Below are 61,519 nucleotides of genomic sequence, written 5' to 3'. Positions count from 1 at the left end.
GACAACATGCATTCGGGTGAAGGATCTGCTGAGAATGTAGGAAGGCGTACTGTCCTATCTTCGGCATTCATCGGAGGACCCTGTGATATGAGGCGTCGATACATGGATGTAATGGCTCTGGTGCGAAAGTACGGTAAACCTGTTATCTTCCTCATAATGACATGCAACCCTAACTAGGATGAGATCAAGAATATACTTTATCTAGGCCAGACACCACAGGACCGCCCAGATCTCATCACATGAGTCTTCAGAGCAAAGTTAGAGGAGATGAGAAAAATGTTGATGGAGAAATACATACTTGGGAAGGTGAAGGCCTACGTATATGTAGTGGAGTTCCAGAAGAGGGGCTTGCCACATGCACACTTCTTGCTAATAATGGAACGGAAGTACAAACTCACATGTCCCGAGCAATATGACATGATCATCACTGCAGAGCTACCAAATAAGAAAAAGTACCCTGAGCTATACAAGATGGTCATGAAGCATATGATGCATGGTCCCTGTGGGATGCTTAATCCATACTGTCCGTGCACGGTGGGCCGTGGGTCATGTAAAAACCGTTACCCGCGGCAATTCTATGAGGCGACGTAATGATGGCCGTACACAAAAAGTTCGAGGCCATTACCTAGACAATCAATGGTGGTTCCTTACAACCCTTGCCTACTACGTACCTTCAACTGCCATATAAATGTTGAGGCCTATGGGAGCATCAAATTAGTAAAGTATCTCTTCAAGTACATATACAAGGGACATGACAGGGTGTCGGTGGTGATGAGGGAGACCGACAAAGCAGACGAGAAAGGCAATGTTGATGAGATCAAGCAGTATAGAGACGTCCGGTGGGTGACGCCTCTTGAAGCACTGTGGAGGATATATGGCTTTGACTTGAGCTAGAACCATCCACCAATACAGCAGTTGCAGCTTCATCTACCTGACATGCACATGGTAGCATTTCATAAACGGGACAAGGTCGAATGGATCGTTAATAGGCCAGGTGTAGAAGAGTCAATGCTAACAGCATACTTTGAGGCAAACAGGATGCATGAGGAAGCCCATGGAATCTTGTATCGTGACTTTCAGGAGCATTTTACTAGGCACTCTGATGGTAAATTCTGGTAGAAAAGGAAAAACTCTATTTTCCAAGTTGACAGAGTCATCTCAGGCCCATCCTGCTGAGGGAGAACACTACTTTCTTCATGTTCTCTTAAACAATGTTGCTGGTGCTACCGTCATATGAACACCTTAGGACAGATTGATGGCATGCTACTGCCTTCGTTCTGTGAAGCTATAGAAAGGAGGGGTCTAATCGAAGAAGACAATACACTTGATGAATGTCTAAGTGAAGCTACTTTCTTCTAGATGCCTTCCTCTCTATGAAGGCTATTTACAACAATATTGGTATTCTGCGAGCCGAATGATGTGATGTGGTTGTGGAAAAAACACTATGATGCAATGTCAGAGGACTACAGCCGCAATAATCCATCCTCAGGATCTAGGTGCAATAGATGGTTTTGATAGACATTAGAAACATGATTGCAGTCTCTGGGGAAGGACATAAGGCCATTTCCTCTTCCAGATATTGATCACTCATACGATGATGCTAGCCATATTCCTCGTGAGATATTTGAGAAAGCTAGCATCGAGCAGAATCCTGAAGATGTGCTATTGTGCGACTCACTCAACATAGAGCAATGGTCTACCTACGATGAGATAATGGCCGCTGTCTATAGCAAACAAGGTCGGTTGTTCTTTGTGGATGGACCTAGCGAGACGGGAAAGACCTTTTTGTATAGAGCACTTCTCACAAAACTATGTAGCCAGGCCAAGCTTGCCATGGCTACAGCTACATCTGGAGTCACAACATCCGTAATGCTAGGTGGGAGGATGGCCCACTCGCGTTTCAAGATACCCCTCACCGTTGAAGAGGGTGGTTGATGTAGCTTCACAAAACAGAGTGGTACTGCCACCTAAAGCTCATCCGCAACATGAGGGCTCAGAGTGACCCATGGTTTGCGGATTATCTATTACGCATTGGTGGTGGAACGGAAGAGGTTAACGAAGATGGCAATGTACATATTCCAGATGAGATCGTTGTCTCGTACTTTGGCGATGCTGAGAAAGATCTTCATAGATTGATCAGCATCATCTTTCTAGATCTAAATACAAACATGGCGGACAAACACTACATCACCACCAGAGCGATTTTATCTACACGTAACGATTGGGTTGACATGATCAATATGAAAATGATTGATATGTTCCAGGACGGCGAGACGGTGTATCATAGTTTTGACTCCGCGGTAGATGATCCACATAACTACTATCCATCGGAGTTCCTTAATAGTCTGACCCCCAACAGGCTACCTCCACACGTCTTGAAGCTCAAGCTCGGGTGTCCTATCATATTGCTTAGGAATATTGACCCTACCAATGGGCTATGCAATGGTACAAGGCTAGTGGTGCGGGGGTTCCAAAGAAATACAATCGATGTGAAAATCATGGTGGGGCAGCATGCAGGGAAGCGGGTATTCCTTCCTTGAATACCGCTATGCTTGTCCGATGACGAGATGTTCCCATTCCAGTTTAAGAGAAAGCAGTTTTCTATCAGGCTGAGGTTTGCCATGGTGGTCAACAAGTCATAGGGCCAAACTATCCCAAATGTGGATGTGTACCTACCCACACCGGTGTTCTCTCACGGTCAGTTGTACGTTGCGATGTCTAGAGCCACGTCAAGAATGAATATTAAGATCCTTGCCCTCCCGCCTGATGCGGATGCACAGGAGGAGGAGGCCAAAAAGATAGAGAAGAAAAATACTAAAAAGAATGCCAAGAGAAAAAATAAGAATGTGTCAAATAAAAAAGATAAGGATAAGAAGACCCTAATAGTGGATGGAATTTTCATGAAGAATATTATATTTAAGGAGGTTCTAACGCCATAGGCAAGGTAACAGAACATTACTAACACATACAATGCATTTTTTATTCAATTAAATATTGCACAAATAGTATCTCACTAACACGATGTTAGTGCCATGGATGCGGTGATCGGTTGAACACCAGCATCCACTGATAGCATGCCAGCGAGTGTCATAATGGACATACACAAGATCGGGAGGAACGACAAGGTATGGACAGACCTTGATGAATTTCGTCCGGAGCGGTTCCTCGCGGGTGGCGCGGCGGATGCTACTGGCGCTCCCAAACGAAATAGTCATCGAGATCGTCGGGCTTGTCGCCGCGACCTTGCCACACCCGATGGAGGACCTTTGTAGCCTCCGTGGCATGTACGTGTCCACAGTCCACCCACGCATGAGTCGCATTACTTACAAATTTAATTTGTCTACATGTACCGTGAGTGTGTCTTTGCAGTTGCTAGACCATGCGTGCGGTGTGCATGCAGCGCGTTGTGAGGAGCCACGTAGCGCTAGAGCGGGAGGAATCCATGAGGTGGTCAGACCCCAACCGCTACCTCACCCTCATCGACAAACTGACTATCGCCGATAACCCAGAGGCCTGCTTCGTGCTTGGTCTCAGGCTCGTCTTCACGTAGGGCCGCATGGACCCCGTCGGCCTGCCTGTCTTAGACAGGCGGCCGCTGCTGACCACAAGGTGGTGGACTACATGCTCGGCGTCCTCCTCTACGGGGACAACGAGGTCGAGCAGTACTTCAGGAAGGTGGAGGGCGAGGACGTCGCCCACGGGTGCAAGCCGGAGGCTAGCAGCACCAACCAGGAGTGCATTAGGTGCCACGAGAAAGCTGTCAACGTGGTTCGGGAGGTGTTATGGAGGGTGGATGGAACGATGGACCTGGTGCTGGTGCCGCTATCAGAGGTAGGTTGCAAGGGCAGCTGCTGCGGCATGGCGGAAGGATGGACTGGCGGCTGCGCTGTCTTTTGTAGCGACCGCTGCAGTATTAAGCAGGAGTACTCCGAGTTCTTGTTGCGAGTCTCATCATTCCTGAACTAAAACATATTCTAATCCTTCGGTTTTGCGTAGGACTCAATCACTGGATTATTGGCTAGAGAATAATAAAATGTTCATTATGTTCCATGTGGTTTTGAGTCATATTCCTTGTTAGATTTACATTTCAAGAAAAATGTTGTGTAATACGTTTATATTTACTCGAATATTACATTTGAGTTTTTATATACGGCCGCTTGTGCATGGCGCTCATCTGAACGCTTGATGGCAACTACGTGTGAGATTAATCTCTATCTCTACTATACTATACATATAATACAACACAACTAAAAAGCATCGAGAGTTTTCGTTCACCTGACGATCTTCACCGCGTGCCTGCGATCTGCATCAGAATTCCAGAAGGGTGGAAGCTGTTGTGGACTGTGGTTCTGCCTTGCGGCAGCAGCAGCTGTCAGCAAGCAGCAACCAGCAGGCAAGCAGCGCATGTGAATCACGATCACGGACTGCAGTGGCCGGCTACGTTGAGGCCTCAACTCGGCCCCTCTTCGTCGACTCTCGCTGGTGACCAGTGACCAAGCGTTGGTGGTAGTAAGGCACAAGTCCCCTCGAGATCCATGCACCAGGTAAAGATTATGTTTTCTTCTCTAATTTAGAATGAATCACAATCTTGATCGATGAATTTGGAGGGAAACACTATGTGTTTAATGCAATTTATAAGCAAATTTATTTGGCCATGCTACTATGCTACTTTGTTTAGTATTGTGATACAATTATAGAAATAATCTTTTTTACATTTTGTTGTTTGTAAATTGTAATGTGGATGAAGAAGGGTGCTAGCACTAGCATATTTGCATTGTGGGAGAAAGCTGGCACTTGCATTGCATTGCAATTTTTTTACATGGAATCACGGTAAAATAGGAAGTAGAAAATTATTGTGCTATCCATATACACATTGCATGTTTACATGCACCAGCATACACAACAACGAGCCTCTCTCGGCTCCCCTACGCCTTGCTCCAAGGAAAGAGAATTAACACAGAAGGAAAGAGAATTAAGACAAAAGGAAAGAGAGAGACTGTTATCAATCATCTGCTATAAATGATGTGGCCTCGCCATAGCGTCCACCCTCGCCAGCTGAGCTCACCCTCGCTCGCACCAGCCTTCGCCCTCGCACCCTCCCTCGCGCACCGGCTGTGCTTCGCCATAGCGCATCGCCATCGTCGTCGCCTGCCGCCATCGCCTTCGCCGTCTTGTTGTGCCCTCGAGGAGGACTGCGGACTACCACGAGGAGCTTCTAACATCTTATGTCTTCCACAAACGTCCACCCTGTAAGTGAATCCCATCCTGCTCTGATGCATTTCTTTATTTGTTATCGCTTCCTGTGCTTGTGTGATCTGAAATCATGCCTCTTTAAGAGTCTTGGATTGACACGTGCAGAGGCTATGTGATGCATGTTGGGATCTCTAGCTAATGCAAGGCTTAGCTCCTTTTATCTCTTTATAAAATTTATTCCCTGTACTTCTTGGAGCATGTAAATCCTAAAAATTTCATGGCCCTGTTTGGATTGGATTTCTGGAGGCTACACAACTCCAATAATAAATCATAAAACAAAAATTATTTCCAAGGCACCATGATAGCAACCAAAACATGATCTCATTTTGGTGGTTTGATTTGCATCACGATCTATCACCATATACTACAGTTCAAATTTTGTTGACACGTGGCAACGCACGGACATCAAATTTGTGGTCATGTATGCTAACAAATTAACCATATAGGTGTTGTAGTTATTTCAGAGACCTCACATGACGTCGTAAAGATAACACGAAAGAGACACAGAGCACATGGTCATACGGCTTTGAGCTAGCACGTACTACGTACAAGTGATTGAAGGACGTCATACGTAGGGAGTGCCTTGATCCCAGATCGCCGGAGTCGTTTGTCGCCACCCTGCAGGAAGTAACTCCGACCCTCGCATCCCAGATCCCAGCTTGCCGGAGTCATTTTCGTCAGGTCGATGCCGATTTTCTTATTTTCAATTAAAAATTATTGTTATTGTGCATATGTTGCAATGTCGTGAAACTTTAAAAATATGAAATCTATATTTACATCTACATCTATACATAATAATATTAAAATTAAATAATATTATAGAGTAAATATTTCTTTATTTTCTTTCATTTCTCACTTAGACTTCACTCACTCCAACACGTTTCGCTTCGAGTATGGTGCCAAACTTTTGCTCACACCACCCACTTATAGTCGGGTTGTCTGAGTCTACATGTGTTGCGACATGTGCAAGATCTGTGTAGAGATCTTTCCATATTTCTTAGACTCGCAATAAAAGTACACACAATAACCACATATTCAAGTTGAGGCAATCTCCTGCTAATTTCCCATGCATGATTAGGATCCATGCCTCCTCTGGATATTTCGGATTTCCTCTCCTTTTCTGTTGCTCACGATCAGCTGCAGGCGCCTCCATGCAAAATCGACACCACACAAGATCAACGCCCCTCACAAATCGGCCGCATGCCCGCATGCAAAATCAACTGCTCCAAAATCGTGGACACCCTTTCCATCTTTTCTTTTCTTTCTTAAGGACCTCTCCACGCCCATCTGTCGTCGTTCCTCATTTGTCGCCCGAGCTCGACACCGATAATTCCTTCACCTCCCACTCCCAGCCTTGACAAGGGGCTACCTGCAGCGGACAACCATTCACCAAGGGCCTGCGAGTGCCTGCTGCCCTGATCATCCCACCTCAGCGATAAGGCCAGCCACCGGCGGCGACCTCCGTCTATCCAATACACGGTGATTTCTCTCGGCGGCAGGAGGAGACGAGTACCACGCATCACCACGCCTCGGATCCCTTGTCCAGTGGATTGCATCACTGTTCCACAGCCAACCGTTGGTCCTCCCACGATTGGCCTAAGGTATACCATGATCTTCAATCCTGTTTTAACTGTATACTGAAAATTCATGTACTACTTAATTTAATTAATTGTTCTTTTCTGCCTCTTGTCTCCGTGAGGATCAATGCCAGCCGTGTGATTTTCTAGTATATTAAGGTCCCAGATTTGCAGGCTCTGTGGTTCTGGTTCATCACTGCTCCCTCAGGCCTCATGCCATCTCCAACGCAAGCCTCGCCGTCCACGAACCTGCCACCGACAACGGTGCATCAGCAGCTAGCACAAGTCGTTCAGGGCTGGTCACGACACCATTGGCCAAGGCTACCTGCAGTCCAGGTCTGCCTCCTTACCATTCCTTTCTCTGTGAAAAAACCTGATACTATATACATGGCATGATTGCAGTTTTAAAATAATTGAATATGTTTTTAATTAATTAAGGTACATATCCATGTTTGATATCCCTCAACTAAATTATTTAGTTCGATAATCAGTTAACTATTCATACTAATTTGGGATCAAACCGTTCTTATTTATTTCGGGGCTGTCTGCTTTACACCGAGACAAAGCTGCCTGGTGTGAGCACTGAAATGATATATAGCTATATAAAAATACATCATAATTAGGGTTTGATTAAATCAGCTAAATAATTATCGCTATTTTTGTTTGGTTATTCAATTGAACAGAACAAATCTAAATGATTTCATTATTAGTGCTTAGAAAACTAAACTGAGAGTATATAATACTTTTTTAAAAACAAAGTAGAATAAAGACGATATAATTTTATATAGCTATATATCATTTCAGTTCTGAATTAATGACATCCATGTTTCATGTACCTTAATTATTTAAAAAAATTAATATGTACGTCTTTTAGGTCTCGATAGATAGTTCAGATGCAAAGGTTTCAAAGGAAAATGGAGGCCCCTTAGAAGATATTGTACAAATAGAAAATTCTAGTGAGCCTATTGATGATTCTAGATGGTTGCAAGAAAGCATGAGTACAGAAGTTACCCACGAAGATCTACCAGTTGACCAGGGCTTTAGCACGACCCATGATGAAAAGGCCCTATCAACTTCTGGGGTAGATCCGACGGGAGAAAAAGGACTTTCGGAAATCGTAATCGTACAAAATAAACCCAAAAATCTATGTCTTCATCGGTTGCCCCAGAAGGCATTGATATTTTCTCTTTGATGGATTAACCTAGAAAAACTGCTAACTATTGTTGTATACTTTAATTTAATCCTCCTTTTCAGATTATGTTTGTATCGATACTGATAGAGCCATAATTGAATCTGTCAAAAAAAATTCTATCTTCACCTAGGAATGAGGAGCTTGTGCTCATAGATGATGTTCCGGTGTCGAGAAACCACATGGAATGCCTTTTTCAGCCATATGAATACTTGTCTGACTGAGGTAATAGATGCAAGTCATAATACTCAATCAAATATTGTCAACTTCAATGCCCTTTCTCTCTAATGACGAAATATATGTAGGTCATAGATGCTTATATTAAACTGCTGAAGGCCCAGGAGGGTTTGAAAAAGAGGCCATGAGGTACAGTCTATCTTGAAACTACGTGCTTAGTTGCAATCATGAAGCGGGATGGAGAAAAGGATGAGACCATTGAAGCCAATTACCCTAACCATGGCACTTCACAGCGTCCTGGTTTAGTTCAAAGGGTGCTAGCTTACTTGAAGCATGATATGCTAGCAATTTTTTTAAACAATCTATTGGTCTTTCATTATCAATTTTTTATGCCTGGCAAAATGTTTATTGTTTGATTTGATAGGTGTTCCTTCCAATAAATGTTACAAATACACATTGGTACCTTGCTGTTATAAACGCCGACAAACATGAGGTTCAGGTGCTAGACTCTTTGGGCGAGATGTTCCGGACGTGCTGACCTCAATAAAATTGTGGGTATTTCCTAACACAGCTATTTGTACACATTTTATATTTTAGAAATGCTGATTGATTCGTTCTTCTATGAACAAATAGCGAGGTGGATTACGGAAACAGATAGATTTCATATTGGAGGAAGACAGGCCCGAAAGAGCACAAATGGCTAGATGTTGAGGTTGATACCTGGCCGGTTAGGGAGATTTTCTGTGGCAAATTATTACAAACAGATGGGTACGTCAGAAATAATGGCATATCATATAAGTTGAATTTTATGTGTCTTTGCCTTTTTGATCTAATGTGAGCCTGAACCTCTATTAATGTTGTATGTAGTTTTTTGTGCGGTTTATTCTTAATAAACTTTGTGGAGTATTGGACTGGGAACGATTTGTCAGACGAGTTCAATTAGGTAAACTATGTGTCTTACCACAAGTTATGAGTAGCTGTGGGTTTTTAATTAATAATTAATTAGGTTCGTACTATCGTGTAGAATGATATGACAGAATTTAGATTGAAGCTTGCGGCGATCATGCTATCGTCAGAGTTAAACAAACAAAAGGGTGCTCCAAATCTTGACAGGGATGAAAATATTGGAAGCCCAAGCAACTATGCCATAATATAGAATCCAAATATGGCTGATCAAGTGTCCATGAAAAAAAGAGAACATTCTGAGGAGGCCAAATGCTTAGTGGTTCAAACGGGCACTCCTCAACACATACAAACTCAGAATATATCCCCACAAGTCCATGCCAACCAAGACCCTGATGAGTTTTGGACATTTGAGGCCATGAAAGACATGCCAATGAACAAGGAAGAGATGACTGAGTTACTGTGTGATTACGTCATGTCAATTTAGGATGAAGCGATGTTGAAGTAAGCTACATGCTTATTTTAATTATTTTATTTACTAATAATAGTGTGCTATCTTATATGACGAAAACTATCATCTGTGTCTAATGCTTTGTAGGAAGCCTTGGATTAAAGGTTTTCATCCCTCCATGATTGACCTACAAGAGTTGTTAATGAGCAATCGAGACATCTCTGAGAACTGTTTCAACTTAGGTGTCCGTTTTCAGGCAACTCGAGAGTACAATATAATGAAAAATACAATAGTATTACGAAGCATCACATGGACCTGAGATTCTGTGTAAGCATATTTTTAAAATTCTTATCGTGCTATATTATATTGTCTTATTTCTTGTTCTCCTAATTGTATAAAGTAGGCTAGTTATACTAATCCTGACTTTCGATATCCTTCTCTTCCAGAAAATGTGTGCTTTAACAAAAATGCCAGAATACCGTAAAAATACACTAAGAAAGAAATGTCTGCTGCGATTGGTGTATGTGAGGATATGAAATATAGCTTAGCACAATGCAGATACGTAAGTCGCTTGCTCCTGCTTTTATTACTTGTTTCCTATATACTATTCTAAACGCTATCTTGTTTGCAGTTTCTTTTGCCATGGCTGCACGTTCGAAAGTATATGCTTTATGTTTTCGATTAGAAGGAGAAGATGCTTATCATGATTGATTCCTAGACCTATTGAAGACTGGTGTAAAGACACGCTAGCGCTGATGTATGTCGGGTACACTCTTGGATTTACCTTGCAGTACACGGACGCAGTGAATGTACATATTCCTGGATGGAATGAGGATGTCTTCAAATGGAAATTCAGACAGGAAGAAAACATTGCAGAGGACATAGATGGGTAACTAACTCAGAGTCACTATGGCTTGCAATAATAATACATACGATTTAACTATTTCTATATATCGTTGATCGTGAATCTTGCCACAGACACTTAAGTGGATATCTTATTCTACAGTATACGTCTACGTGGAATAGACCAAAAGCCACACATATTTATACGATGAGTATAACACTTTGTTTTAAGTTTTTGTGGAAGATTTTTGAAGAGACGCAGTATTACCCATGCGACAGGCACTAATATTGACATATATACTCGAGCCTGTGTATAGGATGATATGGAGATACGGCCGAACTTATTCGTGGATTTATTGGCGTACGAAAGAAAGAAATGAATATCGGAAATTTCTTTCTGCCGATATAAAATATTATTTTAGGCGCATCACAAAAATGTCTATAAAGTAGAGTTTGTAAGCATGTGACGCCACGCTCTATGTGACTGTTAATTTCACAAACTTTGCTTTTTGGATTAACTGTAACTTTAACGTTGATATTTAATTTTTACAATATTATTATCTTATCGTACGATCCATGTATTTTTAGTATAAATTATTAGCTATCCCGTAGTAATGCACGGTCATGCTACCCAGTAAAAAAAAAAACAAGGAAATCCGAGAAGCAAGATCCACCATGCATTATCCCACCACAGAGTGGGCGTGCCACGTGGCTGATATCCCATCCAATGGTTCCACACCTCCCAAGCGAGGCAATCTCTTCAATTTTACTCCCCTCGCCCGGCCTGCCATTGCCAGCCCCAATTTCTTTGTCTGACAACTCACCGTCCACGGAGGGGAAGCGGACCTAGGAGCAATGGCAGAAGCCTCCGTCTGGCTGCAGCTCCCTCCCCATCGACTCCACAGCCCCCTGCTCTCACTCCCAAGCAACCATTCTTCCTCTGCATGCCCTCCAGCATACAAGAAGCATGCCGTGCTAGGTCCAGGGAGAGGAAACCTTCTTCTCTGCGGTGCTTCTGGCACCACTTCTTCTGTGGTGACCAAGGAGCAGGAGGGGGCAGCCTCCGATCCTTCGTCAGAGGAAGGATCTCCTGAGCCTGAAATCTATAGCTACAAGGATGACCCCAACTTCAGGTAACCTACCTGTTCGTCTTCAATTTCCTAGCACTTCATCGGCGTCTTCTGTCTGTCTCCTATGTTCAGTGAATATGCAACATTCAAGATGTCTATATAATTTTTATTTCCCAGACACGCACAAAGTGGTTCCATGGTCTAGCGGTTAGGACATTAATCCAGTAACCCGAGATCAATTCTCGGTGGGACCTTTTTTTTTTGGTCTTGCATAGACCACTGCTCATTAGTCATTTCCCCCACCATTTACAACATTGGATTAATGGTTCGAAACATGTCCTCATTTTAGTTTTTTTTACCTCTGTTTATACTTTATATAGTGGTCCCTAACAAAACCTCTCTTTTCTCTCTCTAAAAGACAACCTCATTTAGTACCATTTTGTTTATATATATTTCTTTATCAATCAATAAAGGAGGAGCATGTTACTAGCACAGCCGAACCATGTCTCAAAATTAAAAGACGGTTTAGTTTGGTTCCGATCAGGAATCAGCTATATCTGACTGTAGTGCTGCATTCATGCTTCTGCTGGATATAATACTCTATAATCTTGTTGTGCGTTGATGCACACACAACACAGGGGCTGCAAGGGCTGCGGCAGGGAAGAGGTTGAGAGGGGCTGCAATGGCGAAGGGCGGATCCAGGGTGGCATAGCCGCCGTCCCAGGCTTCGGCTGGTGGCCCATCAAGGCGTACCGGCCGTGCCCTGGCTTCGTCGCGTCCGGCGGCCGCTACCGGCGCCAGGGCCAAAGCATGGACGACGTTGCATCCGGCAGGGGAAAGAAGAAACCCACTCCCGCCCAAAAGAAGAGGTAAGCAGCAGCTGCTGCTGCTGCTGCTGCTATGTTTACCGCGGTAGGTAGTTTCTGTTCATCAGGTGAATATTTCTGGATGCATTTCTTTTATAGATGACCAATGTCCGAGCCATTTCGATGAGTTCCCGTTTTCTTTTGCGCGTGTACATACATGCGTAGTATCACAATTACAGGTTGTCATTTCACGATTCTTCACTTCACTAATTGTATTATTGCTACCACTAGTATGTAGAGCCGTTGAATGTTTCGCAAACCCATGCATGGAGTGGCAATGACTTTGTGCCTGGTGACTGGTGTAGTATGCTGCATACTAATGTTACTGTCTATCTGACTTCAACTTTCAACTTGCAGCGACAAGTAATCCCAGCCCAAGGAACTGCAGTGTTGACAATGCCAGGAAGTTTGTTGTGTTATTCAGGCAGGGTGACCAATGAGATTCGGCTGTCACTGCCTGCATCAGCAGTAGATAATGTTTCTTACCAGAAATTTAGAATCTATCCAAGATGCAATCTGGGAAAGTTTACCGGTGTGGAATTGGGGAAGCTCAAGTTATTCAGAAACAACAGTTTTGGTCCACAATGCCAATATATGTGCACTAGTTGGGGCTGGTTGCAGAAACAACAAGAATGTAGGGTGCAGTGTTGTCCTCCTAGGCTCCTGGCGATCACGTACGATTTCGATTCCAATTGTAATAGTAGCTTGGAACATCTGACTGTGGACCTATATTATTGTCTTCAAGTAGAACTAGGTGAGGTCTGTGCTAATCAACCCATGTATTCTCGTCCATAACACAATATAAACGTGCATAATTGAGCATCCTAGAAATTAGTATAGCTTCACAGTGTTAGCAACCTGGTCACCGGCGGTAGGGAATCGGAACAGAGGAAGGGAGAACTGAGGAAGAAGGCAGAGGCGCTCTAGCCGACAGGTTGCCTGGCTTGGAGGATTGTATTTCTCATTTGATAGCTCAGTCCTTACAATCTTCAGAGGTGTCCCCTTTAACACTCTCTCGCGGGCTTACTCTTACAAGCATTATACACCCACCTTGGGCCGGAAAGCCTTGTACTGTGGTAGCGTCTTCGTCTGCTAGGCCTTCCAAGATGTGGTGTGACATCCTCCACTCCTTGGGAACCGGCATGTCCCCATGCTGGAGCTTGTAGAAGTCCTAGGAGTGCCGAGTGTGGTTGGAGTTTCATGGTGAAGTTTAGAAGGAGTACTGAGTGTGGGTGGAGTTGTGTTCATGGTGAAGTTTAGAAGGTTCTACAGCTAGATGTTTTTGTATGGTGGAAAAATATCTAGGGTTTAGATAAGCAAGCATAAATAATGTTCTACAACAAATATATTTTGTATATGATGATTTTGGTTGTTGCCACTTGGCACCAATCCAACGATTGTGTTTATATAATTACACAATATATAGGGGAGTACTCCACCTCTATATATTGGGGAGCACTCCACCTCGAAGAGGCAAAAAGTAGAAACCATTTGAAGGATGACATAGGTAGGCAAAAATGTGTGTCATTGTTGTCCCAAGTGCATAAAAGAGAATAAAGCTTGAGTTTTCTCGCGTAGAAAGTCAATCTCTCATTGGTGTTGGTGTGGCGTTGGTGTGAATGTCTCATTTTAGTTGTAGTACAATGGGTATATAGGGTCACATAGAAGTGGTATATGTTCGAAGATCATATATTGGACTTGAGAAGATTATTGTCAACACTGATGACAAGGGGTGGTTAATAAAGATGTTTTACAAGTCGGGTTAGAGATTATATCTTATTCAAACTTAAAGATAGAGGAGAATTTTAGGAGGTCGGATTAGACATTATATCCTATATTGAAACATAGAGAGGCTTTCTTTTGGAAAGCTCAACATTGCCTTAATAAGGCTCAACTTAGGGTATCAGCACATTCATGTATGCAGTAGTCGAGGTCGCAGTAGTGAAGTTCTTTGTAGTTACTGTTGGTGGAAAGCATTGTGGAAGGCAAAAAAAAAAAAAAAAAAAGAGTTACTCCGTGGAAATGAGGAGGAAGTTAATGTTAGTGTAAATCACTGCAGAAGTCTACGTGGGAATGAAGAGGAAGTTGGTTCTTGGGACGTGATATGCACCGAAGGTAGCGCCAAGCGTGGAGGCGATGAATGTGAGAATAGATCTCCACTTTATTGATGTTGCACTCCAAGTTAGGGAGTGGAAGGTAGTTCGTGTGGCGTCAGCGTCGGGCTTAGGCTTGGCGTGGGTGGCGGATAAGACTCTTATTGTAGTGGACGGAGGCGGCGTGACGGGGCTTCTCGAGTTAGAGAGACAGCCCAAATGCGTAGTCTCGGCGCAGCAAAGGACAGACGACGTCATCAATTTCCGCGGAGCGTCTGAGTGGAACTGATAAAGTTGTCAAAGTTTAACCAAGTTTACAATGAATAATATTTATATTTTGTCTCCAAATCAATCTATTACGAAAGTAAATTTCATAACAAATCTAATAATATTTATTTTGTATCATAAATGTTAGTATTTTTTATATAAATTTGGCCAAGCTTGAAAGCATTTTGTTACTAAAAATATGAGAATTGTATTCTTCCATGCACGGAGGATATACTTTGCACGGATTCGCAAGCGTCACTGTCAAGCTGGGAGCGGAGGTGCGGTGTGGAAAGAGGAAGCAGGATGGGTTTGAGCTCGAGAGAGGCGCGGGGCGGTGCCGGCGTAGGAGGAGGAAGCCGGGAATGCGGGATGCGTCAGCCTTGGTGTTGGAGGCGGCAGGAGATGCGGTGTGGTGCTGTGCTGGATGGGGAACCGGGATGGATGGGCCTAGCTACTGGATCTGGAACCTAACGGAGCCACCACCCCAAGTCCAATCCCACACCTTTGCGTGGTTGTTCTCATTTCCATTGGACGGGCAACTTTGTCTGTCTTCTTCGACTCTAGCAACGAACGCTGATGAGCTCAGCTCAGCTTGTTAGTTATGCATATGTAATTTGCTTATTTCATTTGTCGTCGTCGTCATCATCATCATCTCGGAGGATGCGAGTTCGTTTTTTTCTAAAAAAAAAGATGGTATAAGGCCATGCGTTTTATTCTTGGTACTTCTCTTCTTTCCTTTTTCACTGCTATAGGCCTATAATCATCTCATGTTTATTACATTCTTCTGCCCTCCAACAAACTACACCATCGCTTCTCTGAAACAAACTAACTATCATCATCATAATTCCCTAACAGGAAAAGGAAAAGAAAATTGCTATAAATTTAATTTTCAAATCACGCATGAAAAGAAGAAAAAAAACATGTATTGTTGTTTATTGGTCTGATGCATCAAGCTTACACTAGAAACACAGCATCCATCCATCCCAAACAAAACATCAAAACTACAGGGCCGGACCAACTAAAAGAAGGGTCCTGCTACGGTACATCCTTTACCTCGTAAGAGGTAAGATGTCAAACAAATCTTAGCCCTTCATTCTTAAAATCCATACAAAAAATAAGCAATTAATAAATAACTAAATCATTTAAAAAAGAAAAGAAAAGAAAAAAGGCTAGAAATCTCATCGGACATCCTTCTTTTATCTGCCGAGGCATCCTTCCTTAGTCTCACCATTGACCAGTAAGGAAACATACCTGAATATCTTTTTTAAAGATAGAAAACAATTAAAATTGATTTTAGTCCAACGTCCAACACACATGTATGGATATATGCCACACGTGAATGTATTACACATTCTTAAAAAAATTGGTCACATTAGACACACTAGATGTCACACGTTAAGAAAATTGCAATAATTGGTCATGTTACACCATGAATATGTCCTTATCTTGACACATAAAGCATACATACACAAGATAACTGTTAAGCCTTAGATGTCACACGTAAAACATATTGCTATGATTAATTATGTTAGATTATTAAAGACTCATAGCTTAATTATGAATGCATATGTTACACAAATATGTATGTCGTATCCCAAAATAAAATATTACAATTCATGTGAGACCTACAACCTTAAGGCCCCGTTTGGAACGGAGGATCTTCGTAGGAATTTTGGAGGAAGTTGATTCCTATAGTTTGATGATGTCACATGCTGTTTGGAACGCGGGAACACATGCCGTTCATTCCAGAGGAAAGGATTGTATCGCTCACAAAACAAAGGAAATAAAACATGTGCTCAGAGCTAAGGGAAATTTTCCTACGACGTTGGCTCACTCACACAGCACACTCCTTCTAGTTATTTTTCGTGTTTTTCCTGTGTTATGGATTCCTGCGTTCCAAACACCTCTTCTAGTTATTTCCCATGTTTTTCCTTTCCTCTGTTTTACCACTACACACTCACCCCATTCCTGTGTTTTTTTCCTATTCTCGTGTTTTTGATTCCTGCGTTCCAAACATGCCTTAAATAGGTCAACAACAACAACAATAACAACAAAGCATTTAAGTCCCAAACAAGTTAGGGTAGGCTAGAGTTAAAACCCAGCAGAAGAATCAAGGTTCAGGCACATGAATAGTGTTTTCCAAGCACTCCTATCTAAGGCTAAGTCTTTGGGTATATTCCATTCTTTCAAGTGATGATGACATGACACCTATGCATATGACTATGTTTGGAGCATGGTATGTAGGGGTAGGAGACCAGTAAGGGTGTCCAAGTCAAGAAGGAGGCCCGAGGCTAATTCGGTTCGAGTCCCCGAGGTGGAGGTCCAAAGCAACTCAAGTTCGAGTCTGCCTCGGCCTTCAGGACCAATCTGCCTTAAACTGGTCACCCATGATGCATCTGGACTCCGTTTTCGACGATCCACATATGGTTGGAAAACTAATTTGATAAGAAAGCTAATCCAAGTGGTCTCACATCAAAAGACCTTCGGAGTCAACAGAAATCGTCGAAAAAAGTCAGGGTCCAGAATCTGTCAGGGTGCTGCGACACCGTCTTTTGGTCCGTTGGACCGTGTATCGTGTTTAGGCCCATTAGGGGACGCGTCCAGGGGCCAGGGGGTGACGCCCAAGACTCTATAAATAGCAGTTGTCGCTCTCCTTAGGGTTTGGGTTTTGTTTAGTTCTTGATTTCCTCGTGAAACAGACGTCATTTTGCTGCAACTGTGCCGCCAAGGCTGCTTGCTGTGAACCAGAGCCTCAGTTCTTGATCTTGTTTGCCTATAGTGATTAGTCCTTTCGAATAAAGACTTGAACTCCTTGTTTTTATAAGCCTCATATTTATTTGTAATTTCAAATTGCGTTCATCCCGTTCTTGCTTGTGTTCTCAATTCGCTTGCAGGAAAGCCTTCTCGGCGAGGTCAATCGCGTTCGCGTGGTTGATAACCAACGGAGCAGTGGTGTAACGGTTGCGGGGTCCGAATCAGTCCTGGTTCGAAGCCTAGATCGTGAACGTCGAGTCTCCACCAATCGATGCTATCATACCTATCAGAAGATCGGGCCTAGTCTACATCATCAAGTCTCCTTTTATTGCCTCTATCCAAGTCAACTTCGGTCTTCCTCTGTCTCTCTTCACGTTACTATCCTGACTTACGATTCCACTATGCACCGGTGCCTCTGGAGGTCTCCGTTGTACATGTCCAAACCATCTCAACCGGTGTTGGACAAGCTTTTCTTTAATTGGTGCTACCCCTAATCTATCACGTATATCATCGTTCCGAACTCGATCCCTTCTTATATGACCACAAATCCAACGCAACATACGTATTTCCACGACACTTATCTGTTGAATATGTCGTCTTTTCGTAGGCCAACATTCTGCACCATACAATATAGCAGGTCTAATCTCCGTCCTATAAAACTTGTCTTTTAACTTCTATGGTACCCTTTTGTCACATAGGACACCAGATGCTTGCCGCCACTTCATCCACCCTGCTTTGATTCTATGGCTAACATCTTCATCAATATCCCCGTCTCTCTATAGCATTGATCCTAAATATCGAAAGGTATCCTTCCTAGGCACTACTTGACCTTCCAAACTAATATATTTCTCCTCCCGAGTAGTAGTACCAAAGTCACATCTCATATACTTAGTTTTAGTTCTACTAAGTCTAAAAGCTTTGAACTCCAAAGTCTCTCGCCATAACTCCAGTTTCTGATTCACTCCTGTCCGGCTTTCATCAACTAGCACTACATCGTCCGCGAAAAGCATACACCAAGGGATATCCCCTTGTATGTCCCTTGTGACATCATCCATCACTAAGGCAAACAAATAAGGGCTCAAAGCTGACCCTTGATGTAGTCCTATCCTAATCGGAAAGTCATCCGTGTCTCCATCATTTGTTCGAACTCTAGTCACAACATTGTTGTACATGTCCTTAATGAGCACGACGTACTTTGTTGGGACTTTATGTTTGTCCAAAGCCCACCACATAATATTCCTTGGTATTTTATCATAAGCCGTCTCCAAGTCAATAAAAACCATGTGTAGGTCTTTCTTCTTCTCCCTATATCGCTCCATAACTTGTCTTATTAAGAAAATGGCTTCCATGGTTGACCTTCCGGGCATGAAACCAAATTGGTTCATAGAGACCCGTGTTATTGCTCTCAACCGATGCTTGATAACTCTCTCCCATAGCTTCATAGTATGGCTCATCAACTTAATTCCTCGGTAATTAGTACAACTTTGAATATCTCCTTTATTCTTGTATATCGGTACCAATATACTTCTCCTCCACTCATCAGGCATCTTGTTTGATCGAAAAATATGGTTGAACAGCTTGGTTAGCCATACTATAGCTATGTCCCCGAGGCATCTCCATACCTCGATTGGGATACCATCCGGTCCCATCGCCTTACCTCCTGTCATCCTTTTCAACGCCTCTCTAACCTCAGATTCTTGGATTCTTCGCACAAAGCGCCTATTGGTGTCATCAAAAGAGTCATCCAACTGAAAGGTTGTATCCGTATTCTCACCATTGAACAATTTGTCAAAATACTCTTGCCATCGATGTCGGATCTCATCCTCCTTCGCCAAGAGATGCTCCCTTTCATCCTTAATGCATTTAACTTGGTTGAAGTCCCTTGTCTTTCTCTCACGAACCCTAGCCATCCTATAAATGTCCTTCTCTCCTTTCTTTGTACTCAAACGTTGGTAAAGATCCTTGTATGCTCTACCCTTTGCCACACTTACAGCTCGCTTTGTAGTCTTCTTTGCCACCTTGTACTTCTCTATGTTGTTCACACTCCTATCATGGTACAAGCATCTATAACACTCTTTCTTCTCCTTAATAGCCCTTTGGACTTTCTCGTTCCACCACCAAGTATCTTTAGCCTCGCCTTCACTTCCTTTGGTTACTCCACACACCTCTGAGGCCACCTTTTGAATGTTGGTCGCCATCTTCTCCCATATGTTGTTTATGTCCTCTTCTTCCTTCTAAGAGCTCTCTTTGATAACCCTTTCCCTGAATACCTTTGACGTCTCCCCTTTCAGTTTCCACCACTTTGTTCTTTCAATCTTAGCTTGTTTATCCCTACGGGCATGCACCTGAAAACGAAAGTCGCTCACCAAAAGCTTATGTTGAGAAACAACACACTCCCCTAGTATCACCTTGCACCCCAAGCATGATCGTTTGTCCTTTCTTCTTGTGAGGACAAAGTTAATCTGACTAGAGTGTTGTCCGCTACTGAAGGTCACTGATGAGATTCTCTCTTTCTAAAGAAAGTGTTGGCTATCATCAGGTCAAAAGCTACCACGAAGTCCAGAACTTCCTCCCCCTCTTGATTCCTACTACCATACCCAAAACCTCCATGAACTGCCTCAAAACATGCGCTTATAGTATCTACATGCCCATTAAGATCTCCTTATATAATTAAGATCTTCTACTATAAAAAGCTTCTCACTACTAGGTACAGCTCTAATCAGGCCATCTAAATCTTCCTAGAACTGTCTCTTAGCACTCTCGTCGAGGCCTACTTGGGGGGGGCATACACACTAATTACGTTCAAGACCATATCACCAATGACAAGCTTGACTAAGATAATCCTATCTCCTTGCCTTCTCACTCCCACCACACTATTCTTTAGGCTCTTATCAATTAAAACTCCTACTCCATTTTTATTTACGACTGTCCCTGTGTACCAAAGCTTGAAACCTGTATTGTCCACCTCCTTCGCCTTCTGACCCTTCTATTTAGTCTCTTGAACGCATAATATATTTACACGTCTTCTAGTCGTGGTATCAACTAATTCTCTTAACTTACTTGTAAGCGATCCTACATTCCAACTACCTAAACGGATCCTAGTTGGTTTGACTAGCTTCCTTACCCTTCGCACCCGTTGACTCAGATGCGAAGACCCTTGCTCATTTTTCACTACACCCGAGTGCCGATATAGCGCGCCACTATGGATGCGACAACCCGATCCTTGCTTACTTGACACCGTGTTCAGATCATGGCACGGCGCGTCACGGGGGTGACGACCCGACCCTTGCTCATTTAACACCATACCCGGGTTTCGATATGGCGCGTCGCTAAGAGGGTTACGCCCCAACGGTTTTCTTTCGGGTTTCATCTCCATTAGAATTGCTAGATTTAACGTTGGCTCGCCACGCCTATCACAACCCTTCTCCTTTACCAGGGCTTGGGACCTGCTATGTTGAGACAACATAGGAGGAGTTTAAAAGGGCGTGCCCAGTGCAGAGAGCTTCCGCTCTGTGCAGGGTCTGAGGAAGGGTGTCAGATTTAAAAAAAATCAAGTTCACATAGCATAATTTGAGATATAAGGGCATGTTTGATAGAACTCCATCTGACTCTGATTCTTTATGGAAACTGATTCTCTGAGAGAAGTGATTCTGTGGCTGAAAGTGATTCTCTTTTATTCTTTAACATAAACTCTCAAAATCGCGATGGAGAATCACTTCACGGAATCAGGAGAAGTTACTTTTTCCGGCTCCCAGCCTTTTAGTTCATTTCAGAGAATCACTTCACAGAATCAGCAGAGAATTACTTCTCTCTGAAAAACTGTTTGATGAAACTCCTGCTGGATTCAACGGAGAATCAGCTTTCCAAACAAGGCCTAAATTATGATGCATAAAAATAATCCATCAACTTACATACTAGACGATGGGAAATAGGCACAGATCCTTGCAACATGCATGTGCATGCACGCTAAATTTGTTTGATAGATATTTTCCTTATTTTTCTATTTCTCAAACTTAAGATAGATATAAATATATATTTCTTATATTACCTCCTTGGAAGTAATGTGTTAATAATAATCCAAATCAATGGTGGACAGTTATTTAGGGGTACCAAAACAAAGCCCCTAAAAGAAACCTACCATACAATGACTGCTTAACTCGAGCCCCCATTTTGTTGTTGCATTGCTAAAGTCAGAAGAATCTCATCTTGCTTCTCTCCACCTACAACTCTCCTATCGACAATCGACCATGTAGTGCACCACTATCCCGTCGCTGCTACCCGTGACCTTTGACTCGCCTACGCGGACTTCTGCCTCTTCGAATACTTGGAAGACCTTCTTGATTGGATGGTTCTCCATTGGAGACATCACTCGAACAAGAACCTCATTATGCTCCCTTGGTCCACCAAACCATACTCCAAGCGACAATGCGGATCATTGCCATCTCCTGCTCAAATATCCATGGATTACATATTTAGGTGACAAAATACCCAAAGATATAAAGTTAACTAATTGTTAGGCGTGAGAATAAAAGGTTAATCTCATGCCGAGAGATGAACATAATATTATGCTCAGGGGTTTCCAAAAGTGGTCCAAATGGATTGGTGTAGTCAGCCATTCCACCCACACACTAAGAGCAAGTATAATAAGGGGCAGTAAGGAGGCTGTATGCTGACGTGGAGGAGATGAGAGGAGAGGAGACGAGAGAGAAGAGAAGCGGGTTGTAAGCTTACAACCAGCTTATGCACAAAAACCAAGAAGTTCTGTGAGACAGATAAGTAGGCCGTAAGCCGGCTAACTATTATATGAATGGGTTGATAGATTGGCTGTAAGTTTTCATACGGCCAGCAATCGGCTGTATTATTAGTCTTGCTCTAAAGATGGTTTGACTCTCGGTGTACAAGTCACTAGAGGCATATCATTGCACTCGTAATCATGGAAGTCATTGATAACTAGCCTTCGCAAGCTCGACATCTCTATCAGGGTCAAAGTATAGTAAGTCCGAGTCCAGCACGCTTTTGAAACCACCAACCCTATCCGAAGGGCACAAAGGATTCCTGCGAACCGCCAGATGGCTGAGGCATAATCTTCATTCCTTCACCTTCGCAAAAAAGTGCAACGACATGTTCAAAGACCAGCAAAAAGGGGGAAAGTTAAAAGATGTGAGAAACTGAGTTTACCACTATCAAAAGTTTGACCCAAAAAACCATCACTAACTAATCTGGACATTTGGAGATTGCACATCTCAAAATATGTTTGAGTTCGAGAAATCCAGAGGAGGGTTGTCTCCATCGAATTGGGGAAAGTGTATTTTGGGCAATTGGCCTAAATGGGATGACAATTAGGTGTGGGAAAATTTTGGGGGAGGTGGAGTGTAGAATTTTTGGCTTAAAGGAGGGATTGATGGGCGCGGATCGACGATTCCTGCAAACAGAATTGACTGAAATTGTGGGTGTGGGCCAGGTTCAAGGCTATGGTCGTCACAGACCCATAGCCCTTCTCTCGTGTAATCAGTTTGTCACAGTGCCTACTGGGCCAGTCGATCGGAGCTCCAGCTGGTGGGCGCAGGGCGACTGACTCCGGGGACGGCATCAGACCTGGAGCAGCACTCGATGACTCGAGCACCAATCGCTCCCGGTGTTTATTGAGCTGTCCCACCTCTAAGCGAATGTTGCTGAGGGCTCCTTGCACGACGAGCCTCCGGTTGTCAAAGGTAACCACGGCAACCTCGAGCACAGCGACCTGATTATCCCTCTCGTTGCCGAACTCGGAGAAGCGCACTAGCTCGATGTTGCTGGACCGCTCCTCTAGCTCCGAGACGCGCCCCTCAAAGTGCTAGGCCCAGCATTCTGTAGCGTATCTGCTTGGACAACACAGTACCCCTCAGCGCGGAGAGGCGCTTCTCCCACCAATCGTCGATGCCATCGAGATGTCAAAGGCTGATTTGCGCTCGGGGTCCATGGCTCCCTAGGATCGTTGTAGGCGGGTATAGTAGTCGTGCAAGGCTCTTTGATCCATGGACGGTGTGGATCGAGAAGTAGGGTCAAGGACGATGGCTTTGATACCAGATGTTAGCGACCTTGTTGCTGGCAGTAGGGCATCAGAATAGAGGAAGGGAGATTTGGGGAAGAAGGCAGAGGCGCTCCAGCCGGCAGGTTGCTTGGCTTGGAGAAGGGAAGATTCTATTTCTCAATAGATAGCTTAGTCCTTACTATCTTCAAGGGGTCTCCCCTTAACACTCTCTTACGGGCTCACTCTTACGAGCGTTACATTACACACCCACCGTGGGCCAGAAAGTCTTGTACTACGGTAGCGTCTTCTGGAGCTCCTCCGGATGGGCCGCTGGGCCTTCCAGGACGTGATGTGAACACAGTTATTGGTTCGACGAATGCAAAATCTTGCACTGTCTAGCTCTGGTATACCTGTATAAGCAAGCAGTCACAGTTTCCCTACTGTTTGCACTAGGCTGCTGCCGTGTTGGCCCTCTTGATGAAGTCGTCCCTGAGCTGCCTCCGCAGGATCTTGCCGGACACCGACTTGGGGATGGCGTCCACGAACCGCAGCAGCCGGAGCTTCTTGTACGACGCCACGCGCTCCGCCACGTACGCCATCATGTCCGCCTCGCTCTCCGGCGCGCCACGACGCCGCACCACGCACGACGCCGGGACCTCGCCGGCTTCCTCGTCCGGCAGCCTGCACAGCAGCGGTCAATTCAGTTCTCTCATCTAGCGCGTACCGCGTACGTGCTGTCGTAAACGATTCGCGAACTGCGGTCTGGTCGCTCGCTTACCCGAAGACGGCGGCGTCCTCGACGGACGGGTGAGACAGGAGGATGGCCTCCAGCTCGGCAGGGGCCACCTGGAAGCCCTTGTACTTGATGAGCTCCTTGATCCGGTCGACGATGAACACGTCGCCGTCGTCGTCGATGTACCCGACGTCGCCAGTGTGGAGCCACCCCGCGGCGTCGATGGTGCGCTCCGTCTCCTCCTTCCTCCTGTAGTAGCCCTGCATCACGGCGTGGCTCCGCACGCAGATCTCCCCGGGCGTGTTCTTGGGCAGCGACCGCCCCGTGTCGGGGTCCACGAACTTCACCTCCAGGTTGGGCAGGATGAATCCGACCGACTTCTTCTTGGCGATCTGCACCGGCCCCCCCTCCTCGTCGCCGCCGGCGTGCGTCAGCGTGATGCAGCTGTGCTCCGTGAGCCCGTACGCCTCCTCCACCTGCACGCCCGGGAACTTGCGCTCGAACGCCGCCAGGAGGTCCGGCGCGAGCGGCGCGGCGGCCGTCATGACGGACCTGAGTGCGAGCCCAGAGAGGTCGAACTCGTCGGCCACGGGGCTCTTCACCATGGCCAGCATGACCGGCGGCACAACGGGCGCGAACATGACGCGGTGCGTCAGCAGCGCACCCAGGAAGGCGCGGAGGTCGAAGCGGTCCATCACCACCACCGTGCCCTTGTGCCGCAGCGTGGCGCAGCAGATGCCGGTGATGCCGTAGATGTGGAAGAAGGGCATCAGGCCCAGGGTGACCACCTGCCCGACCATCTCCGGCCCGACGGCGAACATGGAAGAGCAGAGGCTGGACACCAGGTTCCGGTGGCTCAGCATCACGCCCTTGGACACCCCCGTCGTGCCCGACGAGTAGGGGAGCGCGCACAGGTCGGACTGCTGCGCCGGGTCCAGCGCCACCGCCGGCGCGCCCGTCCGGTCCGCCGCGGCGAGGAGCCCGTCCCAGCTTATCGCGCCGGGAAGCCGCGCCGCATCCCCGATGCCAATCACCGGCACGCCCGCGTCCTTCACCTTGTCGTAGGCCACCGCGTCGGCGACCACGAGCCTGGCCTCGGAGTCCTCCACCTGCTTCTTGATCTCGGCGGCGACGGCGCGCGGGTTCACGCCGGAGAAGACCGCGCCGGCGGACATTATCCCGAGGCTCACCACGGGGTACACCGCCAGGTTCGGGAGCGCGACCACCACGACGTGGCCCTTTCGAATGCCGACGGACCGCAGCGCCCTGGCGAACCGCGCAACGTCCCGGGCCAACTCGCCGTAGGTGTACGACTGCCCCCCCGGCGCGGCCTCCACCAGCGCCGTCTTGTCCGCGTGGGCCTCGGCGCCCGCCAGCACGAACTCCGGCACCGTGACGTCGTCCGGCACGGCCACGGGCGGGAACCGGCTCCGGAAGATGTGCTCCTGCTCCTCCTCAGCCCCATGCACGCCGGTGGCGATGGCAGCGTCGCCCATCCTCCTGAGCTGCTGCTGCTGGTTGTTATTGGTAGGGAGCAGGAGGAAGGGCGCGGCGTTGGCATTTGAAGAGACGAGCGGAGGTCTTGGCATTGGCAGGGAGTGGCGATGAAAGGAAGGTGAAGGCATGTTGACGGCGACGACACAATTCTTGCGTGGTGTCAAGACAAGTGGTGTGCAGGTGAGGTTCGGTTGGGTTATGGCCTTTGACCTCACAGAGCTTGCCTGGGTCATGCTCATGTCCTTTGAGCTCACAGGGCTTGGCTCGGGGGCTGTTACAACACCCTCAACCAGTCAACAGTCACAAACGTTGCTATTGCTGTGGGGTTTAAAAATTCATCCCACTATTTCCCATTTAACACATATGAAAGTAGTGTCTGGTTCATCATAGTTCACAATCGAGTTCAGATAATATAGCTGATTAAAATACATGAAAAAAAATCGTGCTGCAAATGAAGGAAACATCAATTCATCCTCCAAAGTTTGCATGATAGACACAGAAAGGCAAGTAATATCAAGCAAACAACAGACTTTGCACACCACTCATGAAAATTCAATCAAACTTCATTGAGCACACATACTGACATCCATGTTGCAATGGAAATAGAAGCAACTAAAACGACAACCAGCTGCTACTTCCGATTTACTTGTGCTATAAATGAAACAACCCCTTTACATCAAGCAGAAAAGTGCATCAACAACCAAGAATCAAGATCAGCAACTGGCAATTTGATCAGCATGTTTTACCTTGCATGTACATGTACATCACTTGTCCTGAAAACCAGAACTCCTTTGCAGTTCAATCTAATATTTGGGACAAGCAGGCTGAAAAAGAAGGTCCAGTAGGGGAGAAAAGTCTTGGGAAGGAGCAGGATGGATGGCCTGAATGGAAAGAGGTGAGACAGAGCAAGAGGTTAAGGGACAATGGGACTTCACATTTCAAGATGGGAGAGCAAATCCAAGACCGTATGGCTACTGGGCTGGAAAATGAAGGTATAATTCCTGAAAACCAGAACTCCTTTGCAGTTCTTACTAATGTCCATATTGCTCCTTTAGCATCTAAAATGGGTATACATTCTGATTCTCTTTCTTTTGAGAAAATAGATGTCCTTAGAGATCTTGAAAACGCTAGGATGAAGCTTAATGATAATACTAGTGTAACAAATGAATCTGTAAGTAATCTGGAAGATGAAGATCTTCCCTCAGAAGAGCATAACATACTTGATTGGGGTACTGATGATTCAGAGGAGGAACCTCAGGTCCTCCCTGCTAGTATCATGAAAAGTAGGCCATCCAAGAAGAAAAAGAGAAAAACTAGAGCCAGCAAGAATCAACCTGCTGATGATTCTCTGCACTCTAAAGGTGGTGAATCTAAGGTTAGCCCTAGATTTAACCTCAGAGACAGAAACACCATTAAAAAGGTTTACAAATGATAGGAATCATTTGGAATTGCAGAGGGGTTGCTAAGAAGGGGCTTAGCACTTATATTAGAGAATTAATTTGGGACCATAAGGCTGATTTTATTGGAATTCAAGAGACTACGAAAAAATCTTACTCTGAGAATTTTTTCAGGAAACTTGACAGTACTAAAGAGTTCAGCTGGCATTGGACTCCTTCAAGTGGCAAATCTGGAGGTATGTTAAGTGGTATCAAGAATGATAGATTTGAGGTTGAGAATTTTGACAATGGTGAATTTATGATAATTGCAAATGTTTTTGATAAAAGTCTTAGAAAACACTGGACTTTAGCTAATATCTATGGACCAGCTCAAGATGAATTTAAAGAAAGCTTCCTTTCTGAACTTTCTAATTTCTGCTTTAAGGCTAAGTATCCAATTCTCATGGGTGGAGACTTTAATATTCTAAGATTCAGTTCTGACAAAAATAAGAAATTTGTTGAGAATAATTTCTCTTATGTCTTCAATCTTATCATCAATTCTTATGAACTCAGGGAGCTCACCCTTGCTAGTGGCAAATTTACATGGTCCAATAATAGAAAGGACCCTACTCTTGAAAAGCTTGATAGAGTACTAATTTCTAGCTCATGGGAAAATGAATTTCCCCTTTGTAATTTAAGAAAGATCCCAAGATATATGTCTGACCACAATCCTCTGATTGTGAGAACTGACCTTACTCAGGAAATTGGTTCAAGACCTTTCTGTTTTGAAACTTCCTGGTTACAACATGCTGAATTCAGTGAGAAAGTTAGAGACATTTGGAGTAGAAAAAATAACTGCCAAATCTGCCATTGAGGCTTGGTGCATTAAAATGGATAGAGTGAAAAAATTTCTCAAAGGATGGGGGAAAAACATTAAAGGGCATGCTAGAAAGTATAAAAGAATTTTGTCTGAAGAACTTGAGAAGCTAGAAAAACAGGAAGAGGAGGTGTCTTTATCTGCTGATATGCTAAACAGAAAATCTTTTATTCATGCTGAAATGCTTAGATTAACTGAAGAAGAGGAAAGTTATTGGCATAAGAGGTCTAATAGCATGTGGCTTTTGAAAGGCAATAGTAATACTGCCTTCTTTCATAGAATTGCAAATGGGAAAAAAAGGAAAAATACTATCTTCTCTCTTAATCATAATGACCAAGTCATTGAAGGGGATGCTGCCCTGGTGGAGCATGCTACCCAATTTTATAAAGACCTTTTTGGTCCTTCTACCCCCTCTGGTTTCACCTTGGATCAAGGTTGTTGGGATCAGGCAGAATTGGTTACTGATCAGGAGAATGATGAACTTGAAAAAACTTTTTCAGAAAAAGAAATTAAGGAGGCTGTCTTTTCTATGGAGAGGAATACCGCTCCAGGCCCTGACCATTTTCCTATAGAGTTCTACCAACATTGTTGGGATTTTATCAAATCTGACCTAGTTGCTCTGTTCCAAGATTTTTATAATCTTAAGTTGGATATTGGCAGATTTAACTATGGTATTATCACTCTCCTGACTAAGGTGAAAGAAGCTAATAGCATAAAACAATACAGGCCTATTTGCCTGCTCAATGTCATTTACAAAATATTCACAAAAGTTCTGATGCTTAGGTTGGATAAAGTCATGGGAAGAATCATTAATAAGAGTCAGTCTGGCTTTCTGAAAAATAGGAACATTATGGATGGTATTATGGCCTTACATGAGATTTTGCATGATACTAGAATCAAGAAGAAGGATGGGCTGGTCCTAAAATTATATTTTGAAAAGGCTTATGACAAGCTAAACTGGGACTTCCTCTTTGAATGTCTCAGACAGAGAGGGTTTGGTGCTAAGTGGTGTGAATGGATTAAGATGGTGATGAGTTCTGGAACTGTCAGTGTTAAAGTAAATAATACCACTGGAAGCTATTTTAAATCTGGTAGGGGGGTGAGACAAGGAGATCCCTTGTCTCCTTTCCTTTTCAATATTGCTGCTGACACTTTAGCTAAAATGATATCTTTGGCTCAGAAAAATAAGTTGATTCAAGGCCCAGTGCCAGAATATATCGAGGATGGAGTGGCTATTTTGCAGTATGTTGATGACACAATTCTGTGTCTCCAGGATGAAAGGGAGCAAGCCTCAAATCTAAAGCTTCTCCTCTACCTGTATGAAGCCATGTCTGGCTTAAAAATTAATTTTTCTTAAAGTGAGGTTATCATGGTAAGTCAAGATGATAATAAGAGTCTTGAATACTCAAACATGTTTAACTGTGCTATAGGGGACTGGCCCATTAAGTATCTTGGAGTCCCTGTGGCTGGATCCAGGTTACATGTTGCTGACTGGATGCCTATCTGTGAAAAATTGTTGAAAAGACTTGATGGATGGAAAGGTAGCTCCTTGAGTTTGAGTGGTAGGTTGGTTTTGATTAATTCATGTTTGAGTAATCTGCCAATCTATGCAATGTCCATGTACTGGTTGCCTGTGTCAACCTTAAGTAAAATGGATTCAGTTAGGAAAAGATTTTTCTGGCAGGGGGGGAATTTGAAGAAGAAATATCATTTGGTCAAATGGACCAAGATAACCAAACCAAAAGAGAAAGGTGGTTTAGGGGTTAAAGATTTAAGAAAAATGAATATAAGTCTTCTATGCAAATGGTGGTGGAAAATCGAGAATGGGTCTGGAATTTGGCAGGAGATTGTCAAGAAGAAGTATTTGAGAAAAGGGATTATTGTTCAGCTAAAGAAGTCTAATAAAAACTCCCCTGTGTGGAATGATCTGTTGAGAGTAAGACACATATACTTGAAGGGTAGGTCCATGGTTGTGGGAAATGGAAAGTCAACCAGCTTTTGGCATGATCGTTGGTGTGGATTGGTCTCCTTGGCAGACAAATTCCCACAACTTTATGTTATTAATAAGGAACAAGAGGCTACTGTTGAAACTATGAAACAGAAAAGGTGGCACCTTACTTTTAGAAGATGGTTGCATGAAGATTTGCAAAATCAGCTGAGACGTTTACATGATATTTTGATTAGCTGTGGTACAAATGAGGAAAAAGATAGAGCTAAATGGGACTTGGAAAAATCTGGAGTGTTCTCTGTTAAATCAACTTATAAACTTCTTTGCAAATATGGATATGGTCACAATTTCAAGAGAATCTGGAAAGCTAAAATGCCCTTGAAAATTAAAATCTTCATGTGGTTGGTGTCACAGGATGCTATTCTAACTAAAGACAATCTGTGTAAAAGGAAATGGAAAGGAAACAAAAAGTGTGCCTTTTGTTCAGAAATAAAAACTGGAAATCATCTTTTCTTTGGATGTCTGACGGCTAAATACATATGGAGCTTGTTGGCCTATTCTCTTGGGTCGGATTGCAGGCCTGGGAGTATGGATACTGGGTTTGGATTCGTAACATCCTTCCTCAGGGATCCCAAATGCATGCTGTGGGATTATCTGCTGTTTGCTGGGCAATTTGGCGAATCAGAAATACAATTTGCTTTGATAACAAAAGAATCAAATCTCCTATTGAGATTGTCTGTATGATGTGTTCTTTTCTCACATACTGGGCAGGTATGCTGAAGGAGGGCTTGAAGCAGCAGGTGATACAAGGTGCAGATGCTGTGAAGATGGCGGCTCTATCGTTCCACAAGCAGGATGGACAGTCTTGCTCCGCCAATGAGCAACAGTTGATCCCGTTCACTGGCTGAGTGCCATGTTCGCGTTAGGCGTAGCTTTTGCGTCTCTTCGGGCTATATGCCTTGTATGGAACCCGTTTAAACTTGTGGGGCCGCTTCTGCTGGCGTTTCTTTCTTAATTCTGGTTAAGTAGTGGTAGTGAATATCCTTGCTCAGGTTCCCTCTGTGATCATGGGCATGGATTCGTCGCTCTGGGTAGTAATTTTGGTAGTTTGGCTCATAAAACAGTAACTATTGTAATTTCGCTGCCTTGGTAATGAAATTCGGTTTTACCGTTGTGGAAGAAAAAAAATGTACATCACTTGTCCTCTCAACAAGGACTTACAAGGCAACCATGAAGTAAAAAGCCTCACAAACCCACAAGCAAAAGCTAAAAAACATTATAACCCCATAGATTAATTGAGATCCATAGGGCCACTAAGCTAGTTGTATGAAAGTAACAGAAGAATTTCACTGGCCTATCATCCTCCACAAACCCCAATTTTTTACAATTTGGTCATTTTTTGAAGAAAATTTACGTTTGGCCCTCTGGGAGACGTAAACTCATCTTTGGACCCTGGGGGTCGGCGTCAGGACTCATGGTGCCGAGGTAACACGTCTCGGCGCCACAAATCTTAGCTCCGAGGTGCCTGGACGTGCACAGCAGGGCATCCTAGGTGGCGTTAACGTGGCCGGTACCTCGGCGCCAGAATACATGGCGCCAAGCTCGGCGCCACAGATCTTGGCGCCGAGCTCGGCGCCACAGATCTTAGCGCTGACCTCGGCACCATGTATTATGGCGCCGAGCATGCATTCAAAACCCACGGCCAAGTTTTCCTTGCCGAGGCTGCTCTCATTTTTTCCTCCTCCCTCTCGGTTTCTTCCTCTCCCTAACCCGTCCAATCTCTTGAATCGACGAATTTGACCTTGGATACTTGGATTTGATCCATACATCTTCGCGAGCAAGGTATCCTCTATCCCCTTATCATTTTATACACATTGATTTGATATATATTACGTCTATTTTGCAACCCTAGATACGTTATTACCTAATGCTTGAAGTGATTTTTTATTTTTTGTATTATGTAACGGTAGGATGCCAAGGCGTGGTAAAGCTAGTAGGCCAAGGTAATCTCTTATCATCATTTTATATTATGTTTTCATTTATGTGTAACAAATATAAAAACCCTAGGTTTAGGGTTTAATGTTCATTGCTTTCGGTTCTTAGAATAAATTTGGTTCAATTGTAGTTATGGCCGGATGACCGGAAATGGCTTCGACCCATTGCCTCTGTCTAGTAGTGTTCCAGTGCCCATATACTTTTGTGGCGATCCTTGCAAGATAGTCAAGTCCGATGAAGAGAACACGTAGGCAGAGGTATTGGATGTGTGCCAATTTTGCGTTTGAGCCTACACTTCGTCAGCGCCGCATTAACAAAATGGTGAGAAATTGATGTTGTTTAATATTTATTTTGTGTCAAATGAAGTCTTGCATGATTTATTTGTTTTGCAACAATTGCATTTGTTGCAGACCCCTCCACCGCTCTGTGATTTTGAGCAGTGGATCGACACTGAGATCAAGTCGGAAGACAAGGAGTGGATGCAGAACTATTACGGTGAGAGACAGAGGACAAGGAGATGATGGAGAAGAGACACAGAGAGGAGGCTCTAGAAAAGGAGTACAAGGAAGAAGAGAAAAGGAGGCGTGTTGCTTCGCACAGGGAGGAGAGGGAGAGGAAGCTTGAGCATGCGCTCCGAGCGAAGGTAACGATGGAGGAGAATCCTGATGCCCAGAGGAAGGAAAAGTGACCTTGTTGCACTCAGTAGTCTTTATAACTTGCTAGTTCTATGGTATATTCATGAACAATGTTGTCTAATCTTGGACTTTGCATTGTGTTGTCATGTAATGCACTTTTAGTTTGTCATCATGTACTTCAAATATTGTTATGTTGATTAATGTGCTCTATTATTGAATCTTTCATAGTGTTGTTGGTTTCATTATTTGTTGTCATAATATTGAGTTTAATATTGCATAGGTAGTGAAACGAGCTCACGTAGTGCAAATAAAATGTAACGAAGTAGTGGGTTACCTAATTCAACACACGCAACACATGAAATTGCATGTGATAAAACGTAACAAACTAGGGTATAGAGGTTCTGGACTAAACCTAACATGCCTTAGGTAATTGAAGTAAACAACAAGTACATGAAATGACATGTGAGAACATGTGCCAAACAAGGGTACATATTTCCTTCGACTAACCCTAACATGCCTTATGTGATTAAACCAAAAAAATAAACATATGGATGTGGCCCGTTAAAAAGATTGGTTTGTCCTAGTAGTGTGGCCACATAGTAAATTGTGTTGTATCTTCTCCACAGTATCCTTCCATTGCTGGTGGTGGTGGCGGCGGGGGTGGTGGCGGAGGACCCTTGTTTCTGTGATTAGGGCAGGTGCAATATGGATCATTGCAGAGTGCCTCCTATGAACTGGCATCATTGTTGTTGTCTTCCTGTTCGTTGTCTTTGTAACCGCTGCTAACTTCCCTTTCTAGATCGAAGATACGGTCCTACAGGTAGTAGATGTACTCCGCATGCGGATAAATAGGTCGAGGATCGACCAATCTAGTGAACCCATAGTTTTCTTCGGCCAAGGAAGACTGCAATAAGTATGTCATGTAAGTTGTATAGAAGATGAACATATTGAAGAAACAAATAGTAATAGCAATTACCCATGCTCGTGGGCATTTAAAGAAACGACGACCTCCATCTATTCCCTCGGTGAACATCTGCACTAGGCAGTCCTCACTATGCATGTATTTTGGCCACTTTTCTTTTCGTTCATCGTATCCTCTCAGTGGTGCCTCTTTGATGAAATCACTTTTGCTCTCAACTGGAAACCTCTCATAAAGAGCTTTCTCAAAGAAATCGGGACCAAGAGAATCCTCCCACATAATGGTAGTTCCATTCCTCTTTCCTCTCCCTTTGGACGACCCTTCAGACATTGGTACTGCAACGAAAGAAAATACTGAGGAGTGATCTTCTTCCTTGTGTGTGTGAATGAGAGGGAGTGAGAGGTTATTTATAGATTGAGAGAAGGAATAGAGGCCTCTCAATGTGCCATGTCAGCAATCCGTGTGTCTTTTCACCTCAGCCCTTGATCAAACAGTAATAAGATGGATGATGGAGTAGAGTTATGCTTCCTTGCATGCCTTTCTATCTGGAGCAAACTACCATTCCTATAGGTGTACTATTCTTCCGGAATACACATGCCACGGACATTTGAGAGGCGATAAGAAGCACCTGGTCAAGGTTGGGCCCAAGGCGAGCCTGTACGGGGGCAGGCGAGTGACTGAAAAGTCTATTTTCATTGTTTGTACGATACGATTGGACTATACACGTTCTAATGAATTTATATTTAATCTGTGTACTACATTTGTGCCTTTTTAACAGTGTAGTATAATTAATGATTCACGTAAAAAATTCGCAAAAAATTCTCTTGTTTCAGGAGTATCCACGGTTACAAACAGAGACATCATTATATAATCCAAACATTTAATCATCCAAAGAGCACAATACAATCACATCGAATATAACAATCAACATATCATATCCTGCATAGTCCAAATAGTCCACAATGTCCATACAGTCCCAAATAGTTATAGGAAAGTAACTACATACTTTCTAAATCTCCACACATGCAAAATAAGCAAAGTCCATGCAGCCCAAATAGTTGTGACATCGAATCTAAGTTGGTAGCATAGTCTTAACCTATAAGTCGTCGTCACTGCCTCCTAGCCTTACCCTTACCCTTGTGGCCAAGAGCGCTGGTGTCTGATGTGTACTTGCAAGGCGGACGGCGTCGTCTCGTTTCTAGTGTCTGGCTGAGTCGAAGGAGCGTCCTAGAGCTAAGACTCGGCAAGCTCATCATAACCACGCTCCTCGGCCTCCTCGTTGTCTTCCTCGTCATCCTCGTCTAAATGGCTTTGAAAAGTGTCCACAGTCGTAGCACTAGTACCTCCGTGAGAAGAAGTACCGAGGCCTACAGGTGTGTCCCATTGTCGTGCGTGTGGCCAGTGTACGTCCATCGCAACGCTAGTACCACAACCACAACGAGCTGCAGCACGCCGCAGCCTACGTGCTAGCCTCTGTCATGCAAAGATGCAATTAGTAAGCTGTTGAGTGCATACAGATAAGTTATTATTCAAATGAATACCATATCATCATACTACCTCCGTTATGCTAGATGTCATGCTTGAGCAGTGAGATATTAAGTAGAAAACCACTAGTTCAAACAACTTACTTAAGCATAAAACAAAAAGAGGGCTAGTGTCGACTTACTCCAAGAAAACTGTTTAGTATGTGCTCGTCCACGCCTGTCCTTGGAAACTGTTCGATCTCAATCACAGATTGCCTCAACGCGTTGCCCTGCAAAAAAAACAAATATTAATGTGCTTAAAATATGAAATTAGAATCTTACTGACATTTTGATATTGAAATTACTAGTTCAAAATGCAAATTGAACTTGATAACTGAAATTAGAAGGTTGCTGAAATTTTGAAAACTTCATAATTATAAGAAAACTGAAATTAGTAACTAAAATTGAAAACTGAAATATATGCATTAGATTTCCTATAACGATGTACTTGTAACCCAGGAAATATTCCAATCAGCTCCATGCTTTCATCCATTTTCACACTTAATTTCACAAACATCTTCCTCCCTTGATTAGTGGAAATAATGGATTGAACATACTAAGCTGTTTTATCTCTGAAATGAGTGCTGATCTATCTATACATCACAAGCAAGAATTATGAATGCTGAAGTCAGCCGTTTTGCTCCAATACTACTCAATACTAAAAAAAAAAGGGGCGTACCCAGTGCAGAGAGCTCCCGCTCTGTGCGGGGTCTGGGGAAAGGTGTCAGTGGCAAGCCTTACCCTCACCTGTGCAATGCGAGGAGACCGCGACTCGAACCCGGGACCTTCCGGTCACAGGCGGTAAGACTCTACCGCTTGCACCAGGCCCGCCCTTCATACTACTCAATACTAAGTTATGAAAAAAATAATCTCGGTCCTGCGTACAATATACTACTTAATACTTCTTAGTAGAGCAAATTAGACATTAACAGTGACACATTTTGCTAGCTATGACTACTAGAATTACTAAAAACAGTGTTGTCCTGTTCGGCCCAAGTGCATCCCATCCCATCCCAATATACCTATTCCTCCTCTCAACCGTCCGTGCTGCTACGGTCCTACCCCTAAAAAAAACGCAAGCCAACTCCAACAAGAGCTTGCACATTTGACGGCCGCGCCTAGGTGCGCGCGGCAACGGGCTCATCACTGACAACGGCATCATCCAAGCATAAGCACACGCGAGCATATGCAATTTCATTGCTCGCCACTCGCCAGTCAAGACTCCTGCTTTTGCTTATATATACATTTGTGATCGGAGCTAGTAACAATGTACCAAATGACAACTGAGTTAACAATGTTTGGGCCCGTTCAAACTTCGAAGTCCTGTAAATACAGCTCCGAGTTCTTACATCCAAAACGAAGGAGAGCATGCGCATTTGAGTTCATTTGCTCAACTGGAAGCATTGAAAGAAATCACCATCATTGCTGGAATGGAAGCGAAGAGACGAAAAAGGAAGAACAGAGACAGACAGATTGCAAGGACTGCTGTGCCTTGCCAAGCCGTCGATGAACACCCAGCAAAGTCAAAAAGGCTAGAGAGAAAGTGTGGCTGGTGCATTAGCATGTTTGTCTACTAGGTCCTCATTGCTTGCCACTCAAGCATTACGCCATGGTGTTGCCGCAACTACAGCGCTAAAAACCTTCTAATTTCAGTTATCAAATTCAGTTTGCATTTTGACCTAGTAATTTCAACTACCCAGATTTTCATTCTTACTCAACTGCCCATTAGCCTCCTCGTCAATATCTATAGTGGCTCGCATTTGAATGGACCTACATGATCTCAAACAGATCTACATGTGCTTGATATGTGCATCATTATGCATGCCAGTTGCAATGGTATTTAAATGATGGGGTTATAGTTGACATTACCACTCGGTCCAGGATCGGCGCAGGCTCCACCTGTGTCCCGGCCCTCGTCGCAAGGTCGTAAGACGTTTGTTCATCGTCGGAAGACTCAATGTCGGCATAGTCTGTTTGGATCCATTGCACCTTCAGCTTGGTCCTTGTTGCCCGTCTGTACCAAGATAGGTACGCTCTGAAGTTCTCGTTCGTGTGGGGCTGGTCATTCTCATACAAGTTCTCATGAAAGTTTTCCCAATGGTCGATGTAGTCACGGTGCAAGGTCTTAAAGTCCGTCTCCTTCTTTTGTTTCCGACGATCGATCCTGTAGGGTGACAGAAATGAAATTGCAAACTTATAGGCTTCAACAGGATATCATAACAAAATTGGAGAGCAGACACTATAACTAGTTGAAAGTGACCCTCACATCCATAAGTACAGAAAAAAGACAAACATCTCAAGCCAAAGTGCAATTGATATCTCCATCTGATCTTTAGCAAACCTTTAATCTTGCTTGTTTCTATGTACCATGCAATAGGTATGCCAAACTAGCTGAGTTAAAAAATGACAAGTCTCTGAAAGTTATTTCTGATCAGATGGAAGCAGACAACATCGCAGATGATATGGTAGTCTACATTTATTTTGTTCCATGATGTCATCTTCATCATTTCTCATGTTTCTCTTCTTTTTCTAAATAATTATTTATTTTTGCAGTCTACAGAGCTTCACATATATACAGATTTCTTAAGAATTGTCCTGGAAATAATCAATGAGGTATGTATTGCATCGACAAGAGGTTTTTGAGCCATTTAAAAATCATCCACGTTTCAATGAACTGCTTGAGAACATATACACAGTATGTGTTACTTGCCGTTCATGGCGTGGAGAAGGGATGAAGGTAGTAGTTTCATCTTCTTTTAGAAAAGACAGTGACCTCATTTACTGTATTCAGAACTTGGCATGTGTGCACGTCATAATATTCAATAAAGTATACAGCAGTTCAAAGACGCTTACTTGTGCAAGTCTATTGACGTCGAGAACGGCTCCACGGGCCACTCCTGCCTCAACCCAAATTGGCGTGCAACCCGGTGTGGCAGGTGGAACTCAACCGCGTAGAAACAGATCAACGGGCACCGCATCAGGTACAGGTCTTCGTCCATCTTGCACATGATGCTGAACCCAATGTGCTCGTACTGTTCGTCGTCGTACGGCTCCCAATTAACCTGCATTTGATTCTTTAGTCAAGTAGTGCTTACATCGGAAAAACAAATTATTATGTGAAATGCAGCTAACTCACCAGCCCTGGCGTGAGTATGTCGAGCTCGTTCGCGAACTCGATGTAGGCGCGTTTACTCCGGGCGAAGGGACCCTTAACCTGGTCCCAAAGGAAGGCATACGTCGGCCGACATCGAAGGCCATGCACCTCGAACCAGGGACGAGGATCAAGAACTTTGGGCCGACCGACCGGTAGACGAGACCACATCCAAAGCTGAAGCAGGTAAACACATCCTCCTAATGAAGAGTTCGGCGAACTCCGGCGGCACGCCTCGCAAAGCTGCCGGTACAAGTACCCCAGCACTGCGGAACCCCAGCTGTAACCCCCCGTCGTGTGCCAGTCAGTAAGACAGGGCAGGTACATCCATGACGCGGTGTCTCCCGTCCCGTCGGGGAACAGAACACAACCAAAAAGGTGCATGATCCATGCCCTGCAGTAGTAGGCAACTGTCTGCTCGTCTGCATGATCAGGACACTGACCAAAGTTCTGCCTCAGCCAACTAATGAGTACTCCAGAGGAGCGGGTACTCGGTGTCTCTGGAGGAAGCTCTCTTCCAAGGAAGAGCTCCACTCTACCTCTCCAACCAGCAGCAGTGCAGTTGCCGATAACTGGGCGGCCACTTATACGGACACCCAGGAACTTCTGCGTGTCCTGAAGAGTAACAGTCATCTCACCGCAAGGTAGGTGGAAGCTATGAGTCTCCGGCCTCCATCTACAAAACAAGGAAGAAGTACTACGGTTATATGCACATCAAGAACCAAAAATATTAATGGAAGTGGATCAGTTCATACTTATGGTACCTGTCGACTAGAGCTGAGATCGCCGCGGGGTTGAAGGCAGGCAACCCACGGCGAACCTGGAACGATACAACGTCAAGTCCAGCCCTCTCAAGGAGAGAAGTGTACCTGTCGTCATACCGCATGTCCTCGAACTTATCGTGGGTTCGAGGACGAAGAGGGTACAGTTCCTGCAAAGAATAGAAATTATTAGATTAATTCGTGAACACAAGTACATATGTAGAGGAAAAATAACAAGCAAAAGTAAAGTCGTTACCTCCCCCTCAGCGGTGAGTCGTCCTCGGTGGTTCTCCTCATAGTACGGCTCCAGCAGGTGGAACGGCTCCATCCTACAAAATATAATGAGAAAGTACAGATTAGTTTTATATGAACAAATAAATAACTTTTTAGTACTAGTAAACATGCATGTGAAACATTAATTATTTTCATCTGACTAAGCGGCCAATGGCATGTACGTGAATTATGCCCAAGCCTAACACATTTGCCACATTGATTCTGCTCGGGGTCAGTAAGAAAGGGGGTTGCTCTCCCTCGCCTCGTTCTACCGGAAACCTAGTCCATGACCACCTTGTGCCTCGTCCTCTTCCGGGTTCCACGTTTGTCCCAACATGTACCTGGATCCGCGATGTATTTCGGCCCAGTGTAAGGTGGCCACCGACCCTCATCTAGGAAAGGCTCGAAACGGGGAGACCAAGTTTGTACAAGGCTGACAACACTGAACTCCCACGGTATCTGGGTCTCGTAGGCAAAGTTGCGATGATGAGATGCTGTAACATAATGAGAACAAGGAAAGTGGTACTGCCTGGTTTTCCCACATCCGCATGAGAAATTACTAAGTACCACAATATAACTCCTTGATGGCCAGACCTCACCATCGGACGTTGTACCACCCCTTTCTGTGACCTGGTACTTGCCAGTGCTGTGGTCAAAGCAATCGACGTCATTTGTGGCAGCCCTTTTCTTTGCCTTGTCAAGATGCTTCTTAGGTTTAGGTGCCCATTTCTGATTATTACTCTGTAGTGCCATTACTTGAGCGTGTCTCTCGTTAAACCATGCAACTAGCCTATAAAAGGTGAATGATACAATGGCATTGACGCGCATGGCACGTATACCCTTGAGTACACTATTAAATGACTCCGCCATGTTGCTAGTCTGAAACTCGTACCTCCATCCACCATCGTCGTAGGCTCTCGTCTATTTCTCAGGTTCTCTCATCAATCCTCTCAGCCACTGCCTACCTTCTGCATTTGTTGCCGTTTTTAGCTGCTCCAACTTCTCCTCGAAGAACGGCACCTCAAGCATGCGAGCAACCTCCTCAAATAGAGGAAAGTTGTTCTTCGTACCATCCTTCCGAAGTAAATTCTCGGCAAGGTGTCGAGTGCACCAACGGTGGTGCAAAGGTGCATACCCCGGAATCTGCTCCTGTACGGCCCTAAGTATGCCCTGGTGTCTATCAGATATGACACCAACCTCCCTATGAGGGCCAACGACATGTATCCTAACAAGCCGCAAGAACCATCCCAAGCTATCTTTGCTCTCCCTCTCCACCAAAGCGAAAGCCAAAGGAACCAATGTGTTGTCTGCGTCACATGAAATGGCTACCAAAAGTGTGGCCATGTACTTGCCAAGCAGAAAAGTGCCATCAATGGATAACACTGGACGACAGTGCCTGAAGGCCTCGACGCACTGAGGAAAGCACCAGAATGCACGAAAGAATATTTGCCTCCCGTCCTTCCATTCATTCGGCTTCGGGATATACACGTAATGCATGCCTGGATTTGCTGCTTTCATTGCATTGAACATTGCAGGCAACTCTTCGTACCCCTCTTCCCAGTCCCCATATATCATCTTCCAGGCCCATTGTTTTGCCCTCCATGCTTTCTCATACTTTATGTCATACTTAAATATCTCCTTAGTCATCTCCATAATTATCCTGACCTTCAAGTTGGGCTGACCCTTCAAAGTTGTGTATAACTTTCTGGCAATGAGGGTAGAGATCAACTGTCTATGCTTCTGTTTTAGATCTGTCTGAGCACAAGTGTGTGGACCTACAATTTTGGTGATCTTGAATTTCTCTGTGGCCTTCTGTTTGCGAGCATAGACCCTCCAATTGCAATCTGTCATCTCGCATACCACCGTGTAACGACGCTCCACATAGGAGTGCCTCACCTTGAATAGTCTCTTACGTCTCACAGAATATTCCTGTAGCCACCTTCTTAAGGTGGGCAAGTCCTTGAAGACCATGCCCTTCTGAATTTCCACGCTGTCATCGGCCTCAGGAGCCTCTAGCAGCTCGTCATTTCTTCCTTCTCCATAAGCATGTTGAGAATGACTAAGGTCGCTGAATTCATGAACCAGTGGATCACGATCCGGACACAAGCGTCTGATGAGCTCCATTTCTTGTTCGCTCAAAGCTGCAATTGGGCGGTCATCATCAGAATCAACGGCCCTTGCTGTGCCATAAGGCTCCTCATCATCCGCAATATCAACATCTACACTGTTAGAGGCCATAAACCCTGGGTCCACGTTGGTTGATGGAGGAATAGGAGCACAACCATCATTATCAGGATTGTCTCCTACATGTAAAGCACAAATATGGATAGCATTGAGACAAAGGAATGGAATGAACAAAGAATAAGGAAAGCAAAAGTGTTACTAAATCACTTACTAGGATGATTCTGGGTCAAAGGGATCTCCTAAGGGGCACCAACAACATCATCAGTCCCACATTCTGCACGGACACCAGGACATACACCAACCTCATTCGGGGCGAATTGAGCATCGGGCACCACAACCACATCTTCCACATCCACCTCACGGTTGGGTAACAGAGGCTCAGAGGGTGCCGGATTCTCTGGTGCTGACGACAACCCATAAGGGGATGAATGACCATTAGGGGGTGAATACCCATGAGGGGTGGGATCATTGGACAACTTCCGCACAACCAAATCCAAACATTGAAACTCATTCATGACAGTTTTGTCCCATTGAGCCTCTGATGAAATTGGGACCGACCACCTCAAAATTGTCCCTGACCTGCTAAGGTGAAATATCCCCTCAACTAAGATGGCATCTTCATTTGAATTGCATTTAAGCTCATCACGAGCCCTACCAAACAACTCAGAAAACAATGGTCGATCATCGAATATCACTGGCACCATTTGCATTCCAACAAAACTGACATTCCCAAACTCATCTTCCTCCACACTTCCTCCATGATACAGGGTGACTACGTTGTCCATCTAGTTGATATGCACAACACCAAAGTTATTACGGGTTTAACTAATATGGGTATAACTAAATTACATACATATAAAAGTTTCCGACTCTCTACCTAAATAAATATCTAATCTAAACCACCTATCTATCTAACTACATCTACTACAAGTACTACCTATATAACTAAAGTACCTAACTATCTAACTATCTATCTAAATTAACTAAATAAATATCTACCTAAATTAGCTAACTAAATTACATCACTAAATCACTAAATAACTGTAATAGCACATCATCTGTAGAATAGAACTAACAATCTAGGATAGTTCAAATAAGACAACAATACTATTCTCGATGTTGGGCTTATGCTTCCTAGCAGCCACAAAAGTCTATTATATCATCTTCATTCACTCTGAAGAAAATATCTTTACAAATTACTAATTGCTTGCGAATTTTACAAATTTGCATTCCTACCACATAGCTACCAATGTGCGTTCCTAGTTTGTCACATCAATGTGCAATGTACTACCAATGTGCTAGTACAATCCTATGTTCCTAGTTTTCTACCATATGGCTACCAGTACGCAAGGCTGCTGCAAGTAAGATTAGTGAACTACCTCGCTGCTTGCCTGCCGGCTTGCTGCTGGGGTTGTCTGCTTCGTCGCCGCTCCTCAGCTCCTGCTCCACTCCAGTGTGGCGGTACACCAGGTGGCCGTCGCAAGCCGCACCGACGAGCTAGCCAACCGCCGGGTCGCTCCTCCTCCCGTCCGCCCTCGGATTGACGAAGTACACCGGCAGGACCACCTCGGAAGCCGCCCACGCGCGCAGAACCGCCTTGTTATCAAGAACTCGGAGGTCATTCCTGAACCACACGACGGCCACCCCGACGTCGCCTCTCCTCAAGCTCGGCGATGTGTACCTCTGGAAGGCCTCATCTGCCACTGCGCAGGCCTCGTCGGCGCCGAGGGAAGGCACCGGCAACACCGCACCACAGGGGCTGGGGCTAGGGCTGGGGCGGTGCCGCTATGCCGGCGGGGGAGGAGGGGACGGCGCGTCGAAGGCAGACGCAGCCAGCTAGCGGGCACCTGGGCGGCGGGGGCTGGGGCAGGGGCGGTGGCCGGTGCCTACGATGCCGGTGGTAGTGCCGCAGCGCCGGAGGGGGAGGAGGCGACGGCGTGTCAGAGGCGGACGTGGCCTGCCGCTGCGTGGCGGGCACCGTCGGTGGCGGTGGAGGAGGAGAGGAGAGGGACGAGGAGGCGACCGACGCGCAGGGGACGGCGAGCGGTGGAGCGGGCGGCAGCCGGCGGAGGAGGCACGGGCGACGGCGAGGCTAGCTGGCGGCGATGAGAGGGAGAGAGAGAGAGAGCGAGAGAGGGAGAGAGCGCGCGAGAGAGAGCTGCAGCCACACATGGTTATCCGGTACCTCGGCGCCATGTATTCTGGCGCCGAGGTACCGGCCACGTCAACGCCACCTAGGCTGCCCTGCTGTGCTCGGCCAGGCACCTCGGCGCCAAGATCTGTGGCGCCGAGCTCGGCGCCATGTATTCTGACGCCGAGGTACCCCGACCACGTCAACGCCACCTAGGCTGCCCTGCTGTGCTCGTCCAGGCACCTCGGCGCCAAGATCTATGGTGCCGAGACGTGTTACCTCGGCGCCATGAGTCCTAGCGCCGACCCTCAGGGTCCAAAGATGTGTTTACGTCTCCCGGGGGGCCAAACGTAAATTTTCTTTAAAAAAAAAGGGCCAAATTATAAAAAATTGGATCCATAAACTAACGTCAAGATCGTGGCAAAAGGTAGTTACGTCGTGCTTCAAGCATGATGCCAGAGCATGCAAGAGCCCCAACAAAATAGGGACGCCACCAAATGTTTCTAATACCAGCGCTTCTGGGAGGGCTTGGCTCCAAATGGATTACTTCCAGGAGTAGCGGGTGAATGAGTTGTTGGCAAATCACGCGACGTCTGCCAGAAGAGAAAATACAGCAGGTCAAGTTACAGTACAGTTCATCCTTCTACGTATGGATAATAACAGGAAAAAAATACCCTTCTCTATCAATGAAATAGGCACAATTGTGCCCGTTTGTTCAAAAAAAAATTACTTATATCATCAAATGTTATCCAGATTTGCAAGAAATTTGGCCTAATGCACAGGAAGCTATGTTACACTAGTATATGCGTAGATATTCCATTGCATCACTAAATATGAAGTACCTTAGGTTCTAAAGGGAATAAATCGTTCATGTATACATACCTGTGTCACTGCAGGATGAGAGAGATAATCCATGAGCTCTTGCTTCTGCTTCCTGTATAATTCCTTAACTTGTTTCAGCAAATCCTCCTCCCTTTTCATATCTTCAAGAACCCTTTCCTTCTCCCAATTCTTAAGTTTAACTTGCTCCTCCATTTCAGCAATATTTTCAGGTAAACTTGAAACCTCAATGTTTACAGGAAATTTCACTTCAAGATTTTTGCTGCAAAAGCCATTTATAGTTATTTATTAAACAAATGAAATATAGCTTGATTAGCATGTGTGAACATAAATTATAAAGGGAAAAAAAGGTGTAAAAGGTTAGCAACAACAACGGTCCAAACAAAGCAATAAAACTGCATGAGGTAAATAAACAAACCAGGTAAGATAACTGAATAAAGACTGACATTCTTCTTTAGAACATACGAAATCAATAGTTCAGACCTCATAAAAATAGGTGATAAAGAGAAAAAGTAATTACACCATTTGTTTCGTTTTTATGACAGCAAAGTTTTACAATTTACAGAAACTAATTAACGTGCATCGAGCATTACAATTTCATGATTAAGTGTAACAAGTGTCTGATAGAATGAGCTTATGAAAAGTCTCATGATGTATTACTTTACATAGTACAGTACACAATAATCAGGAGAATGAGCAAAACTCAAAAAATGCATGATCAATTGACACTACCAAGACATGTAAACGGATAAATCGCATACCTATCGCCAAGGCAGAATGAGCCATTGGGTCTCAGCATACCACCATCTAGAGAAACAGCACCATCTTTTATTAGAGGAAGAGCACTTTGGATGTCAGCTCTAGTCTTATAAACTTGTAAATGGGAAAACAAAGTGTAAAACAAAGTTTCCCTAAGACCATGGCCACTGGCTGTGAGGCAACTCAAGTGTGCTCGGTCCAGATGGATCATATTTACTGCAAAATCCAGAAAACCAGGAGGAGACTCCCCTCCAGGCAACCTTGGTCTATGTAAAATAAGCTTTCTCTGCGGATCGTCAATGTTGACATCACCAGAAAATGGCCTGCAGCATTTAATAATGCATAATATTAAAGTGCTCATCCAGTTGATCCTAAAAGAGAAGGTGGTAAATATATGAAAAGATGTACCTCAAGTTTTCAAGACAAAAGACAGTAAATCTTCCATCCAGAAATTTTCCAACAGAGCGACCAAGTCCATGAACGCCGCTGGTCTTATCAATGATGCCATCCTTGTCATATTTCTCAAGACCCTTAACACCATCATAAGTCTTGCAAACAAGAGCAAGCATATTATCCATTCCCAAGTACTCTGTGAGAAGCCTACAATAAAATTAAAACAAGATGAAAAAAGGCAAAATAAGAACAAACATATCATTTCAATTAACTTGGTGCCAATTAAGGCGCTAAAAATCTCACACGGAACAAAGAAGAAAATTTGACCTGCTGAGGTTGTCATTATTTACTTTTCCCAATGTAGCCACAAAACCAAGGATATCTTTCATCAGTGGCATCTTAGATGCTAGTTCATGATGACGGACTTTCAATTGGCATATAATCCCAGCTGCTGTCTTGTCCTGATTAAGTATACTTCGGATGGTACGCTGTTCAGCCTCTTGAGCAGAAGTATCATTATTCGCAACAGCGGCCATGGATGAATGGTAATTCCCAAGTTTAACTGAGAAAAAGTTGTAGGTTCAGTACACTTATAGAGGCATTGCGAAATAATGTCCGGAATTGTGGAGTGTGGACTTCTTTCATCAGTCAAGCACAGTCCATCAGAGTGTTAACAGTAGGAACCAAAAGGAAAGGTGGTCAACAAGGCTAATGTGAATATAGTCCGACTTCCAAAATGATTTTTACACTCTTTGCATAATGTTGTTCAAAGCATAAAATTATCTATTGTCAGAGAGAAATTCTTATAAAACATATGAAATGCTGCATTACTCATCTATATATTTTTGGGACATCATCCGTTCACAAGAATGTTATTTACATTTTGAAGATTGTCAATTCTCTTCAGACGATTTCTGTCAGGCTGGGCCCAAAAGAGCCCAAATTAGGACATAGGCTGGCAAGGCCTTTGAGCGGCGCCTCCATCAGGAGGGCACACGTCCAGCAAGGGGGACGGCCAAAAGGCAGGCGTCCACCCTCTCTGGAAAGTCCAGCTCCAGTTCCAATTAGGAAATTAGAGATAGAATAGATATGGTTATTGAGTTTGCTTAGGAAGGAAGTGAGGGAAAGTTCCATATCTATAAGGGCGTCCACAACAAGGGGTGATGTCGCTAGCTTGGTCTGACGTGGAGGCAAGAGAAATCACAAAACCAATCTCGCTAGAGACTACTTCCTTGCTAGTCTCGCTCACAAAACGAGACGACGCTGACACAATCTCCCGCCTGTGCCCTGTTCCTAGGTGAGAGACAAAAGCAGTTGCAGAGATGGAGTAAATAAAAATGTTTACTTGTAGGGTCCACGCAATGACGTGGTTTCCAAATCGCTAGCTACCGACAATTACCGTTGAAGACGCCCTAAGGAATTATTCCCATTTGATTACTTGGGGTGCGCCCCTGCTGCCCTAGCCGCCAGTAGCAAAGACAGGACGCCGTAAGGCTCCCGTCCCTCGCCCTCCAACCTCCTTCGACTATGATCTATGCACCCAGCCTCCCACCTATCTACGCCCATCGCAATTTCATTTCAAATAAGTATGTACGGAGATAACAAGTAAAACCGAACTCTGTCATGGTGTAGTCAAAATCCATGCATCGCAGTCCATAGCTACTACTTGAAATCATAATTAGTCCACATGATGTCATAAGTCAGCATTTTGTGAAATAAGAATTTACATAGCCGAGAAGGCACAAAGCTACTGCAACTGAACTGAAGGGCCGAACAAATTAACAACTTACTTCCCAGGTCGATGCATGCCTCTTCGACGGCATTGAGTTGGGATTTGAGGAACCTAATGTTGTCCTCATGATGGCTCACTTTGAGGGCCAGCCTCTTGAGCTTGTCCTCCATCTCCTGTAACACACACACAACCAAAAACACCCCATTCATAGAACAGTAACTTCGCAGCACATTGCGACGGTTGCCTCCCAAATCAAACCGCGTAAAAGAGGGGCAGCACCGGGATCACACCTTGCAGTTGAACTGCACAATCTGCGACGGAGCGGCCATGCCGCGCCTCCGCGAATTGGGCCGGAACGGAAAGACGAACTATGAGACCACCTATCTGCACCGCGTAAAGAAGAAACGGGAATCAAACTGGCAGCGCCGAGACCGGGTTGAAGAGGGAAAGGAATTCGGCAAGACCATGGAACACAGCACAGCGAAGACTGAGATGGTAAAAACGGTGGAGAAAAAAGGGGTAGCGAACACGAAGGCGACGGCGCTGGGCGGAGGGAGGGGCTCTGACTGGGAGGAGAGGGAAAAGAAAAACTCACCTTGGTGCCATGGCCGCGGGAGCAGAGGGCGCCGGCGTTGCAGGGGAGGGACCCTCCCCAGGGAGAGAGAGGGAGGGAGAGCGAGGTAGATTTGAGATTTGTTTGGTGGCTGGGTGTTTGGGTTCGAGGACGAAGGCGGAGAAAACTTGGAAAAAAAAATATATATATATATAGTCTATTATTAATGTTTTTTATAGTTAAAATTAAATGGCGCGAGATTGTATATCAAAAATATTATTATTTAGATTTAGTTGTTTTTAAGGTGATTGAGAAGTTAGGTTTTGTCGCGTTTATAGAGTCGGGGTCCCTCGTGGACCGGCTTCCCAACGAAGGTTCGGTCCAGCAGACGACGTTGCAAACAAACGTGTAACTCATGGGCCGGCCCAAGTACCTAAACGATAGGCCAGAGGGACGATCTGATCACCGACCGGAAGGCCTGACCGAGAAGGAACGACGTCCGTTTCCGACTCTGGCCCACCTCTCCGACCGGAGCGCTCGCTTCGGCCTCCAGTCCGCCTCCGGACGGCCCCTCCGACCGGAAGGCTTGGCCAAACACCACTTCCGACTCTGACCCGCGTCTTCGACCGGGGGTGCACCGAACCCCTGCTCACTGCTCTTCTCTGACTGGCGCGATCAGAGCCGACCGAGACCCACCGACCGAGACGCCCGCTTGGTAAGGGCTAGGAAACGGACGGAGAAAGTAAGGCATGGAACCCAAGTCAAACTATAATACTAGGGACCGTACCCTGTACACCTACAAAAACCGTACTATGCAACCTCCCGGGCACGATAGAGTCCAAACAGTGTTGTATGCACCGACATTTTTTCCTACAATATTATGGGCGTCATTAACTCCCATACGGTAAGGCTCCCCCTACATGCCTCTAGACATCAACAGTGTTGTGGGCGTCGGTATTTACCATACCGGGCGAACATGGTAAAACCCCTCACATGCCTCTGGGCGTCAACAGTATAACAGGTATCGACATCTGTTGTCGGGTTCATAAACCCGGGGTCCCACGGGGACCGGCTTCCACGCCAAGGCTCGGCCCAAACAGACAGCACGCAACTCGTGGGCCGACCCAAGAATCTAAAACAACAGGCCGAAAGGGTGGTCTAGTCACCAACCGGAAGGTCTGGCCGAAGAGGAGCAGCACCCGCTCGTCGACTACTTTGGCCCACCTCTCCGACCGAAGTGCTCACTTTAGACTCCAGCCGCCTCCGGACGGCCTCTCCGATCAGAAGGTCTGGCCCAAACACTACTTCTGACTCCGACCCTGCTTCTTCGACTGGTGTAACCAGAGTCGACTGGGGCCATCCAACTAGGGACGCTCGCTCGGAAAGGACCAGGGGACAAGCGGAGAAAGGAAAACAGGGCGCACAAGTCAAACCATGATACCAGGGACCATACCATGTACGCCTGCAGGAACATTACTCTGCAACCGCCCTGATGCAAACAGTATTATAGGCACCGACATTTTCCTCTACAGTATTGTGGGCGCCATTAACTCCCATACGGTAAGACCCCCCACATATCTCTAGGCATCGATAGTGTTGTGGGCGCCGGGATTTACCGTACCGGGTGAATATGGTGAAACTTCTCACATGCCTCTAAGCATCAGCAGTGTTTGCAGGTACCGACATCTGCCATTCCTGAAGAAGGCAACGTAATCTCTCACATGCATCTGACATTCTACAGTGACATCAACAGTATTGTGGGCGCCTATCATTACCTTGTACTTATCGGCATGGGCAAACAAAGCCCAGTAGCATACGTACCCTCACCCTCTCACTTGTAAAGCCATCCCCAGCGCTCCCTCCAACGAAGAAGAATCTTTTTGAGTGAATCAACATCGATCAAGTTCACTAGCTCACAACCATAGAACCACCGGATTCAGACCTCAAGCACACGCTTGAACACTTAGCTCATAGCGTAGCTCCTGTCACTCTCAGCCCTTCCGACCAGAGCCGACCAGACCTCTTGTACACCCCATCTTTTTCCTTCTCGTTTGTAACCCCGCTGCAAATTTTGAATACCTAGGCTCAGGAATAAAGTCACTGACCGACCCAAACTGGATGTAGAGCACGTTGCCTGAACCAGTATAAACCCTGTGTCATTGAGTGCTAGGCCACCTCCGATCACAACATACAGCAAAACTATAAATATTTACTAGTTGGTCACTTTCTGTACCGACAGTTGGCACCGTTCGTGGGGAAAACGTTGTACGTTCAACACTTTTTTGTCATCGGATGGCTCACTTTTCCGCCACCCTCGTCGTGGTGGGCTCAGGCGATACGATTCACTTTGGCTCGCTGGAGTTTTCCGCACTCTCACCTATTGGGATGTGGGCTACCCCCATCTTTGAGTCATCCCAGGCCTTCCTCTTCGGAAGCCTGGACTTCGTCGCCGACCTACTCGGCGTACTACACCTCTGCGGGGAGGCTCATGTCCCAGCACCTGTCGGAGGGGCACCCTCCATCAACTCTAGGACGCACGACTTCGACAACGTGGTATCTACGCTTCTTTTCGAGCAAACTCTCTGCTCAAACCCCGCTGTGAGTAATGTATATACTGTTATTTACTTGCTATTTTCTATCTTCCACCAATTACCTGGAGGAATGCTGTTGTCCCCGTCGCGACTGCCATACGGCCGGTTCCCCTACGGCCTCGTGTCCCCCATGGACGCGGACGCCCGGGGGCTCCAAAAGATGCCGGCACCACCCCCTCTCACGTCTGAATTCATGGGGATGGCAAGCTATGCTCCTACTTGTTTCCTTGACCTCATGGATGATGATGTTGGGAGTGACGGCTCCAGCATCGGTGACATGGCACCTAGCCACCGTCCGTCCCAGGAGTGCGCTATGGCGGACGCTCTGGGATAGCCGCCTAGGGTAATGAAGTCCTTGCAGACTCATGCCCCTCTAGACCCTCATGCGGAGACCCCCGAGCTCACACGTGAGCATGGGGAGGAACTACGACAATGGTGGCTGCATCAGCCACCGACTGCGCCAGCGTGCTCGGCGCACCATATTACGCCCTATGCGCGTAGACCGGCGAGCGGTGCTCGAGGTCGCGCCCATCGGGTCTAGCACAACACCATGGATAGGGGGAACGATCCCTCGCAGTTCGCATAGGCCAATTAGAACATCGCCACCACGGCAATGCTTCTGTGCGGCTTGTCCGAGCCAAATGACCCTCATGAACAAGCGATCCATCAGAACCTCCAAGCACTAGTGGAGACCGCCGTTGTTCAACAAGCAGAGTGCTCTGTATCATAATGCTGACTCACATCATTGCTCCCCATCAGGGGAATGGGGACGCAGCAGATGGGTCGCTCCACCCGATCGCCGCTACAATCGCCGAGCACAGCACAGGAGGCCACATTGGCACCTCATCTTGACTTGACGACCGCTCCACACCGACCGCCTATATACGTGTGGCTCGGACCGAACCAAGACACACGCAGCAGTGTCCAGAGTCCTAGCCCTGATGGTCCAGGACCGTGGACCTTTGTCCAAAACCTCCAACAAACGCCGCTCCCGCCACGCTCCGACGAAGGCTGGGGCAAGGGCAAGGCCAAGCGCTAGGATCAGGATGAGGGCCCCTCCACTCAAAGGGGGAAAAGAATAGAAAGAATCGCCACCGACCGGCCAACTCTGCGTTGGTCGCCACGGCTGATCATCTGGGCACACAGCCCCAGCAGGACCCTCTGGGCCACTTCCACGAGCTCATGGAGAGCCCATGCACCAACCACGACTACCTCGTAAAACACCTCTATAAGGACTACCAGCTCCTCAAGCGCCTTCTGCGGTAGGTTGGCAGGCCAAAGGAAGAAAAAGACGAAGAAGCAGCGATCGAGAAAGGGGGCATAACAAGCAAGGATCTGGACAACTAAAGGACGAAGTGATCCGACCGGATGCCTACCAACTAAAGAACGACAACGACGCCCTTCTCTCCGAATGCTTGGAACAACTATATCGCTTTTTCCCCTAAGTTTCAGTCTTACCATTGTTTACTTAGCATATGCTCCTATAAAAACACCTCGACCCGAACACTTTTTCGGCTCGGGGGCTTGAAAGCTCTAGTTTGATTTTGGTGAATTGATAAAACCCTAAGTGCTAACCTAGTTTATCAAGTGATCATAAGATAGGTAGCACACTCCAAGTGGTGAAGCAAATGAAGATCATAGCATGATGATAATGATGGCATGGTGATGATCAAGTGCTTTGACTTGGAAAGAAGAAAGAGAAAAACAAAAAGCTCAAGGCAAAGGTATAATTTGTAGGGACTATTTTATTTTGATGATCAAGACACTTATGTGATCATATTTAGGTTTGATAGCCATACTATTAAGAGGGGTGAAACTCGTATCAAAATGCGGTTATCAAAGTGCCACTAGATGCTCTAACTCATTGCATATGCATTTAGGATCTAGTGGAGTGCTAACACCCTTGAAAATGTTTGTGAAAATATGCTAACACATGTGTACAAGGTGATACACTTGGTGGTTGGCACATTTGAGCAAGGGTGAAGAAGATAGACGTGAAGAGGAGTTAGTCTCGGTGGTCACAAAGTGACTGGACGCTGGTCTCAGAGGAACCAATGCATCCGGTCAGTTGTAACAGCGAAGACGCTAGCGTCGGTCAAACAACCGAACGCTGGGTCGCTCAGCGACCGGATGCTGGAAGGCTATGTCCGGTCGTGTTGACCAACAACACAGTATGAAGTCAACAAGTGATCATACACTGGCTGTGTCCGGTCAAGCATGACCGGACACGTCCGGTCGTGAAATATCGTTTCTAGAACCTTACTGGAAACGACCGGACATTGGAGGTTGAGCGTCCGGTCAGTTTGTGCACAGTGTCCGGTCAGGAGATGACCGTTGAAATCTGATGAACAGTATTTGAAGCTGGGGACACATGGTGTGAATCACATGACCAGACGATGAGGGCCTGTGTTCGGTCGATCGGACCAGAGCGTCTGGTCACCCCGCGCTGTGCCCAGTGAAGGGTACAACGGCTCTATTTCGTGGGGACTTCTATTTAAGCCCCATGGCTAGCTCAAGCCCACTCTCTTGGCCATTTGCATTGACATAGCAACCTTGTGAGCTTAGCCAAAGCTCTCCCACTCTTCTCCATCATTGATTCATCATCTTTGTGAGATTGGGAGAGAATCCAAGTGCATTGCTTGAGTGTTTGCATCTAGAGGCACTTGGTGTTCGTGTTTCGCTGCGGGATTCACTTGTTACTCTTGGTGGTTGCCGCCACCTAGATGGCTTGGAGTAGCATGGATCATCGAGCAGAGGGTGGTGATTGTCTCTGGCTCTGATCGTGGTGATTGTGAGGGGTTCTTGACCTTTCCTCGGTGGAGCACCAAAAGGTGCTCTAGTGGATTGCTCGTGGCTTGTGTGATCCTCATCTTGTGTTCATTGTGCGTCACCCTATTGAGGGTTTGGCATGTGATGCCAATTAGCGCGTGAACCTCCAAGTGAGTGAATCACCACAACGAGGAGTAGCTTGCCGGCAAGTAAGTGAACCTCGGTAAAAATTCATTGTGTTCATCCTTTGATTCCGAGGTGATTGGTCTTCATTGTTATTCACTCTTGTGATTGATTGGTTCATTCATCTACATGGTGGTATAACTTTCTTGATCACTCCCTTTATATTACCGCAAACTAGTTGTCAAGCTCTTTAGTGTAGTTAGTTGTGAGAGCTTGCTTGCTTGGTTGGTGTGGCTTTTTAGTTAGCCTTTGAGAGCACATTAACATAGAGTAGCTTCATAGCTATTGTGTAAATAGATTCTACCTAAACTAGAATTGTGGTAGGTGGCTTGCATTTTGAGTAGACTAGCGCAACACTTGCTTCACCTCATAATTGTCTAACCCTTTTGTTTAGTGTTGTTGTAGAAATTTTTATTAGGCTATTCACCCCCCTCTAGCCATTAGGACCTTTTAGGGCTCCACTAGGATACACTACTACCTCTCCATTTTGTTTACTATCATATGGTGAAATTCCTTTCTGCCCAACCAAAAGGATAGTTTGTTCCTTTAATTTTCCTTACGTAGCTTTGCTTTAAAAACATTCCGACCGATCGCACCCCGCCCTTCCCTACGGTTACGAGCAGTCGAGCCTCATGGGCCACGCCCCGGGCTCCCAAGGTCGCAACCTATGGGACAAATGGGTAGGTACAAGAAAGAAAGAATAAAAAACAAAATTATGCTAAGGGAAAACTAAGGAACAAAAGGGGAACAAGCTTCCCCGAATGGAGTGACCCCATTATAGAAAATGAAACAGATCGTAGTCATTAAGCACACAGGAATGTTTACACAGGGGCTCCCCCATGAACTTAAACTTTCTACACTCACTAAACTACTTATATTTTACAAGCTATTAGATCGGCCCGGTGGCATCTGCTATCGGTGTGACCAACGAGGGCGTGGGCTGCTCACTCCCCGGCGGCACGACATTTGGCTCGGTCGAAGCTGGGGCGGCATTCACCTCTGACCCAGGCTCTGCACCGTCCACAGGTTGGGTAGCGTCCTCCCCATGCATACTTTTGGCCATGTCTTCACGATGGACGTCTATCACCCACTAGGCAGAGACTTGCTCTACCACCGACCTTGCGTCCGGCAGCAAGCTCTCCCCGATCGATTGGATGTCCTCCATGCTCAAGCCTTCGATATACCCAGTGTAGATAGCAGCAAAGTCCAAGTTTAGGTGGTGCGTCGCCACCAAAGTCAGTAACCCTGACACTCTATAGAACAACCTGCTCCTAATAAGGTCCTAGACCGCATCCGGGACCTCCACTAGCTGGACGGCAGGCGTGCTAGTGCTTGGCGCTGACCCGAAGACTTCCGAGACAACAAGCTAGGCAACGTTGCGGATCTAGTCAAGATCCCCCTCGAGAGCACGTCGCTCTTCATGGGACTTGGCTAGCTCCTTCGTATTCTAGCTAAAGGTCACCTTGATCGTCTCTAGGTCCCGCTCCAGCGTCTTCACCTTTCCACCTAGCTCTGAAAGAAGAGCGACAAGCTCAGAAATGGGCCGAAGGAAAAACCAACACAATGAAAAATAGAAAAGGTACGTACCGACATAAAAGTTCTCAAGGATGGAGAGATCCTTTGCCTGCCAGGCCACCTACTTGCACAGCCGGGCGCTCACGTCCTTCGTCCCCATCACCAACATCCACTCGGAGGAGGTAGTCAAATTCTTCCTCGACATCATCTACCGGTTTGGCGTTCCTAACCGTATCATCACTGACCATGGGACTAACTTCACCGAAAAGAAGTTCCTAGACTTTAGCGATGGATACAGCATCAGGATCGACTGGGCTTCGGTCGGACATCCACGAACTAATGGTCAGGTTGAACGTGCCAATGGCATGGTCCTCTAAGGACTTAAGTCACGCATCTTTGACCGACTCCACAAGTATGTCGGGCAATGGGTTGCAGAGGTCCCAATGATCCTCTAGAGCCTAAGAATGACCCCAAATCGATCCACAAGGTTCACACCTTTCTTCCTAGCCTATGGAGCTGAGGCAGTATTACCCTCCAATCTCGACCACGGCGCCCCAAGAGTGAAGGCTTTTGACCATGACTGAGCCGTGGAGGCTCAACAAGACACAGTCAACCTGCTCGAAGAGGCCCATGAGACGTCCGTCATTCGCTCCGCTCGCTACAAACAAACCCTCCGTAGGTACCACAAAAGGAAGATCAGAGGGAGGATACTTGAAGTCGGTGATCTCGTACTCCAGAGGACCCAATCAACAAAGGAAAAACACAAGCTCTCTCCACCATGGGAAGGGCCCTATACGGTGACTGAAGTAATCTGACTGAGCACCTACTGACTAGAGGACAACAATGGCAATGTTCTCACCAACACCTGGAACATTGAACAACTACGTCGTTTTCCCCTAAATTTGGTCTGACTGCTTTTTTAAACACATGCTCCTATAACAGCGCCCCAGCCTAAGCAATTTCAGGCCAGGGCGCTCAGGGGCTCCACAAGAGTACAATATTAAATATTACCTCTCTTTTTCTTACTATCACATGATAAACAACTTTGTCCCCGAACAGAAACACATTCATTTCCTTTTATTGCCCTACGTGACTCTGTTCCTACTCCCAACCGAACGCACCCCGCCATGACCTACGATTACAAGTAGCCAAGACCCGCGGGCCATGCCTAGGCTCTTAACAGCTACAACCAATGGAACTAATGAGCAGGTGAGAGAGAGAAAAGGATAAGAACGAAAGTCATGCTAGGATAAAAACAAGGAATGGATATCGTGGTTCTATCACAAAAGACTAATGTATTCATTGATACAAAAAATTGTTCACACGGGGACTCACCCACAAACTCAACTATTACATTTTCTACTACTACAAATACTACTACGGCTGCTCGACGACATTGCCTGAATGCCAAAGGAGAAACCACGGCACATGATGTCGGACATAACCACAACCGCTGGTGCCCCGCCTGGTTCTGCTCCCTCGACTTCGACGAGCACAACGGGTACCTCAAGGAACCCGCTCGGTTCTGCTCCCTCGACGTCAGCAAGCACAATGGGTACCTCAAAGGCGTTGCAACCATAGATGCTCAGCAGAAGAGCATGGAGCTCCTAACATTCTCATGTAGTCGAGGCAGATCCTAGGTGGGGGCACTGCTACCAAGGTATGGCCGCCACGGTGGGAAGAAATCTCATCAAACTTTATGAACTAGCCAAACTAAGCAGCTACAGACGTAGAACCATCCACTAGCACGATCCTGAGCAACTTCCCCTCCGACAAAGCTCGCCTGGTGAAGATCCACTAGAGAAAATCCACACATGGCTCCATCCCGAAGAAAGCCTCGCAGATTAATCCAGCACCACCCATGGCAGTCTCCAGTTTGGCATCATGCTCCAGGTTCATGAAAGGATCTATAAGTCCTCCCCCTCGCTCACCCCCTCTCTCACTTAGGAATTGTCGTGGCATACAGGCACTCTCGATGAGAAAGAAGGAGGAGAAACAATAGTTGGAGAACTAGCAAAGGACTGCAACGGAGAGCCCTCTCCCTCTCCCTATTTAAGGAAGAGACGTGGCAGCCAAAGAAGGGCAAAAGATCAGAGTGGAAAAACTCTCCCCCTTCCCCCATTCAATGCGGATGGGAAACAACGGGACATGCCCTGACCGAAGGGATGCGCACTGACTAATGGAACAACGCTAGGTCAGACAAAACACCGCCTAGCGAGACAAAACATGGCCTGGGTATGACCCACCACTATCGCATGACTAGGCGTGAAAACTAAAGCGTCACCACATGCAGGCAACTCTCCGCATCCCCAGGCGGGACTTGGAAAAACCCAAAATGGGATCTCCGCCAGCAGAGACCATCGGGCTTCCCAAGTCGATCGAATGGCTCAGAAAGACACACCGAGACATAGGTAGGAAGCGAAGGGACGCCCCATGTAGGCCATGCCGACTCCATCACGAACGACGAGCACGGGTCTCGGTCGGACATTTTTGACTGAAGCTCTCCAAACCCCATCACTCAAGTCATCAAGGTGAACACTACCAACCCCCTCTATTTCCTTATAATCATTTCATACATCCATACATGCATTCATTCCATACGCCCATGCCTCCCAGACGATTCGGGCCCTCAACCGCCCGGGGGCTCAGGAACTAAGCATCGCACGTGCAGCGAAATGCATCACAACGCTCCGTGTTGCATCACGAAGTGTCGGTTGCCTCATTTGACATGAGCAACCAACAGAGCCAGGGGAGAAAAACATAGATAAGCCCCGTGCGGCCCTCGCCCAGTCTAGCAGACTGGGTCATCTCAATCTTCTTGTTCGATCCTGAACCTCTCGCCAAGCCCACTGAATCTCCATCGAGGGGAGGCCATTAGGCCACCCGGGTCGGTCTTCGGAATGACCTAGGCATCTACCGGGTTGTAGGTAAAGGAGTAGTGGAATGTCACAAGAGGGCTATGCCAACCCTATCACGAATGACGAACCCAGATTCCACTCGATCATACCAGTTAGCGAACTCACCGAGCGCGTCACTCGAGCCCGAGCGATCGGGATAAGCAACAAAACTCAACCCCTTCGGTTGTGAGGAACCGAGGATGAGGTAACGCACACCACTCACACCGACCCCTACTAAGGCCCAACAGGGCTCAGGGGCTCAAGACACAAAAAGCCTGGGTCTGCGACCTTGAACTCGCCCCCTCCGACTGCGCTCCAAACACCTGGGTCTACAACCCTAATCTCGCCTCATCCGGCTATGCTCTAACTGCGTTCCAAAAACACCTAGGTCTGTGACCCCGATCTCGCCCCATCCGGCTATTCTCTGACTGCGCTCCAAAAACGCCTAGGTCTGCAACCCCGATCTCGCCCCATCAGGATCCGCGAGCACCGCCTTGTTGCCTCGCCCGATCCTAGACTAACTAGACTAACTGCCTCACCCGATCCCACGGCGCGCATCGATGCTAGGATCCACAAGCTCCATCTCACCCAATCTCTTAAAATGACTAAATGCCATGGCTACGCAACAATGCCTTGGTTGACAAAACTCCGTCCCAAACTAAACACACGCACACATGCCCGCTAATGAACATCCCCTAGACGGTTGCACCCAAACCGCCCGAGGGCTCGGGGGCTACACCCACGGGTGCGCTCACGCGCACCCACCATCAAGATAAAAATCCCCCAGATGCTTCTGCTCGAATCGGTCTGGGGGCTCGGGGGCTCCTGTCGGGTTCATAAACCCAAGGTCCCTTGGGGACCGGCTTCCACACCAAGGCTCGGCCCGAACAGACAGCACACGACTCATGGGCTGGCCCAAGAATCTAAAACAATAGGCTAAAAGGGCGGTCCAGTCACCAACCGGAAGGTCTGGCCAAAGAGGAGCAGCACCTGCTTGTCGATTACTTCGGCCCACCTCTCCGACCGGAGCGCTCACTTTGGACTCCAGCCGTCTTCGGACAGCCTCTCCGATCGGAAGGCCTGGCCCAAATACTACTTCTAACTCTGACCCCGCATCTCCGACCAGGGTGCGTAGAAACCCTGTTCACCGCTCTTCTCTGACTGGCGCAACCAGAGCCGACTAGGGCCATCCGACCGGGGACAGCCGCTCAGAAAGGACTTGGGCACAAGCGGAGAAAGCAAAGCAAGGCGCATAAGTCAAACCATGATACCAGGGACCATATCCTGTATGCCTGTAGGAATAGTACTCTGCAACCACTCTGACGCAAATAGTGTTGTAGGCACCGACATTTCCCTCTATAGTATTATGGGTGCCATTAACTCCCATACGGTAAGGCCCCCCACATGCCTTTGGGCATCAATAGTGTTGTGGGCGCCGAGATTTACCGTACTGGGTGAGCATGGTGAAACTTCTCACATGCCTCTAAGCATCAACAATATTTGCAGGTACCGACATCTGCCATTCCTGAAGAAGGCAACGCAACCTTCCATATGCATCTGACATTCTACAGTGATATCAACAGTGTTGTGGGTGCCTACCATTATCTTGTACCCGTCGGCATGGGCAAACAAAGCCTAGTAGCATACGTACCCTCACCCTCTCACTTGTAAAGCCATCCCCTTTATCTATAAAAGGGGATGTGCTCCCTCCAACGAAGAAGAGAGTCTTTTTGAGTGAATCAACATCGATCAAGTTTACTAGCTCACAACCACAGAATCACTAGGTTCAGACCTCAAGCACACGCTTGAACACTTAGCTCATAGCGTAGCTCCTGTCGCTCTCGGCCCTTTTGACCAGAGCCGACCAGACCTCTTATACACCCCATCTTTCTCCTTCTCGTTTGTAACCCCAGTGCAAACTTCGAGCACCTAGGCTCAGGAATAAAGTCACTAACCGACCCAAACTGGACGTAGGGCATATTGCCTGAACTAGTATAAACCATGTGTCATTGAGTGCTAGGCCACCTTCGATCACAACGTATGGCAAAACTAAAAATATTTACTAGTTGGTTACTTTCTGTACCGACATCTGCCATACCTGAAGAAGAAGACGTGACCTCCCACAAGCATCTAACACTCAACAGTGTTGTAGGCACCTACCATCATCCTGTACCCACTGATGTGGGCAACAAGGCTTAGAAGCATATGTACTCTCTCCCTCTCACTTGTAATGCCATCCCCTTTATCTATAAAAGGGGATGCGCTCTCTCCCAACATTTAGGTCGTTCAAGTCATTCTAGATCCATTAGATCAACCAAGTTCGCTAGTTCACAACCACAGAACCGCTAGGTTCGAATCACAAGCACACGCTTGAACACTCAGCTTGTAGCGGGGCTCCCATCACTCTCGACCTTTCCAACCGGACCTCTTGTACCCCATCTTCCTCCTTCTCGTTTGTAACCCCACTGCAAACATCGAGCACTTAGGCTCAGGAATAAAGTCACCGACCGACTCAAACTGGACGTAGGGCACATTGCTTGAATTAGTATAAACCATGTGTCATTGAGTGCTAGGCCACCTCCGACCGCAACGTACGGCAAAACTACAAATATTTACGTGTTGGTCACTTTCTGCACCGACAGTTGGCGCCGTCCGTGGGGAAGATGATGTACGTTCAACACTTTTTGGTCATCGGATGGCCCACTTTTCTACCACCCTCGCCATGGCGGGCTTAGGCAATACGACTCGCTTCGGCTCACTGGAGTTTTTCGCACTCTCACCTATTGGGATGTGGGTTCCACCCGTATTCAAGCTGTCCTAGGCCTTCCTCTTCGGAAGCCTGGACTTCATCACCGACTGGCTCGGCATACTACACCTCCGCGAGGAGGCACTTGTTCCGGCACCCATCGGAGGGGCGCCCTCCATTGGCTCTGGGACGCATGACGACTTCAACGATGAGGCATCTACGCTTTATTCTGAGCAAACTCTATGCTCAAACCCCGCTGTAAGTAATGTACATACTATTATTTACTTGCTATTCTCTATCTTCCGCCAAATATCTGGAGGGACCCCGTTGTTCCCGCCGTGACTGCTAGGCGATCGGTTCCCCTATGGCCTCATGTCTCCCATGGACACGTACGCCCGGGGGCTCCGAAGGAAGCCGGCGCTGCCCCCCTCTCATGTTCGAATTCATGGGAATGGGGAGCTATGCTCTCACCTGTTTCCTCGACCTCATGGATGACGATGTTGAGAGTGATGGCTCCAGCATCGGCGATGTGGTGCCTAGCCACCGTACATCCCGAGAGTGCGCTATGGCGGACACCCTGGGACAACCACCGGTGGTAACAAACATCCCTCCGGACCCTCGTGCGGAGACCCCCGCGCTCACACAGGAGCACGATGAGGAGCTACGACAACAGCGACTGCACCAGCTGCCAACTACGCCAGCACACTCGGCGTACCACGCGCGTGCCCCGTGCGCATAAACCACTAGGCGGCGCCCGGGGTCGTGTCTATCGGGTCCATCACAACACCATGGATAGGGGGAATGGTCCCCCACAGTTCGCTCGGGCCAAACAGAACATCGCTGCTGCGGCAATGCTTCTATGTGGCCTTCCTGAGCCGAATGACCCCTAGGAATAGGTGATCCACTAGAACCTTCGGGCAATAGTGGAGACCGCCGCCATTCAATAGGCGGAGAGCTCCACATCACGACACCGACTCGTGGCCTCTCTCCCCATCGAAGGAGTGGGGATGAACCAGACGAATCACTCCACTCGCTCACCACTATAGCCACCAAGTGCGGCACAGGAAGCCGCATCTCTGCCTCAT

The 61,519-nt window shown here is 46.2% G+C and overlaps 5 protein-coding genes, 1 long non-coding RNA gene and 1 pseudogene across 7 annotated transcripts; 4 read left to right on the top strand and 3 right to left on the bottom strand.

The window, feature by feature from the left end:
- Positions 1-1,985: 1,985 nt before the first annotated feature.
- LOC136451245 (uncharacterized) lies at positions 1,986-3,550 on the top strand. Its single transcript, XM_066451966.1, has 2 exons — positions 1,986-2,525; positions 3,401-3,550. The coding sequence occupies exons 1-2, from the start codon at positions 1,986-1,988 to the stop codon at positions 3,548-3,550; spliced, it is 690 nt and encodes a 229-aa protein (XP_066308063.1).
- A 3,067-nt stretch (positions 3,551-6,617) lies between these two features.
- LOC136451302 (uncharacterized) lies at positions 6,618-8,240 on the top strand. Its single transcript, XR_010758578.1, has 3 exons — positions 6,618-6,854; positions 6,965-7,166; positions 8,153-8,240. It is a non-coding gene; the product is annotated as an uncharacterized lncRNA (long non-coding RNA).
- A 2,931-nt stretch (positions 8,241-11,171) lies between these two features.
- On the top strand, positions 11,172-13,160 carry LOC136451301 (uncharacterized). Of its 2 annotated transcripts, none has more exons than XM_066452007.1 (3): positions 11,172-11,526; positions 12,102-12,332; positions 12,687-13,160. In XM_066452007.1, the coding sequence occupies exons 1-3, from the start codon at positions 11,249-11,251 to the stop codon at positions 12,694-12,696; spliced, it is 519 nt and encodes a 172-aa protein (XP_066308104.1). In that variant the 5' UTR covers positions 11,172-11,248; the 3' UTR covers positions 12,697-13,160. The 2 variants fall into 2 exon arrangements, with proteins under 2 accessions (XP_066308104.1, XP_066308105.1); XM_066452008.1 differs by having other exon boundaries at positions 12,102-12,375.
- A 10,687-nt stretch (positions 13,161-23,847) lies between these two features.
- Positions 23,848-26,027, bottom strand: LOC136553256 (4-coumarate--CoA ligase-like 9). Its single transcript, XM_066544639.1, has 2 exons — positions 24,232-26,027; positions 23,848-24,134 (listed from the first exon to the last, which is right to left on the bottom strand). The coding sequence occupies exons 1-2, from the start codon at positions 25,920-25,922 to the stop codon at positions 23,903-23,905; spliced, it is 1,923 nt and encodes a 640-aa protein (XP_066400736.1). The 5' UTR covers positions 25,923-26,027; the 3' UTR covers positions 23,848-23,902.
- Positions 26,028-26,214: 187 nt separating this feature from the next.
- LOC136553257 (uncharacterized) lies at positions 26,215-31,054 on the top strand. Its single transcript, XM_066544640.1, has 3 exons — positions 26,215-26,675; positions 27,255-27,316; positions 30,656-31,054. Exons 1-3 carry the CDS (start codon positions 26,435-26,437, stop codon positions 30,662-30,664), a joined length of 312 nt encoding a protein of 103 aa, XP_066400737.1. The 5' UTR covers positions 26,215-26,434; the 3' UTR covers positions 30,665-31,054.
- Positions 31,055-34,341: 3,287 nt separating this feature from the next.
- LOC136553255 (uncharacterized) lies at positions 34,342-47,903 on the bottom strand. The gene is made up of 15 exons (XM_066544638.1): positions 47,776-47,903; positions 47,471-47,564; positions 47,239-47,353; positions 45,776-46,010; positions 45,464-45,655; positions 45,058-45,378; positions 44,339-44,558; positions 43,967-44,049; positions 39,125-39,197; positions 38,872-39,038; positions 38,093-38,783; positions 37,810-38,018; positions 36,826-37,120; positions 35,100-35,186; positions 34,342-34,906 (listed from the first exon to the last, which is right to left on the bottom strand). Exons 2-15 carry the CDS (start codon positions 47,507-47,509, stop codon positions 34,667-34,669), a joined length of 2,967 nt encoding a protein of 988 aa, XP_066400735.1. The 5' UTR covers positions 47,510-47,564; positions 47,776-47,903; the 3' UTR covers positions 34,342-34,666.
- LOC136455623 (uncharacterized) lies at positions 39,421-42,248 on the bottom strand (annotated as a pseudogene).
- Positions 47,904-61,519: the final 13,616 nt, after the last annotated feature.

This window comes from Miscanthus floridulus, chromosome 5 (assembly GCF_019320115.1).
Source record: "Miscanthus floridulus cultivar M001 chromosome 5, ASM1932011v1, whole genome shotgun sequence".
Taxonomy (NCBI): Eukaryota; Viridiplantae; Streptophyta; class Magnoliopsida; order Poales; family Poaceae; genus Miscanthus; species Miscanthus floridulus.
This window is presented reverse-complemented; position numbering and strand designations above follow the sequence as displayed.

Bases quoted from the DNA above. Each gene is read 5' to 3' on its own strand.
- LOC136451245 (XM_066451966.1), top strand. From the start codon at position 1,986: ATGAGGGCTCAGAGTGACCCATGGTTTGCGGATTATCTATTACGCATT. The intron at 2,526-3,400 runs GTATTCCTTCCT...GTGTGCATGCAG, and splicing joins GGCAGCATGCAGGGAAGCGG to CGCGTTGTGAGGAGCCACGT.
- LOC136451301 (XM_066452007.1), top strand. From the start codon at position 11,249: ATGGCAGAAGCCTCCGTCTGGCTGCAGCTCCCTCCCCATCGACTCCAC. The intron at 11,527-12,101 runs GTAACCTACCTG...CACACAACACAG, and splicing joins AAGGATGACCCCAACTTCAG to GGGCTGCAAGGGCTGCGGCA.
- LOC136553257 (XM_066544640.1), top strand. From the start codon at position 26,435: ATGTACATGTACATCACTTGTCCTGAAAACCAGAACTCCTTTGCAGTT. The intron at 26,676-27,254 runs GTATAATTCCTG...GAATTTTTTCAG, and splicing joins TACTGGGCTGGAAAATGAAG to GAAACTTGACAGTACTAAAG.
- LOC136553256 (XM_066544639.1), bottom strand. From the start codon at position 25,922: ATGAGCATGACCCAGGCAAGCTCTGTGAGGTCAAAGGCCATAACCCAA. The intron at 24,135-24,231 runs GTAAGCGAGCGA...GCTGCTGTGCAG, and splicing joins GAGGACGCCGCCGTCTTCGG to GCTGCCGGACGAGGAAGCCG.
- LOC136553255 (XM_066544638.1), bottom strand. From the start codon at position 47,509: ATGGCCGCTCCGTCGCAGATTGTGCAGTTCAACTGCAAG. The intron at 37,121-37,809 runs GTAAGCGTCTTT...GTCACCCTACAG, and splicing joins ACGTCAATAGACTTGCACAA to GATCGATCGTCGGAAACAAA. The intron at 35,187-36,825 runs GTAATGTCAACT...TTTTTTTTGCAG, and splicing joins CGCCGATCCTGGACCGAGTG to GGCAACGCGTTGAGGCAATC.